Source organism: Aulonocara stuartgranti (genome assembly GCF_965226115.1).
Source record: "Aulonocara stuartgranti genome assembly, chromosome: 12".
In the NCBI taxonomy this organism is placed as follows: Eukaryota; Metazoa; Chordata; class Actinopteri; order Cichliformes; family Cichlidae; genus Aulonocara; species Aulonocara stuartgranti.
Genome location: NC_138948.1, coordinates 7,464,615 through 7,536,703, shown reverse-complemented (window position 1 = coordinate 7,536,703; position 72,089 = coordinate 7,464,615). Strand labels below are relative to the sequence as shown.

The window sequence follows — 72,089 nt, the reverse complement described above, 5'->3', positions numbered from 1 at the left end:
GCAGGCAGGTGGGTCGGGAAGGTAAGTATTTGGCCGAAATCTTCAGGAAAAAGCACACCAGCTCAATGGAGACTGGTAAGGGAATCTGGTTTTGTAGATACTCTTCAGCTGCATGGGAAACACTGGACTAGGTGTCTGACCCACATAAAATGTAAGGAATCACGAGAAACGAGACTGACCAGTGCAAGCTATGACAGAGAATCAACAAAAACAGTAATTATAGCAATCTGAACAGTATACTTTCTTGTAGTGAATTCCAAAAAATCTTGGCCACAATGGAAGCAATGGAATTCAGTTTAGCTGTCACAGTCCGGGTGAGTCACCAGTGTTTTTACACCAACTGTTCCTTCCCTTGGGAGGAGCATTCAGTCAGTACACCTGCCACTGTCACCTGTGCAAGATCTGGGCAAATCTGCAGCCAGTATTTAAAACCAGCATTCACATCTCTTCTTCGCCAGTTTGTCAGCTAACCAATTACCTTGGATTCACCATTAACTCTAAGTACAGTTGTATACCTACCTGGACACTGGTCACCCTCTGTAACTCCTCACGCTGCTCCAAGCTCACAGGCTAACCATCCCTCACCTGCCTGCCCTCCTGCCACCCATTTCTCTGGACCATTGGATTCATCAAGTTGGACTCTCTGTACTGACCTGTCACTGGACACTCACCCGGCCTTCTAGACCTCCGCTTGCGCCATACAACTCTGTTTACCACTGTGCCCTGAGGGACTGCTAGCGAGACCCTCCCTGTGTTTGCTTTTGTGTTAATATAATAAAGAGTTTTGAACCTTTATCGTTGCTTTTTGTACCTGCTTCCACATCTGGGTCCACATATGCATACTGGCCCCTGGGCCCCTTAACATTAACCTTCTTTAAAAGGCAACTTAGTTTGACCATTAACAGTTATGAAAGCTCTTACCTTACCATAAGACTCCGTTCATAATAAAGTGACTCAAGGAATATGACAAGTAGTCCATATAACACGATTTATTATAAGCTAAAAAAAAAAACCCCAACAACTAATAAAACAAAAACACCAATGGATGTTGATCTTGACAATATGAGTCAGAGACCTGAATAGTATATCTGGGTAAGTTTTTATAGCCTAAAAGGCTCAGATAGGTTGCACCAGCTGATGATGTTTCAATGCCACAAAATGATCACTGCAGAATAGCCCAGACCTTTTTTGGAGACAATGGGAGGAGCATCACACAGTGTTGGCATCCAAAAATAAAATGGTAAATAAAGACAAATATGTGCTGGAGAACAAGGATATTACTTCTTGTTTATATTATTGCCTTGTGTGGCTTTCAGCTGACTGATAATGTTCATTTATGTCTACTTGCATCCTAATTCACTGTGGTTTTGGTAAGCTGTTTCAAAATGTGTTTACACATTTGAGAATCTCTTGTTCCAGCTGAAAAAAGCATCTGCTCCAGAAAATTTATGCAAACATTTATCTCACCTTTTTCTAATTTGACTTGGGGAGGCAACCAAATTACCACTTGTTTTCCCAGTGCCCTTTCCCTTCATCCTACATTTCCACTTCTCAACCTTGATGACAGATATGTTTTTCTTCACAGGGAGAGAACTGAGTGGGAGGATAGTACCTTTCACAAAGGGGAGCTAAGTCACAAACACCACAGTGACAAGTGTATTCACAAAACATAAGTTGTCAGTGGCTGGACATGTGTTTTCAGTGTCACAGAGAAAAATAACATCCTCTCCAAGGCTTATTGTTTTCTTTTAAGATCTGATGGCTGAGAGGGAAGATTCATGTTCTACTTGAGGACAAAATGGACTAAAGATACTGCTGTTGAAAAGCCAAAAATGAACATGTGTTGTTTTCTGGGGATGAGAAAATACATTTAGTTTTTCCACTTGTCCATAAGTTTGGCTTGTGTTGAGTTGAGATGATGCTGGCACTCCGAAGAAACAGATGCCTTTGATTAGCTGCCATTTCTCCTCTGTGACATCATACAAACATATTCCTGCTTCCTCCCATGGGTGATTGCAGGTCCAATGTTTTTTGTTTTTTTTGCCAGTGATGTGCACAGTGTGTGTGACAGAGAATGATAAACAGGGAGATTAAACACAAAATAGGACAATGAAATTGAGGATGCATGACAGGGGAAAAGTGAAAGATTTCTGTTCCAGGAGGAAGAGACCTTATCTAAAAAAAAAAAGGTTTTATACTTACTCGCAGGAATAAAAATTCAGGTTAGATGGGACTGTGCTGGTCAGGCAGACCGGTCCAGTAGATTAAAGCAAGACATCTGGCTTTGATGCTTCTTCTGCTCTATGGTGACTGAAGTGGAGCCGGATGGTTAAGCTGGATTGTTGTTTTGCCCAGTGCTCAAGTGTCCTCTCATCCCTGGATATAGAAGTAATAGCTCTTCCACGCTTTGGATGCGGAACCAGGGGTCATCTTACAGTCATGTTTTACATAAGGCTGTGGTATCAGGACCTTCAGGATTGATGGTATATATCTATGTGCATGCAGTGTGTGGGACTCATGTAATGGGTGGGCACAGATGGAAGTATTGTAATAGATATTGCCCCCCCTCCATAATCTCATGCATTCTTATCATTGTTATGTTATGCGTTCAGTTCTGTATTACTATTTCTGACACATACTGTGATAACTGGCAATATAGCTAGGATACTCTGATCAATGATGATTCCCACGGGTGGTGCTCACGCAGGCACTGAAACGGGCAGCTTCGGGCTCACGCAGGCACTGAATCGGGCAGCCTTGGGGTCCTGTGTGTTCTACTGCACAGATAGCCTGCAGAGCGCAGCTACGCTGAACTGAAGTGCTTGTGTTTTGTATTTGCAGGTGAGCACAAGTTATGTGTTGATAAACGGAATGATGTTGACGTATGAGAAATGTATTAGAGTATGGTACTGTCATTAATGGAACACAACGCTAATGTCGGAGTTTGTGATTTACATGATGTACCTGAACTGGTGTTAAACGGGATGTCACATCGCAAATGATGTAATGAGGGGATCGAGAGGGTAGTCTCCATGCGCAACAATACTAGTTGGAGGAGCATACGAGTGTGCAGAATATTGTAATATGAACATTGGTGGGAAAATACTGAGTAAATGAGTACTTTGTTAACACGTGTTCAGTAGTTATATGTAAAATGGTCGCGTGTGTTCTACTGCACAGATAGCCTGCAGAGCGCAGCTACGCTGAACTGAAGTGCTTGTGTTTTGTATTTGCAGTTGCAGTTGCAAAAGAGCAAGTAAAGAGAATGATTCTGAACTCATGCACGCCTGGAAGTGTCATTTGTCCAAGTGTGCAACAAATATTGGAGGCACCGCTGGGATTATTAACGCCGTGTCCAGCGTGATGAAAATAAGGAAGGGGCGTGGCTACAGCAACCACGATGGACCTCGAGGAGCTGGCAGAGACTGTGTCCCAGACACTCTGGAACCTACAACTCGACCAACTCAAAGGGGTATGTGCTGAAGCTAAAATCCCTAGTGGAAATGTCACAACAAGACGAGCGTTAATAAGATTAATTACAGAATCGATGGACAAGGTTATTAATGATGAAGAGCAGGATGTTGCGCTCTGCTATCTAAAGAAAATGTTAGAAAGTGTCGACCCAGCGATAGGGAGCTCCAGAAGCACAGAAAGTGGATCAAATCCAACGAGCTCGCCACAGGGGGCTCAGGAAATAAGGGAAGAAGTTGATTTAGCAGAGAGATACGCACAGCTCCAGAGAAACAGCGAAGCACTGCAGGAAGAAATTAGGAGGCTGAGTGGAAGGGTGGAGAGGACACCACCAAATCAACCAACCACCCCACAAAATGTGTTTCTTGTCGCAGCCAACCGCCTTTCGGAAGTGACGATAAGGAGGGAATTCAAAATCTGTGGTCAAATTGGGGAGAAGGGCCAAAAGGACAGACTCTCATACACCAACCTGATGCATCAGATTGACAGAGGTCTGAACAAAGGACACAGTGAAGCGGAGGTTATAGAGGCTGTGGTGAAGTCTGTCAGCCCAGGTTTGAGTCTTAGAGACATGCTTGAGATAAAACGTGACCTCACCCTCCCCCAATTGAAGGCCATATTAAAGGGGCATTTTAAAGAAGATAGCACCACAGATTTGTATCACAGACTAGTGAACGTCACACAAGACAGCCGTGAGTCTCCCCAAAACTTCCTCTTCAGAGCAATTGAGTTAAAAGAGAGGCTGCTGCTTGCATCGGAAGACACGGGGTCCGATGAACAATACAGCCCTGAGCTCATCCAGAAGAAATTCTTGAGGTCGGTCAGTACTGGGCTACTGAGTGACCCTATCAAGTTTCAGCTCAAGCCCTATCTGGATGACCCTCGGGTGACAGATGAAATCCTCATTGATAAGATGAATGAAGCAGCTAGTGTTGAATCAGAAAGACAATTGAAGCAAAAGAAAACTACAGGCAGCAAATCTGTGAAAGTAAATGAACTCCAGACGGAAAGGCCAGCCAGTCAATTGGGTCTGGGTGTAGCCGAAACTAGGTTGGGGACTCAAGAGCAATCAGCTGAAGTGGTGAAATCCAAGAACCGCAGAACACCTGTTGTAGCTGCTTCCCGAGAGTCAGAGCTGCATGAAGCGGTCAGGCTGCTGAGAGAGGAGATGGCTGAATTAAGGAGGAGCATCACCACCCCTCAAGGCCCCACTCGCCCACTAAGAACCAGTGGGAGGAGGGGATGTAAGGCATGCCAGGAGCAGGGAACCAATGAAGGGTGTGAACACAGCTTCAAGTGTGGCCAGCCAGGACACCTCTCCAGAGGCTGTAGAGGGCGAAGGGGGGCAACAGAAAGATCGGAGAGCACTCAAGTGGGAATCCAGACCATCGCCCCTCCCAAATCATTAATTCCCATCCATGCTGAAGCAGATGACAAGTTGCATGAACTGCTTTGGAATCGGATAAGACAGTTGGAGGCAGAATTAGAGCAGAGTGGCAAGGCTAAAGAGACTGTGGGTGCCACGTATGCCAGTCATCTCTCACTACGCTGTCAGGCTAAGCTGAGAGCCCTGATCGGGAAGAAGTGTATGGTGGATTGTTTCTTTGAAGGTGTAGAAACACAAGCATTGTGGGATACAGGCTCACAGGTGACTATCATTAATGAGAACTGGAGGAAGTCCTGCTTTCCACATATCCAACTGAGAAGCACAAGTGAACTCCTAGGTGAGGATGAGGCTCTGGTGGGCAAAGCAGCGAACCAAACACCCATACCCTTCGCAGGTTGGGTTGAGCTAAAATTTAGACTGGGGTCAACTAGAGATCCACAGCCAGAGCTAGTTGTCCCCGTGCTTGTCTCAAAAGAACCAGGAGTAGCAGAGCCACCCATCATTGGCTATAATGTGATTGAGCATTTTGTGAAGGATGGAATGGAGCAGCATCCAGACGTTACACCTGCGGTGGTAAGGGAAGCCTTCTCGATTGATTGTAAGAAAGCGGAAGTGCTAATTAACATCGTGCAGCGCTGCCACAAAAGCGACGAGGAGGGTGTGGTGAAAGTTGGGAGGCAAAAGATAGTGATTCCAGCGGGACAAAGCAGGGAGGTTAAGTGCAGTGTGAGGACAGGTCCCCTTCGCCTGAAACAGGAGGTTCTTTTCGAACCAGAGGACATTTCAAAACTACCAGAGGGGGTTAACCTGAATGAAACTGTCATTGGACTGCAGAGGGGAACCCGGTCCAGGGTGGTTATTCCAGTCACGAATGGCAGCAGCCATGACATCACCCTCCTCCCTCATGCAGTGTTGGGACAGCTACAGCAAGTGAAGGCTATTTACCCAGTAGACGTAAGACCAGTAAGTGCTGAAAACATGGGCAAGTTGACGTGTGCTAGTGAAAACACAGGGAGCACCATCAGCGCCCCAGAACAGCACAAAGGGGAGTATGAAGAGGTGGGCAGATGCAGCCAAGATTTATGGGACCCACCGGTGTCAGTTGATCACCTGACCCCAGACCAGCAGGAGCAGGTGAGAAAAGTCCTGCGTGATGAGTGTGCTGCATTTTCAAAAGATGAGAGCGATGTGGGATGCATCCCCTCCCTGCAGTTAAAGATCAGATTGAATGACACAACCCCAGTAAGACGCACATACATCTCAGTCCCCAAGCCACTCCACAAGGAGGTGAAGGAGTATTTGGAGGACCTGTTGAATAGAGGATGGATTCAGAAATCCCGTTCCCCCTACTCATCGCCCATCGTCTGTGTGCGCAAGAAGGATGGAAGTCTGCGTCTCTGCGTGGATTACCGTGAGTTAAACCGGAAATCCATTCCTGACCGTCACCCCATCCCTCGTGTTCAAGACATGCTAAACAGCCTGACTGGGAGTGCATGGTTCTCAGTGTTGGACCAGGGCAAGGCGTACCACCAGGGTTTCCTGGAGGAGAGTAGCAGACCCCTCACAGCCTTCATCACACCTTGGGGCTTATATGAGTGGGTAAGGATTCCCTTTGGTTTGTCCTCGGCTCCAGCAGAGTTCCAGCGCAGTATGGAAGAGTGCCTGGCAGGCTTGAGGGATGAAATATCTCAGCCATATCTGGATGACAATTTGGTCCACAGCAGATCATTTGTGGAACACCTGCGTGATCTGAGGGAGGTCCTGCGCCGCTACCAAGAGCACGGGGTGAAGCTAACCCCCAAAAAGTGTGAAGTGTTCAAGGACAAGGTGAAATTCTTGGGAAAAATTGTATCCAAAGATGGCTACTGCATGGACCCTGCTGAATTGGCACCAGTGCAAGCACTAAAAAACCGCAAACCTGAGACTGTGGGAGACCTAAGGAAAATGCTAGGTTTCCTGTCATACTACCGCCCCTACATTCCAAACTTCTCACGCACTGCCAAGCCACTATACCAGCTGCTATCGATCGGAAAGAGTCAAGTGATTACTGACAGAAGATCAACGGTAACAAAGCACAAAGGACAGCGGAAAAAAGCAGACCAACGCCACTCAAGCCAGCCAATCACATGGACAGAACAACACCAGGCAGTGCTATGCCAACTGATAGAACACCTGCTGAGTCCACCACTCCTGGCATACCCTGACTTCGAAAGGCCATTTGTGCTGCACTGCGATGCCTCTCAAGAAGGGCTTGGTGCAGTCCTGTACCAGAGACAGCAGGGCCAACTGGTTGTCATTGGGTATGGGTCGAGAACTCTAACAGCTCCAGAAACCAACTACCACCTCCACTCTGGAAAGCTAGAGTTTCTAGCAATGAAGTGGGCAATCTGTGAGAGGTTTCGGGAGTATCTGTACTACGCACCTTCGTTCACAGTGTATACAGATAACAATCCGTTGACCTATGTCCTGACTACAGCGAAGCTAAATGCTACAACACACCGGTGGGTTGCTGAGCTAGCCGATTTTAACTTCTCAATCAAGTATCGGCCGGGAAGGGCTAATGGCGATGCTGATGGTTTATCACGAATGCCGCTAGACATGGAGGAGTACATGCGCACATGCTCGCAGGAAATGAAACCAGAGGTAATCACCCCTGCGACAGAGGTGCTTCAGTTGAAAGCCCATGAAGATGAGCCATGGATGTGTCCAGCTACCATAACCACAGCATGTGCTGATGTAGAGCTTGAACGAGTAATGGCCCCAGTGACACAGATCTCCAAAGAGACACTAAAGAAAGCACAGGAGGATGATCCAGTCATTGGCAGGGTGCGAGAATGTGTTATGACAGGAAAATGGCCCCCTTGGAGAGGAAGAGACAGGGGGGAAGACACTTCCGTTCTAAGCCGGGAAAAGAGTAAGCTGTACCTCGACAAAGATGACATCCTGTACAGGAAATCAGCTGCTCGAGCTCAGCTAGTGTTACCCACAAAATTCCATCAGCTGGTGTACAAGGAGCTCCATGAGGAAATGGGACATCTCGGAGTGGAGCGGACACTCGCCTTGGTCCGTGATCGATTCTATTGGCCACATATGCAAAGACATGTGGAACATTATGTGACTAAGGTGTGCAGTTGCTTGAAACGGAAACGTCCCGGCAAACCAGACAGAGCACCGCTGGTCAACATTGTCACCACATACCCTTTTGAGATGGTCTCAATAGACTTCCTGCATCTGGAGAGTTGTAAAGGAGGATATGAGTACATCCTAGTTGTGATGGATCATTTCACCCGGTTTGCACAGGCATATGCATGCACCAACAAGTCAGCAAGAACAGCGGCAGAAAAGATCTTTGGAGATTTTGTGCTCAAATTTGGATTCCCTGCCCAGTTACACCATGATCAGGGAAGGGAGTTTGAGAACCAGCTGTTTGCCACCCTGGAAAAGTACTGTGGAATCCAGGGGTCACGCACAACACCTTACCATGCAGCGGGGAACGGCCAGGTGGAGAGATTTAATCGGACACTCCTTTCCATGTTGAGGAGCCTGACAGAGGAAGCCAAGGCGGACTGGAAAAACTCCTTGAGCAAAGTGGTGCATGCGTATAACTGCACACGCAGTGAAGCAACAGGATATGCCCCATGTTATCTTCTCTATGGCAGAAACCCCCGCCTACCAGTGGACATCATGTTTGGCCTGGTTCCAGGTGACCAGAGTACTTCTCACAGTGATTACGTCCGTAAGTGGAGAAGTAGGATGCAAGAGGCATACAGACTGGCATCAGAAACAGCCCAGAAAGAGAGGAACAGAGCGAAAAAGCAGTATGATCGGAAGGCTCATGGAGTGGAACTGCAACCGGGATGTCGGGTGCTAGTACGGAACTTCAGAGATCGGGGTGGGCCCGGAAAGCTAAGGTCTTACTGGGAGGAGCAAGTACATGTCGTGTTAGAAAGAAAGCACAAAGATAGCCCTGTCTATGCCGTACAGCCAGAGAGAGGACCAGGGAAAGTGAGAGTTCTGCACAGGAACCTCCTACTGCCCTGTGACTTTCTCCCCGTCCAGGAGGAGAAGCTGGAGAAAAACAAGAATGGGAAGGAGGATGCCAAACAACAAAGAAAAGGAAAGACCCAAGAAAAGCAGCAGGAGAGTGACCACGACAGCGGTTCAGAGGATGAGGGTGACTGGGGAATTATCACCACACAAGCTGCGGAATCACCCACCCAGATCAGGAGTCAGCTGAGGGCAGAGGCAGAGGAGTTCCAGCCAGAAGAAGCTAACGGAGAACTGTCAAGTGGTGGTGTCAGCAGCGAGTGCCTAGACGAGGGTGGAAAAGGTGGACTGGAGTCAAGTGCAGAGGAGGAAGAGGCAGGGCGAAGTGAGCTGTCTGGGGAGGAGAACAGAAGAAGTCAAGGACAGGTGTCGTCATCTGATGAAGAAGACGAGGGAGAGCCCAACTTACAGCCAGTTCCCACAAGAAAGTATCCTTTCCGATGCAGAAATCCACCCAAGACATTCACGTATGACACCTTTGGTCAGCCATCAGTCATAAACAGACACAAGTGATGTCCACAGCTAAGAGGAAAAAACTAAGTTCATTGTCACATGTTGAGTTTACTGTGGTGACAGTTTAAACAGAAAGAGAAGTGTTCACAGTAGCAAATGTTAAAAAGAGCAAATTTGACAGAGCAACAACTGCATGTATTTGTTTAATAGTTCACATGAGTTAAACAGGGAATACCAGAACCAGACTAGCTACACATAGAGAGATACTGGCTTGTATGTGAGATATACAGCAGTAAATGTGTGTCTGTGTAAAAGGTTACATGGTAGAGTGATAGGTCTACACCTTCAGCCGGATACAGAGCACGCCTGAGTGGCGGAGAGACTTTACAGACATTGCCTGGCCAGTAGTGTCTGTTGCTGGTACATGACATGAAGGGGGAGATGTATGTCATGCCAAAGACTGTTACCGGACAGAACGTATCTTGAGAGGCTGACTCCCAGTGAAGCTACTGCTGTAACCTTCTGTTGAAGACATGCATTCTGGAAAAAATCTCTAATGTCAGGATGACATTCATTTTTGGAGGGGAGAGTGTGGGACTCATGTAATGGGTGGGCACAGATGGAAGTATTGTAATAGATATCGCCCCCCCTCCATAATCTCATGCATTCTTATCATTGTTATGTTATGCGTTCAGTTCTGTATTACTATTTCTGACACATACTGTGATAACTGGCAATATAGCTAGGATACTCTGATCAATGATGATTCCCACGGGTGGTGCTCACGCAGGCACTGAAACGGGCAGCTTCGGGCTCACGCAGGCACTGAATCGGGCAGCCTTGGGGTCCTGTGTGTTCTACTGCACAGATAGCCTGCAGAGCGCAGCTACGCTGAACTGAAGTGCTTGTGTTTTGTATTTGCAGGTGAGCACAAGTTATGTGTTGATAAACGGAATGATGTTGACGTATGAGAAATGTATTAGAGTATGGTACTGTCATTAATGGAACACAACGCTAATGTCGGAGTTTGTGATTTACATGATGTACCTGAACTGGTGTTAAACGGGATGTCACATCGCAAATGATGTAATGAGGGGATCGAGAGGGTAGTCTCCATGCGCAACAATACTAGTTGGAGGAGCATACGAGTGTGCAGAATATTGTAATATGAACATTGGTGGGAAAATACTGAGTAAATGAGTACTTTGTTAACACGTGTTCAGTAGTTATATGTAAAATGGTCGCGTGTGTTCTACTGCACAGATAGCCTGCAGAGCGCAGCTACGCTGAACTGAAGTGCTTGTGTTTTGTATTTGCAGTTGCAAAAGAGCAAGTAAAGAGAACGATTCTGAACTCATGCACGCCTGGAAGTGTCATTTGTCCAAGTGTGCAACAAGTGCATTCTTGTGGTGTCACATTGCTTTTTGAGGGACAGGTTGTCAAGTTGCCAGCAACTCATTTGCATAGATTTGAGGTCTAGGCTATGGAAATCAGGCTGCTAAAACTTTGAAACTAGCAGTTTTCAATTTCAAGAAAGACAGACCGAGTCTTTGCAAAATGTGTTATTTGCGTTAACTAAAATACATTTTCCCCACACTGTTCTGTGTCTGAATGGCACAGCAAAAACAGCAAACGTTTGATATTGAATTAATGTAACTATGTTAAACCCATGGTCGTCTAAGAACCTTTAAAAGCTTTAATTATAACAGGAGTAAAATAAAATATTTTTTATATTTATATTTATATTATAATTATTTTATTTTAATCTTCTTCAGATTTCGTCTCTGATTTTTGTGGATGATGTGATTCTGCAACCTTCACTGAATGACAACCTCCAGTTTGGACAGTTTGCAGATGAGTATGAAGTGGCTGGGAAAAGAACTACCAGTGCCCAGTTGGTGTTGGGAATGAGCTGCTGCCCCAAATTTAATTTCTTAAAGTATCCTGTGAGGGAAGTAAAAGATTGACAGAGGAAGTGTTGCAGCACCTGTCTGTTGTCGTAAAGAAATAACTGTTATGAAAACAAAGCTTTTCTGTTTACTGGTTGATCTACATTCCTACCCTCACCTATATCCAAAAGCTGTGTGTATAAACCAAAAGAAAGCTTTCTTTTGGTCAAAAGGGTGTCTGAATGCCCACCAGAGATTGGATTAAGAGCTAGGTTGATTCACGAGGGGTTCAGAGCAGAGTCAGTACTTCTCTACATTAAAAGGAAACATTTGAGATTGTTGGGGCATCTGACTAGAATGCCTCTTAGATGAGGTGTTTTGGGCATGTGAGACTGGGAGGAGCCCCAGGGGCAGAGGAGGACATAAAAGAGAGATTCTATCTCTCAGCTAGTTTTAGTTTTCCTCTTTGTCTATGCTGCCCTCTGCAAGCTGAACCCAGATAAGTGGTATAAAATGGATGGATGGATGAAAACAGTAGAAAAAAAAAACACCCCAGTGATAATGAAAATAAAAGTGCTCTTCACTAAAAAATTCACATATATCAAACGGAAAAGTCAGTAGCCTATAATGTGTTGTTGTAGGTTTGATCCCTGACTTCTTATGTATTAACAAAGAAGGAAGACTTTAAATAATAAAATTTGTTCTTGTGTAGATATGATAAAGTATATTTACATAGCAAAATGAACTGCCTGCAGCAGAGTAATTATTATTATTATTTTTTTTTTTAGAAAAGTTGAAAGTTTCAAATAATTTTTGAAAGCAGCCTTCAGGTGATTTTCTATCATCTATAATGGAAAATAAATGTAAGAAATAAAACAGACATTAAGAGCCAGTGCCTGCATGTTGTAAATGAAGTGCTTTCATGGTTGTATTAAAAATGATTCAGAAATAATGTATCTTATCACATTTAATAAACCTCAGGGGCATAGTGTGCCTTGATTTTTAAGAACACTTTTAGTAGAAAAGGGAAATCTTTCTACATGACAAGTTGACCAATTTATTTAGTTTGTGTTTATTTTTAAGTCATCTTTAGTTTAGAAGATCAATAAATGCATCTACACAAGCACCGAAGATGAATTCTGCTTCTGAAATATCAGTAGTTGATAAATTCATTCTCTCTTGCTGTAGGACAGCATGAGTAATCACACGTTATCTGCATTAGACACATTAATGGCTGATATTTACAGAGAACATCACACAGAAATGTGTCATCATCTAGTCAGGTCTGGGTGATAAAGTCTTATTTATTTTTCTTAGTTAACACCAGCAAAAGTAAGAAAGATAAATCAAGACAGTAAGGTCATAAGCTGGATGTCATGGCATACTTTATACAGACTATTTGCCAATGTTGATTGAGTTACCTGCACATCAATGAAGAACACTTTCACTGACAGGATTAATCACTCTTCTGCTGTTAGCAGTGCTTATTTGTGTGCTGTCTTCTTGCTGCTGATGATGTTGAGGGGCATTAAAGTCTGAGAAAATTAAGGCCATCAACGCATGTGTCATGCAGAGTGGCTGATTGCAGAATTCCCACATCAGGGAGCAAAGTCCATTACCATTAGTTATCCACCGATATGTGCTGCTGAGAGTCACGGATGATGGAAGGAGGGGATGCCGAGGAGGAAAAGGCAAGAGGGGGTGAGATGGAGACAAGCTAGGCAAGACACAACAGAGTGGGAAAAGAGAGTTCAATAGAGCAAGCTAGATTGAAAAGAAAAGGCGCAGACACATACATAGCTTGGGAGGAGACACAGGGGTGAAGAGATAGTGAGGGGAGAAAGTGAGAACAAAAAAGTACTATTGATTGTCGCCTCTGCACCTGCCATACTGAAAGGAAAAAGTACCAGACAAAATGAAATGTCATCATTTGGGAAGAGACTGGCAGGTTCCCTGACTCATCTCCCGCAAGGGCCACTCCGGCTGTCATCCACCATTCCCTCCAACATTCATCAACATTCATCTCCACTTACCTAGAGCGAAATTCATCTGACGGAAGCACATGCAAAAGAAATAATAGTGGACTAACATCAATCACTTCACACACAGGGAAGAAGTCTTTGTGTTCACTTTCCTAGGTGATAAACAACAAGGCTGACTTTCTGGGAGACTAACACTTTCTTTTGTTTATTGTGCTGATGGTCATGCTTCTACTTTGACATGCACAACCTTCACAGCAGTCATATTTAAGGAAGTATTGCCCTTATGCCAAGGCCTGAACCAGAGGGAACAAGAGAAGGTGTGTTTATAAGTCACACACTAATTTTGAAATAGTCAGTGTAGTAAATCAGTTTTACCAGTGGAATGGTTGCATAGCATGACGAGTATAAGCACTGTTGTTATGGTTACCTACAGTTCAATTTTTCCTTATCACGCATCATTAACAGGATGAAAAGCATTCCTTCTAGGTTCTTTCAAGCTGTTTTTCAAATGAACTTTTTTTGTAGCCAATTTTCCATCTCCCGGAAAAAGAAATATATATATGTGTGAGAGAGAGAGAGAGAGAGATTTACACACATGCACACATATATACTGGGAATAGTATATTGTCTGCTGATTTGAAATGAATCTGCGTGGGATGGTCAGTTTTACCAATTTAGACCCATTAGCCAAACCATAAAAATCCAGATGCAGATGCTACAGCTAGACAGATAGATGCTAATAAAAAGCAAACCTTTATTCAAGCTGAAGACAAAGTCCAAATCTCAGAATCTATAAGAAAAGCAGCAATCCAAATATTAGAACTGATTGAGAGCACACACAGAAAACATTAGTGCAACATAACAAGGACAAAGGGAGGCTTTATATACACAAAAGGAAGATTAGGGAAATGGGAACCAGGTGGGTAAACATATAGGTGCAAGCAATCAAGGGATAACAAGATAAAGAAGAACGACCAAATGCAAGACAAGGGACAAAAGACTACCAAAATAAAAATAAGAAAAATGACATAACACATAGATGGAGACTAAACAGGAAGACACAGGGACACAGTAGAGGCTGGATAAACAAAAAGTCCATCCATCCATCCATTTTCTTCTGCTTATTTGGGGCCAGGTACAGCAACCTGCGTGGTACTAATTCTCATACCTGCCATTTCACACTTGTCTGTGAACTGCTCCAGTGTGAGCTGGAGGCCACTGCCTAATGAAGCTAACAGAGCCACACTGTCTGGAATAAGCAGAGATCAGAATCTGAGGCCACGAAGATGCAAGCCTTCTGCTTGTTGTCATGTGCAGTTATGAACACCCTTATGTTTGAAAGTGTTCGTTAGGGACAAATTGTGGTTTGCGCAAGGTTCAGGAACAAAACACCTCTCGGGTTCAGATCAGTGAGGCTATTCCTCCCAATTACACCTCTTCAGGTGTCACTGTTATTGGCATCATGAGTGTTGGAGCCTCCCAATAAGATGCCAGTCTTCAGGTTGAGCACATTTTGATCACCCTACCCAGAAACTCTAAGAAGGCTGGGTATTCTGAACTGTTGTTTGGTGCATAACAGATAACCCATTCTCCAACCTAAAGGCATAGGGAACCAACCCTCTCTTCCACGGGTAAAAACAGAGTGCAGCCCCTCTCCAGGAGACTGGTTTTAAAGCCTAACCTGTGGGCTGAGATGACCCCAACTATAGTTAGCCAGTATCTCTCAAACTCGCACACAGCAACAGGTTCTTTCCCCACCAAAGACGTGACGTTCCATGTCATAATCGTCAGTCTTAGTAGGTATTAGGTATTGGTCCGCCAGGGTCTCTGTCCTGGACTGTCACCCAACACACACTGCACCTGACCCCTGCCGGCAGTGGAGCTTACAGGAGGGCGGGCCCATGTCTCCCTGGCTCCAGGGTGTAGCCTGGGTAACCTTATCCTAAGCAGGGTAACTATTTGCTTCCTCTTGCACTCAAAAGGGTTGTCTGAATCTTTTCCTGGTCCTTTACCCAGGACCAATTTGGCATGGGAGACTCTACCAGGAGGCAAAAGTCCCCTGACAGCATAGCCTGTGGGATCCTTAGGATTCCAGACCCCTCCACCACAATAAGGCAGCGATTCGTGGAGGGGTAAACAACAAAAAAACAAAGAAAATCCTCAAATAAATATAAGCACAGCTATAATCATGAATAGGATGAGAACTCAAACCAAGCAGGGAATAACTTTTATGAGAAAAATACAAAATTCTAAACATCACACCACAAAAAACACAGGTTCTACGGTTCTAGGTTTGACTCTTCTTATTTTAAAAAGATACCATGTTGAAAAAAATGTATCAAAGTATATATGAAAATAACCATACTCCTGATCTATTACCACAGTAAACTCCTTCTGCTTATATACTTGCTTCTCTTACTGCAGCGTGACATTCAATTTAAACATTAGGGCCCCAGAAAAGCAGACTACATTTACTTTTCCAAGTTAATTTTTTAAAACCTGTTTTTAAGGACTTACGGCAAATAATAACTTGCTGATACACCTTACTAACCAACCATTAGTTTTTTAGATCTTCCATATTATCCAAATATGGTCTTATTAAAAAAAACGAAACTAAATCAAAAACAGCTCATCACTTTCCACTGGGAAAAAAAAGACCTTTTACTTTATAAGATAGGCATATTAGTTTTATTATTTGTTCCAACTGTGGATTTCTTGGATGTAGAAACATTTATGACTGTCTAATTTTGTTTAAAACTACACTTAATAGATGCAATCTAAAATGTAAAGGGGCTTGGATTCATAAAAAAGGACTGTTGAACTCCCAACTTAGTGGCCATTATATAAATCTATGTAATACCACTTTGCCTTCTCAGTTTTTGTATTTTATCTTTGCACTTCTCTCTACCTGAAAAGCTCTTTAATTGGATGGCAGTGTTTTCCTCCATCATTTTCAAGGACCTCTACACAATGACACTGGAAAGGAAATAGTGTCTCTTCATTGTCGGAACCAATGCAAATGTCTCCTTTTAATCTCTGCAGGAATGAAAGTGTTTTCACACTGATTCTTGACCCCTTTCGGCTGTCAGATATTTAAGCAAGCTGAGTTTTTGTTTTCACCTGCACAGCTTTCTCTGACAATGTCACGCTGGGATAGGAAGATAAGGAGAGGGAAGGTTGAGGGTATATGGCTCTAACATCCCTCCTGTCTGCTTCACTTGATTTCAATTTGGAATCTACTGGAAACAGGCATTCTTTTCTGGGCTGATATTACCATGTGCAGTTTACTGATATCTTTAATGGAGATGGGTACCTGGCTCATCAGCACTGACTAATTTTGAGTGAGCGTGAGGTTTTATTTAAGAGAACCAGGAAAAATGTACGTGTTTTTTCTTCGACACACTCTAAAGCTATAAAAAAAATGCAAACAGTTGCATCTCCTCATTGACCTGGAGGCTTTACTGCTGGAAATGTCAGAATTGCATGGGCTCATGTTTTTTACAACATTTTTTTATGTTTGGCTCATAACAATATGTTGGTGAAAAAGACAGATTTACATCTCTTTCTTTAATATCACAGATCCTTTACTGCACTTCATTATATTTTTACATGTTTGATTCAGAATCACCAGAGTCAAAAAGAAGGTTTGTATTTAGTTAAAATTTGGCTCAGTTCAGGAATGTGGCCACTCTTCCACATGCCAAAGATGAACATAAAGGTCAAGAAGATACCTCCCTATTATTTCAATGTTTGTTGTACATGGGAAGCTGGAAGTGAGAAAAGCATATCAGCAAGGGACCTGTATTCTTCAGAACAGAGCAGGTATCAGTGGTAATAGATATCGCACTGAGGTTGTTAAACACAATATAACAAGGAAATGCTTGGGTGGAGATGGCTTCCAAAGCGGCTTACACGTGCAGAGCACTTTAGACAAACTTAAGTCACTTTAATATGACTGATCTTTTTTCAAATTCTGGAACATTTTCAGCTTACATATTTGTACCTCTGGAACACACACAGGATCTTCTGCAGTGTCAAAATACTAATTTATGCAATTTATGCAATTTATGTTTGTGTGGGTCACTGATGTCAACCAGATCAGGTCATTTCTGCTAAATTTCCTCTACAGAGGCCTCAGGAGCTCTGTGCTGACCGTTTCACCCTTGGAGAACCTATAACTGTGTGCTTCAGGTTGCTGCCTTTGACGTTGAAAACTGGATGCTTAAACTAAACACTCATCATAAGCAATTTAACCTTTCATTCCTTGAAGTTTTCACACCTCTTGAGATTTACAATATCAAATATCTTGAGCCACTCATATCTTTGTATTTTGACTTTCCTGTTATTTTTAAAAAAGTGGTCCTGAGCAATAGTTCTCAGTTCTCAAGCCTTTTGAAAGTTCTTTATACTTCGTCTTTTTTTCCACTCATTTTCAGTCCAGTCCTTGTCCCTAAACATTTACAGAGGATCTGAGGAAAATTAACAAGTGAAGGAAAGAAACAACGCAACAGACCTAAAAAACTGTCTGCAGCAGATGAACAGTATCTGAAAGTCATGTCAGATACACCAGCGATCTTGCACAGGACCTGAGAGATGCATCTGCAGCAATTTACTGTTTGCTGAAGTGTCATCAGAAATTGTCAGCATGGGCGGGCATCAACAGGGCATTCTTAAGGAAGGGAATTGGGAAGAAAAGGCTGAAATGTGTCAAATTACACAAAAACTGCTCAGTAATGTCTCCAAATCAAAAAAAAAAAAAGTCCATTTCTTTGGAGGAGGTCAGGATAGAGAGACCAGGGATGTCTGGATAGAAACACACAGTGGAATGCTACCGTCATGGACCAGCGTCCGCAGAGTCCGGACCTCAGCTTTATTGAAGCTGCATGGGATCATTTTGACAGACAAACAGAACAAAAGGTAGCCAACATCCAAGGATTTTTGAATATAATTCAAGAAGCCTGGAGAACTATTTCTAAAAACAAATTAAAGAATGCTTGCCTAAGAGAGTTCAGGCTGTGGTGGAGAATAAAGGTGATCATATCAAATATTGACCTTCTAGTCTGTTAGAGGGCTGTTAGTGGGCTCAAGAATTTTACACAGCAATGTATTTCTTGATTTCTGCTGCAACATTTGGCTAATAAGGATATAATTTGGTGTAAATAACATGAAAGCATAGACCCACCTTGCCTTTTATCAGTAGTTGCTGGTGGTGTAATGGCATGGTGAAATTTACTGACACACTTTGGGTTTTTTAGGACCAAATGAACACCATATAAATGCCACAGCCTACCTGAGTATTATTGCTGATCATGTCCATCACTTTATGACCACAGTGTACCCATCTTCTGATGGCTGCTTCCAGTATGATAATAAAGCACCATGTCACAAAGCTCAAATCATTTCAAACTGGTTTACTGAATATGAAAATAAGTTCACTGCACTCAAATGGCCTCCACGGCCATCAGATCTCAATTTAATAAAGCCCCTTTGGGATGTGCTGGAATGGGAATTTCTCATCATAGATTTTCAGCTGACAAATCTGCAGCAACTGTGTGATGCTATCATATGAAAATAATCCAAAGTCTCTGAGGAAGGCACTTCTCAAGGCACAAGAGGGTCCAACTCAATACTCACAAGGTTTACCTAGCAAAATGGTTTTGACTCTGTGTGTGTATATGTGTGTGAAAATATAAATTAAACGCTGCTTTATGGTTCTCTTTAATTGCTTGAAACACACAGCACAGGATGTTTACGCTGCTGAATTTGGGTTTGACATTTACTTAAAGTGTAGGCTGTGTGGTATCAGCCTATACCACATTTCTAGGCTGTTGTTTTCTGATTTCTTGCTATGCTTTGGTATCATTTTCTCAAGTCGCAGATTTTCAAAAGGGTTGGCAGCAGAAATATTCCATAATATGCTTAAGGAAAACATAGTAAAGAGTGCTATTTACAGTTTGAAATTCATTGGTCTGTGCTCTTTGTAATCTTGATCAGTTTCTTCATGGCATTACTTCTGAGCCAGGAGTTCAGCTGGAGGTGATGGTTGTTGACAGGAACAAGGAGTAACACTCTCATTAAAGCCTTTTTGACATCAAGGTGACAGTGCTCGCAAATACTACTGGTCAACTTCCGGTTGATCTTTCAGCACCCGTGTTTTTAACAAGGGTGTCATGTAAAGGTCGTTTCAAACAGAAAGCAGGCAAGAGCCCGAGACTAAACTTCACAAATATTATTATGTAACACTGAACAAAAATATGCAGCACAATGTCTTAGTCATTGCTCTCACTGCTTAGCATTGGCTGTATCAGGGCAAACAGCATTTCATACCTGATTTCAATTAATTTACCTGCAACTCTACATCTCAAATCACACACCCACAGAAGAAATGCAATAATTCTTCATTTTGGCAGGGACCATATCATCTTTGAGAGTCCCCCCTCTCAAAACTACTATAATATTAATAGAATTGTAAGCTATGGACTATTCAACTCATAAAAAAAAAATGCAATTAATAAATTGAGTAAAGCTCTGTAACCATTATATATTTTACTTTATTATTATTAATGACATATTTTAAATTAAGCGTCTTAAAAAATAAAACAAATTAAGTGCAAAAATCTGTGACGTGTATCATTCTGTTTAAGCAGCTGCACTTAGTATCAGTGGTTTACAAATGTATTTATTTGACATTTAGCAAACAAGAGATTCAGAGTTCCCTTGTGAATAAGCGAGCAGCTAAAAGTAGTCCGGGTCTTCGATCTGTTCTCTTCCTTTTTTTAAAATATTAAATACTTGTTTGTGTTTTTGGTTTGTTCACATATTTCTCCTGCGTCTTTTACCCAGTGCCATTGTCACCCACTGTTTTCACATGTGTGATCGTTGTCACCCGTGTCATATTATGTGTCCACTTCCCTGAAATCCTTATCCGTTTGCAAGCCGTCTTATCCTTCCTTTAATTTGTTGCACTTCATGCATGCATTACTTCATCTCTCTCACCACGGATACAAGCCATCAGAGGACTGAAAGTTATTGGGGGCACAAAGCAGTCTGTGCCAATGGTGACAAAGATAAGAGACATGTGTGAGATCATCAACAAAACATAGTAATAATAGACATGAGGATGTTGAAATTGTAACTCCAAAAATGCATTTATTTCATACATGCACTAAAAGCCCGCATAAGGACACTTTAATTCATGTGCTTCTTCATGTTTTTTCATTTGGCTTTGCTGCCGCACTCTATTTATTTGCTGTCATTCCAATTTCTTTGTGATTTCCTTGTATTTACTTCAGGAAAGCCAAAAGCCAAAAAAAAATGTGTGATCAAATTGGCAGAGATGTTTTCTTTATATCCATGAGCTTTGCCTATTGGCTTGAAGTTGCGATGGGAGGCTTTGTCTGACACTTTACAGTTTTTCTTTCACAGGTGCCTTCTGATGATGTGCACAGTGCATGAGGATAATTTAAACATGAGCTTTTGTGACTGTTTCTGTGGCCCTCCATACTGCTGTGCATTATTAAATGAGGGGAAGAATCGAGGTGAGAATTAAGGTAAAACCTCAGACCACAAAATCTTCCAAGCATACTGCCTGTGTTTGTGTGTGTGTTGTATTAAAGTGTATGAATGTGCCATCATTCACGGCACTTGCTCTGGTGGCCACGGAGGGTTAGGGGGTGGAGCTCTGGTCAGCCATTGATAAGGAAGCCCAGTGACAAGAACCGTATGCCACTTGTAGATAAAATAACAGAACAAAGGGAGACAAAAAATAGAGAGGAGACTAAAAAAACACTGATTTTGTAACCGTGGCGACTCTGAATCAAGGTTACAGCGTGCAGGGGCAGACACATTTCCAGACACTGTAACAGGATTAGTTTCACCATAGAGTCTAATGCAGCTTTGTATGTGTTGTAGTTTGTGTGTTTGCCTGTGACTGAGGATGCAAGCATCCCCCAAATGCTCACACAAATAAACACTTGCCGTGGTCAGACCTTTTTTTTAATACTTTTATTAGATCCCAGAGCATGTGTTTACATGCCATTTGCATAAAAAGCAAACAAACAAAACATACTCACACACACAAAAAAAAGAACAAAACCCCCTGTATCATATAAGTGTAAATGCCACATTAACATTCCCTGCCACACATTGATTTAACTCCTTTGGCTTTGCTGGAAACAATCCTGACTGGTGACAAATACGTCTGCAGCATTGAGGCAAATTAGAACAGTCCAGAAGTAATCATAGCACGCCTGGGAAGAAAACTAGACAAATAAATGGGACTGAAGTAGATCTGAGTCTAGCAGAAAGTCCCAAGTTACACCAGCACCTGGAATTTAAGAAACATGTTTATTTGTTCTTTAACACAGAACTTTTGTCACAGTCCCTGTGAAGATATCTGACACTTTTCACTAGTAAAGTGGTCGCAAAAGAGCCTGTCTGAGGCTGGGATGATGTGGAGGAGCAGGTGGTGGAAAGACATGTAGCTTTACAGAGGGATGAAATCCCAGAACTTGAGGGGCAAGAAAAGAATATTCCAAGGAAAACTATTACAAGTCGATACAAGTAAAATATTGATGCATGTTCAAATTTTGACCTAAATGTGATTAGATGAATGGACATGAATGAGACATGCATGATTCACTAACTTAAATCAAAGTTGTTTCTGTTTATGTTAACATACAAACATGGAAGAAAGTGGTTTTTTGGGGGGGGGTTTTGTGGACCCAAGTTTTGGTGTTGTTGAGATTTGGATTCGTGTTATTATAGCTGAGATCAGGATTTCTGTTTTTATTTAATATTATTACTCTTATCATGTTAATCTTCATGTTTTTTCATTTTCCCAGCATTTCCCTGCCTTTGCCTCCCTCTGTCTTGTCTATGTTGTCTTCCTTGTTTACTTTAGTAATTGCTTTTCTTTGTGTGGTGCTATTTCCTTTGCCTTCCCCTGATTTCCTGATTATTTTACCTGCTGTTTGTTGTTTCCTTCTATATTTTGCTCTCACCCGTGTCCTATTTCCTGAAGTCAACCCAGGGTTTACTTAGATAGCCGTGGGAACACCCATGAAAAATATGACCACTCATAACCATGGTTACATACATGACAGCAGAGTAACTGACTTGATAAGGAAAGATAAAACTATAATAGATGTAATCAGGATGAAAGTAAAACAGGTGGAGTATTCATTTCAGTGGCTGGTTTATGCCCGGTCAGGGAGAGGCAGCCTTCTGCTGTAACAGGTTAGGGCTGAGGGATTACTGTATGTGCATATATGTTTATGTCCCAGCACACATACCATTTTGCTTATACTTCCTTTACCACAGCCATGTTTACATTCTTGTTACAGCTGGATGACACTGTGAAAACATCTGTGCTGTGGTTCAGCATCATCGACCCCTTTTCACCAAAGAATTCATCCCACGGTTGTGTATCTCTCTGATGCTTATGATGTGCTCGCAAAGCAAAGATGAGTGATATTGTGCTCATATTGCGTATGTCAACAGCAGCCTTTGGATCATTAATCAAGAATGTTAAAGTATTTCACACTGAGCAGAAAAGCAGACAAAAAGCTTTAAAAGTACGATAAACCTCAACAGATCCAAAGGAAAGCAACTTCATTTAATGCGGAGACACCAGAGGATGGCACCTCTGTAGCATTAAGTCCCCGAAACATATTTTGAAGATAATAAGAAGTGATAGAGATCAAATGAAAAACCTTTAAAGTGTGTAAGGAATGGGGCCAGGCAGTGATTTTCTTCCTCTCCCCAGGTATTTCCAGGCAGCCAGGAGGGCTGATTGAGATTTTCCTCTAGTGATATGGAGGTCCTGTCGGAGAAGAGGTGGAGGAAAGCGCAGGATGTCTTATCTCCTTCGGAAGAACTCCCTATGAAGATATGACTAACTTGCTCTCACACAAGGGCACTGAGTCATTTCAAGAGCAGTTGTTGCCTTTTGCGGCCCAGGAGTGCTTCTTTTACGTGAAAAAAGTTGCCATCTTATTTTCTCCTTGTTTGCGATATCTTCTTATATATGGCAAACACTGTTAAACCCCTTTAAGCTCTCAGTGGGTAGTAGAAGCACACAGGAAAAACTCTGAGACTGTGTGAAAAAAAAAGTCATTTATTTCATTCCAGTGCAGCTGAATCAATGCCCGAGGTTTATGACTGACATCTTTGAATGAACAGAATATGCAGTGGAAAAAGACAGCGTGACTCAGCACAGGAGCCACAAACAACTTCAAAGTTTGGGACTTTCAGCACATTTATTACCAAACTACATGTGTTTCATTGGTAAAACATACATTGATTTGTTAAGTATTTGTTTTCAGAGGTAAACCAAGTTTGCTTTTTTTGTTTTTTTAAAACCTAATTTGAATTTTTCCATGAAAAGAAGAAATTTCCTATTTTAATCACATCTTAACTAGAGTTTTCTGATTAAAGAGCAGAGATTATATACTGCTGGAGCATTCATAAGAATGTCTGTTGTGTGGTATGTTGCTTAAATTAAGTTTTGTTGAGTTCCTGAAGTGCCCATGACTCAAGAGATATGACAGTTTTAAATCCTTAAGCCTAAAAAGAGAAACTTCACATTGTTTGATTAGAAATGGGCTTGTTGAGATGCTTCCCCCCAAGAAAAACTGTAGAATTAGATATTTGAAAAAATGCCAAAAACACTTCATGTTTTCCTAAACACTTGTACCTTTGTGGTTGTAAAAATTATGCAAATGAAGTTGTTATACTCCCACAATATAATTTAGGGAGATCAAATTAGTTAATTGCATCACAGTGTGCTATTTTGATAAAGACATGCTATAATTATACTTCCAGTATTGATTAAGCTGTCAGTTATTTTAAATCATCCAAATGAAGGATGATGCTGAATGTTTGTTACTACTGTCTGGAATGTCTTGATGCATGCTCAATCATCCAGGTAAGTAAATCCCAAAAGGTCTATTCTGTTCATCTGGACGCAGCGTTTACAGTGGGAGAAACATTTCGTCACTCATCCAAGTGACTTCTCAGTCTCAGCTGACTGCAGGTTTCTATAACCTTATAAATAGTACATTTGCACAATAACTGAGCCTAGCCCACTGAATGAACAATGAACAAAGCCCACAGAATGACAATTTGCATATTAATGATCAAGAAATTGACCTCACAGCCCAGTGTTCATTCAGTGGGCTAGCTTCAGTCATTGTGCAACGAACTGTTTATAAGGTTGGGGAAGCCTGCAGTCAGCTGAGACTGAAGAAGTCACTTGGATGAGTGACGAAATGTTTCACACTAAAAACTCTACATCCGAATGAACACAATCAACCTTTTGGGACTGTCTGGAATGAGTTATGCAGGCATACCTTAAATTAATACCTGAAATTCACGTGAGGAGGCAAGTGTGCTATAATTGTGTCATATCTCAAAGTTTAAAGTTTTATATTAGGTCCAAGCACAAAAGCAAATTTTGGGATAGTGGATAATGTTAAAAAAAAGAAAAAACATGAAACACATGTTAGCTCCAAAGCTTCATTTTCCGGATTTCTGGGGTACCAGGTTCATTCTCATCTACAGGTTATAATGCAGGTGCACATTTTACCTGCAATTAATCACATGGCCATTACAGACTGGTTCCTTCAACCGGGGTGGTTCTTCTGTTCTGTTGTTCTGTTTTAATCCAGTTCCAGAGTTCAACTACACTAATACAACATTCACACAGTTTTTGGCCTGATTATAGGGGACCAAAGAATTGCAAGTGGTCAGCAGAAAGTGACTGACCACACAAGTAGTCTGGAGTGTAGATACTGGCATTTGTGGAGCAAAGTACGCAGATGGCTGATGGAGATGAAATGCTGGATAATATGGGTCAGATGACGAAATTAGATCCATGACAGATCAGCTGATGGACTCGGAGAACACAGTCAAAAAAATAATTGGACAAGAGTGGCGAGTTTGTCTAAGGTCAATTCTATAGAGTCAGAAAACAGCGATTTGCCTATTTGTTAATTTTTGGCAAAGAAAATTCATGTTAGTTCTTTATATTCCCTCAGTGTGATATTATCTTTGAGTGTTAAACTGAAAAAGCAGAAAAAAACCCCAAAGAACAATAAATGGTTATATGGAACAAAGTCAATATGAGTGGATTTATAAGTAAGCCAGTCACCATTTGGCAGTTCTTAGAAAAAATACACTGTCTTCCAGGTTTCACTAAATATGGCGACAACAAAAAAGACAGAATGAGAAGGCCACACATTGCACCGGTGACAGCTGATCTATGCTCCCATATAAGTTACTGTTTCTTCTGGAGTGGGATGGGACTCGATCGATCTGTTTCTGTCCTCAGATTGATTTTAATGTTGACTGGCCCTATCAAATTTGCCCTTCACAAGAACAAATTGAGCATGAGTCAACTCATGATTTAGCTGAGTGATTAATTTTTAGAGCTTCTGTCAATTATGGTGAAAACAGAGTAATACTTACCAACATCATTAGAAAAAACAATGTCATGACACTTACCAGGGGTTGAATAGATGAAGGCACCTGCACATAAAGTTAGAGAAAACAGGGACTAGAACATAAAATTAGAATGCAAATCCACTGAGAAGTTAAGGAGGCTTTTAAGCAGTCATGTGCATGACAACATTTCTTGTTTCTCTGAAATTTGACTAATACTATAGCAGGAGTAAGGATTTTGAAAATGGAAAGATGGCTGTAAAACGATAAATATGACCTTAACCTTGAGTAAAATTTGTGTGAAGACCCATTAGGTGAGTACGTTTAAGTTTCAATAAAAGCTAACCAGCACTTTAGGAGGAGTAGTGATTCTTGTGAACTCAGAGGGGACACAAGGATGGACATACAATGGACGCCTTGTCATTGCATAAGCTCATCAGTCCTTTGGCCGGATGAGGTAAAACATACATTGCTGTGTTTCATAAACATAGCTTTAGTATAAGTCTTACTTTGAAAGTCAGTGTTCTTTATTTCTAGTTTGTGTTGCAGCCTTTTCTAGTTTCACTCCTTCTCTGTGGTAGGTGAGTGAATATTTACATTGAATCTGCTAGCGACCAAAGAAATCACAAGGTGGGCTTTGTTGCAGCACTCTCTTTGTAGCCAATTCTACCTAACGACAGCAAGCAACCTTGTGAGCTGGTCGGAAATACAGTTTTTCATAGCGACTCGAGGGAGTTGCTGATTAGTTTCTAGCCCCGTCTGACAGGGGCCTTAATTCATAGTTTTCAAATGACGCCAAAGCTACTGGGACACGTACTGCAGTCCTTTGCCCTCCCACACGGCGGCATTATTTACTCACCCAGATCTAAAATACATGTAGCTGTCCGTAATTTCAATGCTTTCATCCTGTGAAAGCATTGAAATTATGTGAGGGATTCTCCAAAAATGTCACCCAAATAGAGCTACAGGATAAATATTCTGCTGGAGCAGAAGATGGATCACAACAATTTGTAGTTTCTCTTCATATCTTCATTTTTCCTCCATGGATAGATGATGCAAGTAGTCTTGTCTTGAGACAGATTGAAAAAACAACAGTTTTGTCCTGCAGTACTACCACCTGTGCACTACTGAGTCATGATGGAGTAATGTTTAGCCCGCTAGCGTAAGGAGTCGATCACATAACTGAAAGATATGAATTGAGTTCTTTTTAACACTGCATTTGATGACCTGATGGTTAGTAAGTTGGCAGAGACAAAAGAATTCCAATAGCGCACAAACCTTCAATCTTTGCAATTTCAAAAATGTAAAATGTATTTATTTTTCTGTTTTCATTGCAGAGCATTCTTAGTGGAAAATCTCTGCTATCTCTGTTTGTTCAGGAAGAGCAGGGAAACTGAAATTAAAAAGCTCTCAGAGACTCAAATCCATTTCAATGTTCATACCCTAAAGAAACAAGACAGTTACTTGCTGGTGCAGGCTTTCCAACCCAGTGCCACTAAGCAAACTAACTACAATGATAGCTTTCCACTGTGTAGCCAGAAGAAAAGACTGAGATAAGTGGTCTGGATAAGTGGCACAGTATGAGTTTTACTGAATTCTGTTGAATAGGATAGAGAACAGCCAGTTTTTGGCTGTAATATTTGTTCTCTACAAGTGCTCAGTAAGGTAAGTTTTAACGTCATTTCAAGCTTAAGTTTCAAATGTTGATTTTATGCAGCACATATAGTCAAATTTAAAATGTCACAGGCTCTGTTACATCTTTTCATTTGATTCTATCCCTTCGACAGCGTTGTAAGATTGAATATATTGTGACAGTGCGTCTGTTGTACATTAAGGTCAAAGTTATTAATTTTAAAACTTAGCTGAGAACTGAGCAGATTCATTAAGCTTAAGTCTCAATCTGAAATTCATCATCTTGTTATTTTAATTAGGGTCAAAGAGACATCTATGTTTTTTATAATAGGAAAGAACCCTTTCTGAACTGTAAAATAAATGATGTGCGTTTATTATACATTATGTGTGTGTTTGTGTGTGTATTCTTGTGTGATATGTGCACTCCTTTTGGTCAGTGTTCTCTCCACATTAATAATCACTATCACATGCTGAAATGGGATATATATTAAAAGTTTGACTTCAAAAAACATGCAGGATGTACAGAATATTCTTCCACTTAAACAGACATTATTCATTCTGAAAATTTAACTGGATTAACACTGATCACGGCTGTGTTAGCAACTAGTTATATAAGTCAGCTTTAATCCAACCATCAATCTTCTTTCCTCTGATCTGATTTAGGGGTCTTGGAAGGATCATTTGAAAACACAGGTTGAGTGAATAATGGTTCAGTTCCATTAAGTGTCCCAGTATAAAAGCAGAAACTCTTCAAAACAGAATGTGTCTAACATTGTTTTAGTCATTATTTTTTTCCACTATGACAAGTTTAAATATATCCAGTGTCATTTTAGTTTATTTTATAAAACATTTGCTAAAATGTACCATTTTGCTGTCATTTTAATGCATGCATTTCCTATGCAGTGTGATTATATTTTATGCTTATCCAGTTTTTGCTTGAAGGTGCAAATAATGGGAACATATGTCCAATGTACTGATCTATCCACCTCGAGAGTAGCTTGCATGCTGGAGGACATTAGAAGCTGCACAAAGCCCTCTTGTGTCGGTTTATCAGTCTGCCACCACTTAACACCAGGGAGAAAAGAAGAAAAAGACCTAATGTAGCTGAGCATCCCTTGATGGTTTTTTAAGATGCAATGTTTTCAAAGGATGTATGAATAATCAAGATGTTGATGTTGATGACAATGTGTTCGGGCAATTTGAATTTTCTTGCTCCCCTAATAATCCTGTGAGGTTAACAATAAAATTTATTTCTGCCTTCAATCTTGTTTAGTAAATTAAAAATGTGCATGTTAAATAATTTAAAACTTTGTGTTTACCAATTTTAGCTTCTCATTTTATTTCCCCAAGAGAGACTGAGCTGGATTTATTATTATTATTATTATTATTATTTTTATGTAATATGCCCTTCCTGATGAAATCCTCTTATTTGTCTGACCTTGGGCCAAGCACTGGCAGCATGCTAACTTGTGAACCCTCCATCCTCTCCACACACACACATGCATACATAAACTATGGAAATATTAAATTTTGCCCTTATAAATCAAGGATTTTTATGTTGCTATCTAAGGAATGCTGAGTAAATTAAATGAAGAGAACGCAGGTGATAGCTGAAACCTTTGTGCTTCCATGGTGTAAGAGTTACCACATTCACCAAACACTTGCAAAGAAACACAATCTCAACTTTGTGCAGTGGGGTCACAAGCTAGTGCACTACTGCTGCTAGCATTGGGATCTAACTAATTAGCATTAGCATTTGTTGTAAAAATCAGTTCCAAACCAAATATAATAAAAAAATCTGATATTTTTAAGGTAAGTAAACAATAGTAATAGTAAAACTATAATGTTATTGTAAACCTGATTTGTATTGTTATTAGGTGAACAATAAGATCAAGTTTCCACAAATCTTTTGTAAATGTGCACGTCTGCGTAAATTCAACAACAGTCATGTTGCCTTGATATTTTGAGTTTTCTCAACTTTTCCTTTTACAATGCATTTCTTTTAGTCTTTTGGCGTTATTCACTTCCATACATTAAGGACTATCTTGAAAGCACCCTCCACATAAATTGCAGCCATTTTCAGTAATATGGGATTAAAAGTAAAAGGAGCTCTCTGTGGACTGACTCAGATATTTCATATTTAAGTGTCTCCCTGGAGAGATTTACACACATAACACCACCAGCAGTGTTTTTAACATAAGATATTTTATTTCTCTTATTTTATTACTAGACAAACCCCTGCTGCAAAATAACAATATTGCCATCCCTCCATATATACCATACATCTACTATTAAACTGAGGCTCAGTAATATTTCTCAAAACCCAGTGTTAATTTCCTTGTTAGTGACGACCCCTTGACCTTTCAGGAAGCAAGATAAATCTTCCACCACAGACTGTAGCAGGAATTTAGGCCTCACACCTACACCCACAGTCACAGTTACAGGTGTATGCAGTAAATACTGCACGTAATATATATACAGGATATCTTATGGCTCCTCATATCAGCCAATCTTCTCATTTCCAAGAAATACTTTACGACTGCCAAGAAATAATAGATATGGCCCCTGTGTTAATTGCATTTTGAGATTCAGAATTATACAGCAGTTGGAGTCTGAATTAAGTCATATCCAAGCAGCTACTGTGACGATTCCTTGTGAATATTAAAAGGTAGAGTTGTATAATGTGGGACACAAATGTGATGCATACGGCTGGCAAATCTAGGATTGGGGGAGATGGATGGTTGATGGTGTACATGCAAATATATTTGCCTAATCTCTGCCTGACTATCCTGACTATAAAAAAGTGGGCAGTGTTGAAAATGCAGGTTAAATCAGCTGGAATGATTTTCTTAGAGTTTTAAATGTGATCTGCTGTCATCTTCTTTTCACTGAATAAAGCTGTGGAAGATTCCCTTGGCTGCAATCATGGCAATTCCACCCAGGCTATATTTCCCCGTTTAGTTCATCAAACTCTGCCTGGATGCAGCGCAGAGGTTTGACACAAGCTTTCAGGAATTATTTAAGTCATCGCTGTGTTTTATCAGTCACAAAACATACGTTTGTTTATGCATAAATGTAAGAAAAAAGATAAAACCATGAAATGCAAATATGAACAAAAATGCTTGTAGTATTGAATATAAAGCAGTCTGTAATGGCAGGTCACCAAAAGGGTTTTAGGGACTACAAAGGCTTTTGTGCTGGTGGGCACAGGATGTTGGAATTAAAGGAAAGTTGAACCTGAAACAGCGTAGTTCATAAAATGTTAAATAATCAGGCTCCAGAGTCATTTGCCACCTGTCCACCCTGCTTCCTCAAACACGTGACCGAAGGAAGCGCTGCATAGCAAACTGGGAAATGCTTATTTTCCATTATCTGGGATTTACACTGGGACAACAATGAAGTGCCGCTGCCAATTCAATGAGCCCCAAGCCAAGAAAATGTCACGGTGATGGTTCAAGGCACAACCAAATGAGAGGATTTCAAAACATGAATAACCTTGTTTCTGAGAAGTTATAAGCAATGCAAAGTTGGCAGAACATAGTAAACAGTTAAGTGGGCTGTTTATAAGATGATCCAGAAAGTCATCACACATTATTTTAAGCATTGCACATACAGGTTGGTAACATTTGGTTCAGATATTTAGCCTTCTGGTGAGTTTGTGGCCTTAAAACAAAACATAAGTAAAGTTACTCATTCATAAAAATGACTTTTATGTTTGCAGAATGCATATAGCTATGTTAGAGAACAAACAAACCAAATAAATGGACTAGTCAAAAACAATGCACCTGAATTGCAAATCAAGGAACTTTAGTTAATCAACATAGATTATATTAATGTAAGTATTTTCAGAACAATTTGTTATGCATTTACCAGAATAGCAAGCAGGCCAACACATCCCAACATATCAGCTAAATTTGTCCCATGATTACAATCTTGCAAACAAAACAAAACTGGTTGATTTGGTTCACAAAACAAATGAAACAGTCATTCTTGTGTGGCTTATATACAGTATGTACGTTAGGTGTTCATTCATGCAAAATAATTCTAGAAAACTAGAGCAGTGACTGAAAAACTGTGAGAGATTTAAATGATAAGAAAAATGGTAAAAAATGGTACCAAAGAAAATTCATTAAACTTTCATAAGAAAAGGGAAAGCCAAAAGAACAAGAAATAAATCATGATGACTGGGTTGGTTAATGCAGGTAGATTTATCTACTGCTTGATATAAAGGGTACACATTTTTCTCTGCAGTCAGCAAGTCACAAAGCTAAACTCACAATGTAGAAATATCATAATATGGAAAAAATATAGCCATTCCATTGCTGCTTGAAGATGCAGCCCAATAAAAACTAATAAATGAATAAATAAATAAATAAATAAATAAAATGTTTCCAGCATCAGTTAAAGAAGAAAGCTAAAGAAAGAAGAAAACATCAACAATATACACAAATAGGTGTGTAATTCCACCACTGTGGAATAAGTCATTTTACTTTGCTTTTAGTCACTATTGAGGATACCTTGATAGTTTTCAATTAAACACACACACACACACACACACACATAAACATGGTCATATTTTCATATAATTGCCTTTCAGCATGTCTCTTAGACGATTGACGCTAGATTAAACGGTCTGAAGCATTAATTTCTGCCTTGTTGTGCAAGAACAGACAGAGCCAGGAACTCCCATCATAAACAAAGTGTTTAATGAATAGTAGATAATGCAGCATGGTATCCTGTAAAATTGCACACTACGTGAGATAATCCATGTATTGGTGGCCTCAAAGACAAGGCCGTAGGCTCCAGGCAAATGATTACATTCATGATCTTAAAAAACTCAGATCACTTTCAAGGGACAAATGTATCACCTTAAAAATGTTTGCTTTTCTTCTCTGCGTGAAGCCAGGACAATTACTGGGAACAGAACACTTCAAAGCCATTTTGTTCACCACAGTTGGGGGTTCGCTTTGAGGATATACTGCTACCTGCACTACACATAATACAGAGACCATTAGGGTTTGCAATAAAGAAGATACACTGTCTTTCACATCACTGGCTCACTGGCCAAATAGAAGGAGAAAAAAAGAAGCACATCACCAGCTTGCTGGCTTCGTAGCTGCAGTCTGTGTTTCTGATTTTGTTCGAGATCTGCAACATTGCAGTGTTTCTCTACAGAAACCTTTGTTTGCTCTCACTCCCAACTGAAATAAGAGTGGTGTAATGAGTTCGTTTTTTAAGAAGCACCTGCTAAAATATGTCTTACATCTGTAAAAATAATGCAATTGTATATATGCATGTAACTGTGTACTAACATATCCAGGTCACACCATGCGCTTGTTAGTAAAACAAATAAACCAAAACAATTGTTGTGCGTTTAACTTGTACTCCCGCATCTCCAGTTACCTCCATGGATTTCACCTTCCACAGTTCATGTTCCTATGATCTCGTGTGTTTAACCTTATAGTTCTTTTGACGTCTCGCAGTTCATGTCTTACCATCTGTATATAGTCACTGTCTGCCACAGTTATAGTTCAGTAGCTCTTGGTTCAATTGTGTTAAGTCCTGTGCATATCACTGTTCACCTTCACTGTAAATAAATATCATGTTTCACTATTCTGTGCCTCTGTCTTGGGTCTGCTATTCAGTCCATTCCCGTTGTTCAGACTGCTTCGCTGTGACAAAACTAGAACTAGAAAACAGAAAATTGATTATTATTTTTATTAGGTCAGTGATCAGAAGCAATGCTGATTTTGATGCATTTTTATTTTTAATAATTACTTGGATATATTCCTATAGAACATGAGATAAATATTATCATAGTTCTATTATTGCAGCACCTTGAGGTTGTGATTTGACACTGTTGTTGTGATTTGGAGCTACATAAATGAATTTGAATTGAGTGAATAACAAGTTTTTTTTATCACTAATAATAATAATAATAATTTTATAATTATATAATCTAATTATAAAAAGAGAATTATTATTAAATGTAAGTTATGTTCATCTTGTACATCTTGCCTTTTTATCTTAGTGGTTGATAAGTGGATTTTGAATGTTTACCTGTTTCTCACGGACACCCTGGTGATCATCATGCAAAATTCTTGCCTTTTTTGGCTGTTGGGAGCAGCTTAGGGCTTTGGCATGTGGACCACAGGATTCAACTGCCAATTTTTAATGAGTAGTGGACGATGCCCTCTACCACCTGAGAAAATGCAGTGTACTCTGAAAAAGTGGAAATTTATCAGACAGAGAGAGACTGTCATGGTGCAAATTTTTTTCTTTCTTTTTTTTTTTTTTCTTTTTAGTTTATTCTTCCCTTACATGACGAAGATATTTTAAGTTCAACTTTTGTACGGTCTAGTCATGAATTCAGCTCCTTTATTGTCTCTGAGTATATTTGTATTTCTTTTTTTTGGGGGGGGGGGTTGTTTTTGTCTCTTAGGTTCCTTTTGTATCTTTGTCTTGTCCATGATGAGAGTTAGTCATGCCCTCTAGTTATTTATCTGTATCCTCAGTCATGTCTCTGTTTATTCTCTCCCTCTGTCTCTTGTGTCTCCAGCTCCCCGGCACTTGGTCATGTCTGGCTATTGTGTGCTTGGTATTCTCTTCCTGTGCCAAGTTTGTGCGTTTTGCATCCTTGACTCTGTCTTTGTGCTGTGTTTCCTGTTTTACTTGAGTAGTCCTTGTCTTTATGTCTAGTTTGCTCCAGCTGTGTTCCCATGTATCTCTACTTTCCCTGATCATGCTCATATTTATATGTTGTGTCAGTTCCCCTTTGTCCCTTGTCGGAGCGTTTGTTCACCTACCCCTGTGTCCACATCTTTCTAGTGTTCCAGGTTTCTACTGTTTAGTTTTCCAGTTTAAATTTCTAATTTAGTTTCTCATCTAGTTTTGTCACCCTTGCATTATTTTGTCTACAACCTAAATAAACAGCCTCTGCTGTTTTGCTCTGAAGCATTATGTTTTCTTTGTTTATTTGTCTCTTAAGCAGTCTCTGATGGAAGCAGTTATTTATCAATGAAATGCCACTTGACAACATACTTAACTTAAATCTATAAATGCAAGCCAGCTATTAGCATTTCATATATTAAATAGGACCAAACCAAGAATTAAGGAACTGAATACATTTATGCTACATGCTAAAACTAGCTGTCATTTTACAGTAAGTGGGGGACTGGAATAATTATCTTACTTTTCAAGAAATGAACACACACTTAAACAAAAGCTGCATCTCTGAGAGTAATGATATAGTATGAATGTTGAATATTTGAACACCAGGCAATTAGAGCACTTTATAATTAGGGATGGGAACTGAGAACCTTTTCTATACATGAACTGATTTCTAGTAGTCAAATTCCTTGGAATCGCTAGTCTGCTTGCCTGTCAATCCCGCTCATCAATTCTTGCACTTGCGCTACAGTCACCTATATAATCAACAATAATAAGGCAGTTTACAGCGCGGATATGGACTTACTTTTTTATTTCACAAAGGACAAGAGCTTTATAGAAAAGTGCAAACTGAACCCAGGACAAAAACATTGCATTATGGTACTAACACGATTTTTAGTAACTGGACTAACTGTGTCCACTTTCTGAGATCCATGCTGAGAGTCTGAGACAAGACTATTTACTTATATGCACACTATTCTCACATATGTGAAGAACAGGCACCCTGCAAGCTTTCTGTATCTGTATTTAGACTTCAAATGTTTAATTATCCATGAAGATAAAAATGAGCAGATCAAGCAGAAGATTAGCCTGTCAAAAAAGATAGCAGTTATTTCTGCACATTGGTATTATATGAAAGGTTTTGCATATTTAAAAAGTATTGGATATTTGTTTGGCAGTAGTGACAAAGAAGTATAATAATTGGTATGGTACCTACACCTTCAGACTGTAATTGATGCAACCTGCACCCATGAAGTAGTGAGTGAGGGTGCAAAGGCTTCAACTTGTATATGATGGAAAAAACAAGACTTTGAAACTAGGGTCCATCTTACTGTTTGTCCTATATTATTCCTGTATGTAGAATTTACGCTGTAATTGACACAAAACGTCTGCCAGCCGCTCCTCCTCTGGGATTCAGAGGCGATCTCTCTGTGTCGATACACTAGCGATTAGCTCAGTTTGTTGATCCATGTGTTCAGAGAATAAATTCCCAATTCTTCTGTCAAACAGATGAAACACGTATACGAGGTGGCCATCTGTCCATTCACAACTGTGCAAAAAAGTCAAAGTCACATTTGGTTTTTTTTTAATGGGCATTTTTCCATTTTCACAGCATAATCTTCATGTGCACTGTGTAAAGATTTCACCAAAATTCACGCACCTATAAAAACCCCACTCAGTAGAAGCTAATTAGCAAAGTCGTCAACATAAGATTCTCGGTATTGATGAATTTTACATACACAAAATGATAAAGAACTGCTAACAGCAGTAATATTGTCAGTGCTGTGATATTCTGATGTGTTATTTGTTGTTTTAATTTATCCTGGAGTCAAATTTTTGAGTCTCTTTTAAGTAATGCATTTTTCCGGATTTCTTTGCTGATATTTTTTTTCTCTCTATTAAAATGAAACTACCATAAAAGTAAAGACGTTTCTTTTTAAGTGAGCAAACTTACAAATTCAGCAGAGGATTTAATAATTGCTTTGCCCACTGTATCTGATGTGGAGAAGATGACCCCATACACCTTTTGCCTGTTCTGATACTATAGCTGTTCTCTGCTGATACTGACTGATAGGTTTGTAGATTAAACCTATTCGCTGGAACGTTCAGGACAATTTACTACACAGCAAAATCAAGACGCAAGTAGGCAAACTTCTTGGTGTTCCTCATGCATGAGGGAGGCCTGCCTGGAGCCAAGTGTCATTCCACCCACTTGACCTCCGTCAGACTCTCAGCCAGGTTCCCCATAGCACTCTTTTTATTGTGGTGACATGAATATGCATAGGTTCATTAACATATGACGTTTCATATAGGCACACATGTGGACAAAGAATACTGTGTAAGTGTGTGTGTGGTGTGTGTGTGGGGGGGGGGGGGTCAAGATGTGACCCCGTGAAGACTCCCCAAAGCTGGTGCCAGGAGTCTAGCGGTCCATCTAAACAAAAGGCTCTTGTACTTAACCAGATATACGTGTGTTTGCTATACCATATACCAGCAAGAGAAGATACACCTCTCCTAGGAGGTGTGTGATCTATGCCAGAACACTCTGAAGCAGAGTGAACACACTCCCCTCTTCATGCTACACAGAGTTGTTACAGACCTCCTAGGATGAGACATTCTTTCAATATGCTACATTTCACTGTGTGTTATACTTGTATAACTATGCATGTGACAAATAATAAAGAACCTTGAACCTTGAACCTTGCCATCAACTATATACTTCTAAACACAAATGATTACATGTTTCTTAATACAAATGACAATAATAAAATATAAACCCATCACTGACCACCAGTCCAAATTCCTGATCACATTGTATATGATGATCTCCTCCAGCTGGCAGGAACCTCATGTGTGAGAGCAAACGAGGCTTTGCTTGTTGGTAATTTCTGAAGCTATAGTCTTATGATAATGTTACATGTGGACAAGGTAAGTACTGATGGCCACAGAAAGACACCTTGAAGATTATTCACATCACAAGTTTTGTACAACAAAACACATGGAAACATTCGCATGCATGTAGTTACACACACACACACACACACACACACACACACATACGGGTCTATGTGGTATGGCGGGACTATACTACGTCAATCCGCCCGGTGGTGGTTTAAGTGGACTACCCTTTTGAAAGGACTTAGAGCCAAGGGAGCGAGGTTAAAGTGTTCGAAAAAATCTGAAAAAAATTTGGGTCACTTCAGACCTCATACACTCCCTATAGAAGTCTAGATACACTGATACACACCAACCAGACTCTATTGTGTTTTCTGGAGACATTGTCCACTTGACAACAATGTGTTTTATGAGGTCCAAAAAAAACAATATTGGGTCTTTAAAGGGACAATGATGTAATATGTAAATAGCTCATCATTACCATGAATACACATCTGACAGGACACAGGATTACTGGAACATCATTTTATTAGTGTTCTTGGATCTGAACATTAATTTTAACCATAAATAAAAAAAGAAATCTATGGACAAAAATGCCCACGCTTCCCACAGAAATATAAAAATATAGAAAACAGAAAAATTAAAAACATTTAAAATGAATTTTAATAGTTTAAAGGTAAATATTAAGGGGAGAAAATATGCATTTATAATTTTTTATTTTAAATATAACCCGTCAAAAAAAACCCTAAATAAATTAAATGTAAAAATTATGAAATACAAACTACTTCTGTATTTAACAAGAACTTTTTTTTCTTTAAACAGAACATCAGTGTTAACAACAATTGGCAATCTGACCAAGATGTAAAACCACAGCTCTCTAAACAGTTATTTTAGTTCATTTTTTTCTGCCTTTTTGCAGTTAATCCTCTGTTTCTTACAAAATCTCTTATGTTTTGAACTGTTCTTCCTGCCAACACCGGATCTTCTACCAATTTGCAATGACTGCATTCATTTTTGGTGGCTAGTTTCCCTTCGTTTATGTGGTCTTTAAAATGCCTCATCACTGCAGCAACCTCAGCCTTGGACCACATGTTTTTGGGAGCTCTTCGGGAATTGTGGGATTGAGCAGCATTTTTCTCTGGAAGATATATAAAGTAGTAGTAGTTAAAACAAACAAAAAACCAAACAAAAAAAACAAAAAACATTTGGTGGTTAAAAGAATGGATGCTACCCTGTACTAACTTCTGAAATGTGTTGCTACCATCAATATCAAAACGAGCTAAAATTCTCTTTGAAAATTTATCAAATTTCTAAAATGAGACATTTAGTGTTCCGCTGTGAATAAAAGACTGAATAAAAAGTTGAATAAAAGTCTCTTGATGCATGCTCAATCATCCAGGTAAGTAAATCCCAAAACGTTGATTCTGTTAATCTGGACGTAGCGTTTTCAGTGGGAGAAACATTTTGTCACTCATCCAAGTGACTTTTTGCCACCACTCTGCAGTTTGCCATATGTTGCAAAGTGATGAAACAATAATAAGCTTAGAGAACCAACTGCACCCCTTACCTTCAGAGGGAGCAGCAGTCTCACTTGCTGCAGGCATTGTGAGTGGTCCTTCATCTGCTGATTACACAATTTGATTAAGTTTTAATATTTGTAACAAACATTTTATCCACAGAAACCAAGCTAGTGGTAACTTACCACAATCTACAGTGTCTTGGAGCTGCGCTGTGTTTGTGGAATCAGCTACTGCATGTACAGGCTCACTGGTGCCACACGCCAACATTGTGAGTGCTGTGTCATCATCATCTGATTCACTCTCACTGTCCTTTGTTTCAGCATCACTTAATGCAATTTCATCTGAGAAATTGTGGGAAAACCCCCCCAAAAAACCAAACACAAACCCCCCAAAAACCTCACATTAACAACGAGATATGACAAAATACAGAACAAATACTGGAAATTATAGTACATAGTTTTACTATTTAAGGCCACCACTCTGCAGTTTGCCAAATGTTGCAAAGTGATGAAACAATAGACTTCAAGAACCTTAAATCATGGACATTTAACAGAATGGTCTGTGCTTTTAGGTTTTAATTCTGTTGATAAAGCATAATATTCAACTACTGCCCTAATATTTGCTCCTTTCAATACAAACCTTCTATTTTGATCTCATCCAGTGATTTCCCCTGGATCTGGGAAAGTTGTCCTTTTTCCAGTGTTAAAAGCAGTTTGGAAATCTTGGCCAGCTGTGTTGTGGGAACTGGTAATCTGTAGAATTCGCGGTGAACGCGGATATCATGACCCAGGAAATCTGCAACCTGATCAAGTTCGTTGTTTTTCAAATTAAGGACTTGTGAGAGTGTGGCAACATGTTTTCTGAGCTGTGTCGATCTTAGATACTCAGGCTGCTTTGCTCCACACTGGTGTGCATGAACACGCAAGGAGTCCATTCCTCTGTAATGACTCATTGATCGGGGTCTTGCAAAGAGGTAGATATTAGTGGCACAAATACCACAGTCAGGCCTCCTACTAACCAGTAGTGACAGAGCATCCAGCATGCTTGGTGTTAGCAGAACTGGAACATTTCTGTCCCTTTTTCCCATTATTTCTATTCTACAGAAATAGTTACAGAGTCTCTGTTCCATTTCTGAGAGCCCCATGGCAACATCTGTGTGGAGTGCTGTTTTGTCTCTTTCAAGAAAACTTTTGAGGCGCATCTTTGAAACCTCTCCAGAACGTCTTCGGTTGAACACAATGATTTGTGAGAGTGTAACTTGTGCAAGTTGGGCATAATTCTGAGCTGTGGCTTCGTTCTCCAAGCTGCAAAAGGCACTTTCTGCAGATTTTTGAAGGTAGTGATGGAGAATCCGAACATCTTCTGTAAAGGGCAATGTTGATGGCTTGTTAAACTTTGCCTCACTCAATGTGTTCAAGGCACGGTGAGACACCATCTCAGACCATTTGGAGACATACAACTTCTTGAACGCATCAGTGGACTTGATTAGGGCTTCATCCTCTGTCATGAGGGCACGACAATGGATAATGTCAGACATTTTATGCAGTGTATGTCCCAGTTTCAGCGCAAGGCTTGGAGTTTTGTATGACAGTGTCTCTTCATCAAAACCTGAAACTTTCTTTACTGCTTGCACAACTCTCTGGAAATTAGCAGGCTTAATAGCTTCTTCCATGTTATGCACTGAGAATTCTGTGCGCAGACACAACAACAAACGTCCCGCTTCACGAAGCTTCTGTCGTATATAATCATACTTTGTAGGGTCTTGTCCATGTTTATTGTAGAGGGACTGGGCAAACTGAATAACAGTAAAGTCATTTCGCACAGCTGAGGCAATCTCATCTTGTTTCATAACAGCAAGAACCTTCCAGACTCCACTTGACACCTGCGGATAACACTGAGACTCCAGAGTTAAAGCCAGGCCGAGTACTTTGGTTCTTCCAGGTTCTTTATCCGTGTCATCTTTTGGTTTGTTAGGACATCTGCGGACATGTCTCCAAAGATCCTTGCGAACATACATCCCTTGACAATAAAAGCAATGAGCAAACTTTCCCTCTACTGCTTTAATCTTGGGTCTTCTCTTCACTTTCAGTGGTCCCACTCCACCATGCAAAACTGCAGCATTATGCTTAAAATTTCCCTTATTTCTCAATTTCTCTAACAGACTTTTACGCTCGTTTGAGTCTCTAGGCAGGGAAAATGCATGCACAACATCAGGAGCCGTTTTGTGCGTTTTCAGGTGGCGGGAAATTTTAGCTTGTGGTTTGCCACAAAAATAGCAGTAATTTCTTTTACTTAAAGTCATTTTTTCTGATTCAGTTTCGCAAAGCTCACTTTTATCTTGTGGCTTGTCCTTTGTCAAGTTGTGGATTAAATTCGTTGAATCTGATTGTTCATGCGCTTTGGAGATGTCATCTTGGCATAGCAGACCTTTTGATGTGCTTGGCAATAATGAGATGTCTTCATCTGAATCTTCATCATATGACTCTGAATCTGGCACATATTCTTCTTCTGATATGCTGTGGTTGCCATCATCATCGCTTGATATTTGATCCAGAACTGAATGTGGCAATCCATCCTCCCCTGAATATTCAGAAATTTCTTCTTTCTGGAATGTAAGAACAAAAGTTTTTTTAATTGATCAATACTTTAGACAGGTAAAAAATAAACTGAAAAAAAGTCAAGCCAAATATGAATGGGATACACACCTGTGTTGACTGGTGGCAATTCTGATTTGCCAATTTTGCAAGGCAAGATTTGTGCCAGACCCCTAAACAAACTGAAACACATTTTGATAGACTTAATTTAGCTTTGCAGTTCTATTTAAGTGAAGTAGTTTTTTGTCAAAGCATTGCAGTAATGTCAAATGCTGAAAAAAAAAAAAACAAAACAAAACTGTTCACATTAAGGATATTTTAATGACTACACATACACTGCTAATCCCCCTCCCCCCCCCCCAAAAAAGGACATCCCAGATGTGAATGAAGGAATTATTCTTATTAAATACTTTGTTCTTTAGGTAGTTGAGTGGCATGAAAGTGTGTAGTTGAATGTGTGTGGCCTCCAGATGCCTGTACGACTTCCCTACAATGCCTGGGCATGCTCGGGATGAGGTGGCGGATGGTCTCCTGAAGGATCTCCTCCAAGACCTGGACTAAAGCATCTGCCAACCCCTGGACAGTTTGTGGTGGATGGAGTGAGACATGATGTCCCAGATGTGCTCAATTGGATTCAGGTCTGGGGAACAGGCGGGCCAGTCCATAGCATCAATGCCTTTGTCATGGAGGAACTGCTGACATACTCCAGCCACATGAGGCCCAGTGTCGTCTCGCATTAGGTGGACCCCAGGGCCAAATGCACCAGCATGTGGTCTCACAAAGGGTCCGAGGACCTCATCTTGTTACCCAATGACAGTCAGGCTCTCTGGCAGGCACAGAAATGCCACCCCTCACCATTACTGACCCACTGCCAATATGATCATGCTGGAGGATGTTGCAGGCAGCAGAACATTCCCCACGGCATCTCCAGACTGTCACGTGCTCAGTTTGAACCTCCTTTCAGCTGTGAGGAGCATAGGGTGCCCGTGCTGAAGTTGCCAAACTTTGTGTTTTCTGGCAAATGCCAAACATCCTGCATGGTGTTGGACTGCAAGCTCAATCCCCACCTGTGGATGCTGGACCCTCAAGCCACCCTCATGAAGTCAGTTTCTGACCATTTGAGCAGACAGATGCACATTTGTGGCCTGTTTGAGGTCATTTTGCAGGGCTCCTCTTGTTCCTCCTTGCACAAAGGTGGAGGTAGCGGTCCTGCTGCTGGGTTGTTGCCCTCCTATGGCCTACTCCACATCCAGGTAGCACCTCCATGCTCTGGACACTACACTAACAGACACAGCAAACCTTCTTGCCACAGCTCACATTGATGTGCTACGCTAGATGAGCTGCACTACCTGAGCCCCTTGTGTGGGTTGTAGACTGTCTCATGCTACCACTAAAATGAAATCACCGCCAGCATTCAAAAGTGACCATAACATCAGCCAGAAAGCATAGGTGCTGAGAAGTGGTCTGTGGTCACCACCTGCAGAACCAGTCCTTTATTATGGTGAATTGACTATAATTTCCACTTGTTGTCTACTCTATTTGCAAAACAGCATGTGAAACTGGTTGTCAGTGTTACTTCCTAAGTGAACAGTTTGATTTCACAGAAGTGTGACTGACTTGGAGTAACATCGCATTGTTTAAGTGTTCCCTTTATTATTTTGAGCAGTTTATGTTATGGAATGGGGAATTGAGGACAATCCCAAGTATACCATTTTTACAAGGTCCTGCACCAATGAGGTAATACTGCATTTCTTTAATTAGACGTGACCACCCATTAATTAAAAAGGGAGCAGTGTTCATTTCAGCACGTCTTAACTTGTTGAACTCTATTAATGCTTTTTACTATACACTGTACCTATTCACTAAATGTCTCACCTTTGCACTTAAAGCCAAGCCACTTGAGGGAGGAAACCGGTCCCACACACTGAATGCACTTGTCCAAAGATGATATTGTTGTGCACACCAGACGATGATTGTGACACTGTTAGCAAAATATTGCAACATTTATTTGTTTTGGACAGTTGGAAAGGTGTGTTTTCAATTCAGTTGCAGATATCAACTAATAAACTTCGTCCATGTAAATCACATCACACCCAGGTGACTGCCAAACACACACACACACACACACACACACACACACAGCATCCATAAAGAATGATGATAGATTAAATTATTAGTTCATTAAGTGGTACACTGGATTATATTTACCCTTTCAGGCTCTGGATGTTTCAGGTCCAGATCATTGTTTGGAAAGCTGTTTGGTTGCGGCTTTAGGCAGCTCACAGTCTTCTGAATCTGGCTGGTCTCAGTCTTCGTGTGTAACAGATAGAGAATGAAGACAAAAGAACAGTAATCTGACAGTTACTAAAAATGCATCACTCAAGAGGATGAATAGACCATTTCACTATCGGCAAATAGCGTAAGGTACACATCGTGCATGAGAAACATTCATTAAAATCTGTCCTAGGTCAATGTTACCTCTTCAAAATCTTGCACTGAAGAAGAATGCATGGCTTCTGAGCCTTGCTGAGGCATTTCTTCATCAAGATCCTGCAACAAAGAAAAGATGGCACAAAGATTAGACCAAGTGCTCTTCTTGCAACTGTACTGGGCAGTCCTGTGCTTCTGTCTTTAATTTGCATGTGTGTGTGTGTGTGTGTGTGGGGGGGGGGGGGGGGGGGGGGCTTTCCACTCAAGAAATGTTTTCTTCTGAAAAAAATACTGGCTACAATAATTAACAACTGATTCCTTTGCAATCATCCATCCTCTTCCACTTATCCTTATCAGGATTGTGGGGTAGCAGTTTTGGGGCCTATACCAGCTACCATAGGGCAGTACAACCTGGACAGATCGCCAGTCTAACATGGAAGGACAAGCATTTGCATTCACACCAAAGGGCAGTTTTGAATCACCAGTTAACCTAACCCCATAAGCTACATCTTTGGACTGTGGGAAGAAGCCAGAGTACACAGCCAGAGAGAGCCCATGCATTACAGCAGTAAAAAGTGCCTAAAACAAGTTAAGAAGTTGTATAGTACTATCTATCTTAATGTTCAAGCCTGAGTTTCAAAAAATTTCAACATAGAAACAAAGCACATGCAGTCAGCTCTGCATGCTGTAGGTCAAACTGTCAAGACATACGAGAAGACCCCTCCTAAAACCAGAGTGATGTCACCATGAAGCAAACTTTGACGGAGTCCCCCAATAACAGTGTGGTCCTCCTAAGTCACATTTGGGTGGTTAACACACACACACACACACACACTCAGATGTTATCCAGACTTGCACTTTGAAACAATGAAAAGGACCTACAAGCCACGGTCCATGTAAATCACATCACACCCAGGTGACTGCCAAACACACACACACACACAGCATCCATAAAGAATGATGATAGATTAAATTATTAGTTCATTAAGTGGTACACTGGATTATATTTACCCTTTCAGGCTCTGGATGTTTCAGGTCCAGATCATTGTTTGGAAAGCTGTTTGGTTGCGGCTTTAGGCAGCTCACAGTCTTCTGAATCTGGCTGGTCTCAGTCTTCGTGTGTAACAGATAGAGAATGAAGACAAAAGAACAGTAATCTGACAGTTACTAAAAATGCATCACTCAAGAGGATGAATAGACCATTTCACTATCGGCAAATAGCGTAAGGTACACATCGTGCATGAGAAACATTCATTAAAATCTGTCCTAGGTCAATGTTACCTCTTCAAAATCTTGCACTGAAGAAGAATGCATGGCTTCTGAGCCTTGCTGAGGCATTTCTTCATCAAGATCCTGCAACAAAGAAAAGATGGCACAAAGATTAGACCAAGTGCTCTTCTTGCAACTGTACTGGGCAGTCCTGTGCTTCTGTCTTTAATTTGCATGTGTGTGTGTGTGTGTGTGGGGGGGGCTTTCCACTCAAGAAATGTTTTCTTCTGAAAAAAATACTGGCTACAATAATTAACAACTGATTCCTTTGCAATCATCCATCCTCTTCCACTTATCCTTATCAGGATTGTGGGGTAGCAGTTTTGGGGCCTATACCAGCTACCATAGGGCAGTACAACCTGGACAGATCGCCAGTCTAACATGGAAGGACAAGCATTTGCATTCACACCAAAGGGCAGTTTTGAATCACCAGTTAACCTAACCCCATAAGCTACATCTTTGGACTGTGGGAAGAAGCCAGAGTACACAGCCAGAGAGAGCCCATGCATTACAGCGGTAAAAAGTGCCTAAAACAAGTTAAGAAGTTGTATAGTACTATCTATCTTAATGTTCAAGCCTGAGTTTCAAAAAATTTCAACATAGAAACAAAGCACATGCAGTCAGCTCTGCATGCTGTAGGTCAAACTGTCAAGACATACGAGAAGACCCCTCCTAAAACCAGAGTGATGTCACCATGAAGCAAACTTTGACGGAGTCCCCCAATAACAGTGTGGTCCTCCTAAGTCACATTTGGGTGGTTAACACACACACACACACACACACACTCAGATGTTATCCAGACTTGCACTTTGAAACAATGAAAAGGACCTACAAGCCACGGTCCATGTAAATCACATCACACCCAGGTGACTGCCAAACACACACACACACAGCATCCATAAAGAATGATGATAGATTAAATTATTAGTTCATTAAGTGGTACACTGGATTATATTTACCCTTTCAGGCTCTGGATGTTTCAGGTCCAGATCATTGTTTGGAAAGCTGTTTGGTTGCGGCTTTAGGCAGCTCACAGTCTTCTGAATCTGGCTGGTCTCCGTCTTCGTGTGTAACAGATAGAAAATGAATATACAGTGCATTTTTGAAGAGGCTTTTGAAACATTAAATAAACTGTATGAGAAAGATAAGTTTCAAGCTATTGTCTTTAAAATATTCACTGTCATGTATAGAGAATTTAAGGCCCTATGATTAAGAGACAAATAGTCAGTGTGATTTCTTTATTTTTTAAGCCATTGCTAAAGGAGTAAAACAATCACCTGTAGCAGCAACGAACTGTCACTAGGGCCCATTTATCTTCAAGGGACAAAATTTAAAATGAATCTAACTAAAGAGGCTACACAGCAAAATCTCCAGTGTTAAATTAACACTAGAGAGTGTCTATATGGGTCCACACAACACTGTTGAGTGTTGAATTAACACTTTTGACAGTGTTATATGTTTAAAAGTAACCTAGTCAGTTTTGAAGATTAACAAAGACTAACACTGAGCAGTGCTGATTTTCTAACACTGGAATATTTCTAACATTTTGAGTTATTTTCCAGTGTTAGAAAATCAGCACTGCTCAGTGTTAGCCATTGTTAATCTTCAAAACTGACTAGGTTACTTTTAAACATATAACACTGTCAAAAGTGTTAATTTAACACTCAACAGTGTTGTATTTAACACTCAGAGGTGTGGACCCTTATAGACACTCTCCAGTGTTAATTTAACACTGGAGATTTTGCTGTGTAGAATCACATTAAACATCAATCACTGTTAAAATTTAGAAACCGAAAGCCATTTTTTATTTCTGCATACCTGCTGATATTTTTTTAGTGCTTTTAGAGGGCTTTGATGTGGCAGCCATCACAATTGCCTGTTTTCCATTAGTACCTACCCCTGTTTTTCCAGTAGGTTATAGTACCATGTAGTTTTTCAGTAACTACTGCACCAAGGTTCCAAGTGATCCAAAGTGATCAGAAAATTTGACATAGACTGAATGCCACCAGGTGGCTGGTCAATGGTGTCACTCGATAAGTTATGAGTGCGCCTCCTTCGTGAAAATCCAAGCCATCATTTTTGAAACTCTGAAATGTTTGAAATAGCGACCAAAATTAACAGCGTGATCCCTGAATTGAACACTAAAGTATAGACTGAGCAGCAGGCATTTTGTCACCTTGACGTCCATGCTTGCTGTGGCATTTATATCACTGGATGCTCGGCTGCATTGCTATAGTTACCCCAGGCACAGTAGGTGATACTCAATTTCAGTGAAAAACTAGATGCCCTAAGTCACGTTAAGCCAATTTGAGTAGGTACAAATGTAAAAATGGCTTAGGGTATGCAATTTATCAGTTCCAAAAAGTACAATTGTAGAAATACCTTGCATCTCCAGAGCCAATCCGAGTCACCATAATTATAGTCTATTTCTTCGCCTGGACTTATGTCTCTGCTTGCAAATAAGCATAGATGGGGCTTTCCATTGATATTTAATATTTTCATCTTAGCACTTGGACTGATGTGGTTGTCGTTGACAAGTCTGCCTAATGACCCATCTTCTTGAGATGCATCCACACTGTGGGGTTAGGCAAAAAAGTATTAGCTTAACTAGTTAGTTAGGAAGCTTTTTTTTTTCATAAATCAAAAGCAATGTGTCATTTAATCTTAATCAAACTACACTGATATAATACGCACCACCAGAGTTTTCCATCAAACTTGAATTCAAACATGAACACCTTCAGGCTGTCATGATAAACTCTGTGTCTCCGCTCACATTCTTCTTTTGTTATGAGTTTACCTCTGTATTCCAAAAGAAAGTCTCCTTTTTGGAATGGAACAGTCGTGAAAATGCCCCGACCTGAATTGCAGAGGCATACCAAGTGAGTGACAAAAGACAAAGTGACAAACTCCAAATCTAATCCAAACTAAAGACCAACTTACCTTTGAAGGCATTTATGTAGTGGATATCAAGTCCCAGTTTGTCCCTTCCAGCAGAAACATGACAGACTGCATCCTCCCGTGGAGGAATGCGTCTCCTTCGCATGTTCTCCTGTACGATTGGCTGTATTACCAAAGCATATAAAGTATTACGATTATCGTCATCATTGTCATCATCATCAGTAGTAGCAGAACTAGCAGTAGTGTAGTTTACAGCATAAACACAGCTGACTTATTCATAGTGCTAATTTATGCCTTCTTTTAAAATGTTAAAGGCCTAGTACTCAAAATGGCGACATGTGACATTTCTGTAATGGCGACTGCAGAGAGTGATACAAGTACTGAGAAAGCTTAGGCATCAAAACTGTAAGAAGTTTTTTCTTCAGGCATATAAATAAATACACGACTAAATACACTTATACCCTTGCTTTTATTTTAGGGCTGTCAGCAGAATGACAGACATTGGACAAACTGCCCGAAATTAGCTAACAGCGACATCAGGGATTTTGACTCAGACTGCGCTGGTTTAATTGTTAATCGCGTTAGTCGCGATGTCGGCATTAACACGTTTAAGCCACAATAATGCTTTAACACCGAGTAAATCCTAACACGGGTTAGCCCGCTTTATCGCGTTGACGCGGTTAGTCGTCAGCCCTATTTTATTTACTCAATGACAAACGCTGGGGCCGTTTTACTTCTTCAAAGACTCACTAACAGTCCATAAAGCATAAATTAAACCAGTTTAATATAGGCCTGTGCACCTATAATTTCATATAGTATTAAAGTCATGGTGCATTTTACATTAAAAAAGGCTTACCTTTGTGTTTTTAATCCGTCTTCGTATTGCCGTCGACATACACTTGTTAAAGGGCACGCGCGCGAAAGTTGTGGCGCCGTTTCCTGTAGGTACCGCCTATATATATAGCCTACCAATCACAATGACTTCCGGCCGTGTGTATTGAAAATGTGTATTAAATTGCAGTACCTACACACATCCACTCTAACTCGAAACGTCGCTGTGCAATACACTGGAATACACAAAAATCAGGTGAGGGGTATAGGTGGACTTTTAAGAAAATCAGAAAATCTTTTAATTATAGTTTAATAAATGAATTTACACTACAGTTTAAGCAAATACAGGTCAAAAGATAAATAATGACCTCATAAGAAGTAGAAAAAATTATTATTTAGACACTTAAAAATGCATTTACAAGTCATGTTTTAGGGGGACACATGAATACACAGCAAAAAGTCGAAATGTCCCCGGAGCCCAGGTACAGCGCAGGTCAAATGTCAATCCATACCACATAGACGCACTCACACACACACACACACACACACACACACACACACACACACACAAATATTACTGAATGATGACAGTAACCAAATGTTCAGTGTGGAGAACTGTGCAGTTTGAAAAACTCTGCAATATGTTGCATTCCACAATCAATATTTTTAAGACTTAATGTGTTACATTAAGTTTCTTACATATTTTTACTTTAATAACAGAAACATTTTCAGGGTTCTTAATCTGCTTTTCAATCTCACTACTTCCTTCTTGAGGCTAATAAACCTTAAAAATAAAACAATGTTGCTTGGATACGAGGGTGACTGTTGAAAATCATGCAGGTTTACATATTGTTCTTTGAAAAAACAACAAGAAATGAATACACAAAAAAATTATGCATCCAGACCAAAAAAGCCATAATGAACATGTTCATTAAATTTTTTTTTATTAAAGTTCCAGCTTTGTGTTGGACTATCATACCATTAAGAATTCCTGTTTTTTTTTTGTGGGTCCACCTACAGTCCAATTTGATCTTAGGTGGAGCTGACCTTTGTTTTTTTCTAACACATTTTGTTTTCAGTCTGAATACTAAATAAAATTAAAAAAAAATCACATTTCGGTAGCACTTTATAATAAAATCACTCTATTAGGTGTAAGTAAGGTAATAGCAAATGCTTGATTTATCATTTATATATTATTACTCCTCCTTAGTATTCCCATATATATATATATATATATATATATATATATATGTGTGTGTGTGTGTGTGTGTGTGTGTGTGTGTGTGTGTGTGTGTGTGTGTGTGTGTATTAGTGTGTAATTAGTAATTTGTAATTGTTAGTAATAATCATAATCAATGTTATAATAATCTAACTGTATTCATATATAGCATACTAAGGAAGAGTTATGGTAAATAAATGATGAATTAAACACTGATAGTACCTTACTAATCACTTAATAATGCTTATTGCCGTAAAATCATTTAAAAAGTGCTCCCCACATTTCTATTTACAGAATAATGAGATATGACAATACATCTCAACTTTTATAAATTCACTACATCGACTATCGTTATCTTTATTTTACAGTCTGAAAGATTTACAGATCACAGCTGGTCTACAAAGGCACAAAACCTTTGCATGAAAGATGTTTTTAAAGCTCATGAAAAAATGGCTAAAGCAGCGATGACTCAAACCTCAGAGGACAAAGCCTAGCATAATAACTGCCTCTAGGTCTGTTTACAACTACAGCAACTGAGCTCTGTGAATTAATTGTACTCTATGAATGAACACATGTTCTTCTCCTCATCTCACAATATATCCAGTGATTGGAATGACTTTTCTAATTCCTGAACAAATGTATGCAAAAACTGCACAGAGCTATATAAACACCAGCATCTGTAATAGGGCAGTCGTGAAAATTGTCAGGCATGGTTACTGTTTTTAAACATTTGTCCAGGTATATATTCAAAAAACAATTTGCATCTGTGTCAAGGTGTGTGCTATTCTCCCACTACAGCCCCTCCATTTTTTTAAACTGCCAAAAGTCATTCATTTAAAAGTTAACAAAAGTGCTCCAAATGTAAGAAATATATTTAAAGGCAAATAAAACAAAAGTATTATAATTGGCTCCTTTTTTTATGTCAAATTTGAGGGAAAGTGTCTCACTGGAAGGCATAACTCAAAGCATGTAGCACTGCTATAAATTATGTAGCACATTTGTATTTTAAAGTTACCCTGTGAGGGTGTCTTCTACACAAAGTTCTAGGCTTGAATAAAACTATAAGATTCATGAATAATAAACTTAAGATACATAAAGAGCTGAATGGTCAATAGACTTTCAAGTTGTACAACGTGGAAAGATAGCAGTCTTACCCTAACTATACAAAAATAGCAGTACTAGTAGTGTTTTGTGACATTGGAGGTTGTATAACTTCTTCTATATTTTAGGAACTTATTTAATATTGATGTACACTCACTGCATAACCTTTAGGTACACACTGTTGCACTAGGTTGGACGACCTTTTCCTTTCAGGGCTGTCTGAATTATTTGTAATACAAATTCAACATGGTGCTGGAAATGTTCCTCAGAGATTTTGGTCCATATTGATATAATAGCATCGTGCAGTTGCTGCCAATTTGTCAGCTGCACTTCCATCATGGATAAAAAAGATTTGCTGGCTGAAACCAGTTTGAGATTATTTGAGTTTTGTGACAGCAACAATACTCTAGTAAACAATGCTCAGTTGGTACTAAGAGACCCCAAAGGGAACATTGCTTTAATGTTGACTATGAGCCCCCAAAAGGTTGATTCTGTTCACTTTGACTTAGCTTTATGAAGCTACATCCAGATGAACAGAAGTAACCATTTTAGGATTTGCTTACCTGGATGATTGAGCATGCATCAAGACGTTGTGTATGGGCAAAATCTGACTCCACTTGCTGAATGTTGCAGCAGAAATTGGGACTCATCAGACCAGGTGATGTTTTTTCTAATCTTCTATTGTCCAGTTGCGGTGCGCCTCGATTTTCTGCAGCAGTGGCACATGGTTTTGTCTTCTGCTGCTACAGCCCATCTGCTTAAAGGTTTTAATATATTGTGCATTTAGGGATGCTCTTGTGTGTACCTTGGTTGCACCGAATGGTTGTCCAAGTTGCCATTGTATTCTTATTATATCAGCTTGAAACACTCTAGCAGTTCTTCTCTGACCTTGGGCATCAACAAGGCATTTTCACCCATAGAACTGGCAATCACTGGATATTTTCTCTTTTTCAGGTCATGCTCTATAAACCCTGGAGATAGTTCAAGGATCAAATATATCTTTATTATCCCCAAGGGACAATTTGTCGTACAGTGGGCTAAATTCACAAAACCATCAAATAAAATACAATAAATAAGCAGTAAATACACGAAAAACAGGACTGAAAACATTGTGAATTGTTCAAAAGATCAGTGGAAGATGGGACAAATTCATTTCTGAGTGCATTTGTCCTCCACATTGGCATATAAGTATCTGCAGCCAGACAGAAGCACCTTAACCTTCTTCAATTAGAGGTGGCTAGGATCAGCCAGGATAGACTGAGACTTCTTCAAGGTCCTTATCTTGTACAGGTGAGAAAGGTCATTCAAGGTTGTTTTTTAGGTTCAGTGACCCATACCAGAGATGGTTGCGTGGGGAAAATCCCAGTGGATCAGCAGTTTCTGAAAATCCTCAGAACAACCTAAAAGCTCGCCATGCTCAAAGTCACTAAAATCACCTTTCTTCCACTTTTGGACTTTAGTAGCAGGTCTTGACTATTTCTAAACGCCTAAATGTACTGAGTTGCTGCCATGTGACAGATGAGTTTCTTCCATTACTCAACAGTTAAACTTGAGCAGTTGAAAATAAAAAAAAAACATTCTTAAATGTTCACATCCCTATGTGTATAGCTGAGTGAGGTAAAATCCACATCAATACACGAGGTAATAAATCCTGCTTTTTAAGTACTGCTTGGAGCAAAATCCCATCTTCCATCAAAAATTATTAAGCTGGAAACACACTAAACGGCTGGAGAAGACCAGCAGGCTCCCAAATCATATTTTTTTCAACAGTGATGAACAAACCGTTACTTCCTGTCAAGCTGTCCAGCGATTAGTGATGTCTAGCGGGTAAAGGCCATTTGAGCGTAAGGGAACAAAACACACCATTGCTCATGATGCATTTCAATGAGAAACTACACATAAAAACAATTTGCCTTCAAATGATTTTTCTTACGAGGCCATCTCCTGTGAGTGTCCTCTCCTATTGTGTTCTTCTGGCATAAAAGCTCCATTACAATGATTTAGTCTGAACAGAGCAAGGGTACTCTTGAACAAGTATACATGTGCGCGCGCACGCACACACACACACACACACACACACACACACACACACGCACACACACATTCAAATGCACTTATGCCTCGGGCCTCGGGACCCATCAATTATAGTGGGTTCAGTCAAGTTATCATCATACTCCCCTTTTCTTTTTTTCTCCCTCAGTGCACAGAACTAGCACAATATGGACTCGCTACCCCTTTGAGCACTTCAAATCTGGAACACTTGCATAAGAGTCTATTTTATAAGCATGTAAGCAAAAATAAATCCCAGATTCCATCGGGGTTTTGGGAGTGAATCTTGCTTATGTCAAGCGGAGAAGGTGTGAAAATCAAAAGTGTATTTTGGGGAGCAATGATTGGCAGAATGATGCTCAAGCCATCAGAATCTGTTTGTCTGCTGGTTTCAGTTTTGCTTTGTACCTCTGCTGTTCACTGTCCTGATGACAAAGACTGCTGTGCTCATCAGGGAGTTACATTTACCTTGTACTGTCAGATGTCATCTCAGGAAGATGTTTGACTCAGTGCACACACACACACACACACACACACACACACACACACACACACACACACACACACACACACACACACACACTTCCACCATCACACAGCTGTCTTTGAGTCAGGTGTGTTTACTGTTCACAAGCTTTTGAACTACTTTGATGTGCATCCAAAGGTTATTGGAAGGTGATGTGGTTTTTAGTTATTCAAGATTAGCCTGTTGTATTGATGTTTCAGGGGCATATACTATACTTCAACAATAACGACAAAAAATACTGAGACAGTTAAGGAAGATACTTTATTTTGTATTATGAATTTCAGAACCAACATCATGCTGTTAGAGCAACCTATTTTACATGTCTTAAGTGAAAAGGAGACATTTCTGATCAAATCATTTTAATTAATTTCAGAATTATTTTACTTTATTAATAAAGCAGTGTAAAAGTGGATGATCTAATGCAACATATAATGATATTTCACACTTTTACATTTGCTTTCTGTCCTTTCTTGACTGTCTCCCTACACTGAGCTAAACCTCCTCTCATCTTCTCCTCTGATGACTGATTGTATTTTTACTTTTTTATTTTTGGCCCTTCTCTCACAGACATCCTTTCTGTTGCTTTCTGTCCTCTCTCCTCGCTGTTCTGCAAAGAATAGTTTAACATTACTGTACATCAGCCTCTTTCACTCTCTCCCTGTTCAGTGAGTGTGTGTCACAGTCCATCTTCTCTTGCAGGTGCTGGTCTACTTGACTCCATTTATCGTGTGTTTGGGTCACATTAACTGTGCTTGCCTCCTCCCAAATTAAGTGTGGCTTCTACAGGTACATTTGTGTCTCATTATTCACTTACCTGCAGTGTTTAACTCCAACTCACCTCCTCACTCATTCCTGGAGCTGCACAGTGTTGCAGGGTTCCTCAAACTAGAATCTAGAACCTGCTTTTGATGCTACACCTTTAACTTTGAACTTGCCCGAGAAAGTTTAAAGGAAAATGTGAAAAAAGTTATGAAATGCTTGAAATCTAAAAAATATTAATATTAAATTATTTCAAATAAAAGGAACCATTAGAATCTGATCAAACTCAGAAGGTGGCTTATTTCCACTGAAATGAAGGCCCACTTTATCTAAAACATTAAGGTAACAACTAAAGATCCTTTTTCATGTAAAAATGGTTTATTCTGCAAAATATCAGCATGCTATCTGACAGACGTCATTACAACAAGGAATGTGAATCATTACTTCTAGATGTTCAATTATTTGTTTTTGATTTATCAAACTTATCACTGAGAAGTAAAATTTCACATCATAGTACTCAATTTTCTGGGGGAAATCTCAAGATGTTATATTGCTTCACCTACCTCAACAACCTCAAACCAATAAAATCAAACACTAGTGTCAAGTACTGTTTTGGCATCAGTTTAAAAAAATTATAGCCACTGGCTGTTAACATTTGAAGAGCTGAGACACTCAAAGTTTAACTTTACCAAATTACCTACAGGTAGAGTTCCTCTACATCAGCGCTCGGCATCAAAGCTTTTTATGAAGGATACGAAAAGAAAAAATACATCCTGTATGAATTCCAGTGTTTTACAAAAAACAAAACAAACAAAAAACATTCTTTGCCAATATGTAAAACCTTAGAATTGAGGTGCATTTTCTTTTTCCTTTCTTTATTTTTTCCTTTATGACAGAGATTGAAGCCTAATGAGCTTAATGATCTCCTGGTCTTAATGGACTTAAGGAAAAATACCAAATGAAGAAGTGCTTGTCCTGACACAAAAGAAGGGAGCAACAGGTGATCTCTTTCTGTCCAACAGTTAGGGCATCACAAAGGTAAAATTTAAAAACTGTGTCTTTGGGGGGAGTTTATGATCGCAATATCTCCTCACATATGGAAGTGATACTCTAGAGTCTGAAAAGAAAAGAAAGGAATGGAGAACAGCTACGAGAACCACTTGTGTTTGACTGCATGGCTTTATTGAACACTTTAGTTAACCTATTATGCAATAGTGATGGTTGACAGTAAGACCAATATACTGGGTCTGAACATAGAGTGCATTACTTTTCTTGGAGCTCTAAACCAAACTGTATCCCCTTTGAAAACTGTCTGTGTCCTGCACTGAGCAGTGCCCTTCCTCAACAACCTGTTTTGTAAGTGAATCCACTGATGGGCTCCTCTAGCTCCGGGGTCAGAGCAGCAGCCATATTGATTTTTCTGTTTATAAAGACAGTGGCAAACAGGGCAGACTCTGAATGCCAAAACGAGTGACTCGAAACAGGCATGGCCTGGAGGTATTTCTCTTTTCCCCTGTCTTTGTCTGCCACTCTGTTTACCTTAAATGCATTTCACTCTCTCTGCCTCTCACAGTATTTTCACCAACACTTGTTTGTCTATTCATCTCCCACATATTTTGTACTACATGGATAAATAAGTTCAGATAAGATAAACAAGAATAATAAAAAGTATATAAAACAGCTACTACAGAACCGCTCCATTAGAGACAATGTTTTTTGTGGGATATTCCCTGACATCTAGCTAAAGATTTCTCTGACAAGTTGATAAGTAATGCAATTAAATGGATTGCACGCTGCAGAATAGGGATTATTTATTTATGGCTAAAACCCATTACATTTTTTTTTCGTAAAAGAACTCTGAGTGTTTTTATGGCACACGTGCTTGTTTCATTTATGTGAATTTCTGAGAGTTATATGCAGTAAATGACACACTTTATACCACATACGAGGTATGTTAATTAATTATGTTAATGTGAATTTTACTAAGAAAGCTCATGCACTGTAGCTGTAGAACACCAGTGAACCTGTGGTCCCAACATTTCCTTTAAGTCTAACTATGAAAGGCAGTAAGCTAGCAGGAGAAGACTGTGTCACATGCAAAAACACACTGAAAGTAGCCATCTCCCTGACTTCTGTATTAGTTTCCAATAGGTATCAGTGACATCTCTAGTATTTCTTTCTTCCATTTGACTGATAATCTGATATACACTACGAGTCAAGTTTAAGAACACCCCAATTTTTCCAGTTTTTTTATTGAAAATTATGCAGTTTAATGTCTGATTGCACTTTGATAGCATAGTACAAACAAGGAGTTGGAGTTAAAAAAAGAAACTTTTTGACTCTTCAAATAGCCAGCTTTGGCAGATATAACAGCTGGGTACACCCGTGGCATTCTTCCTACAATAGAAATCAAGTACTCTTCAGAAAGTTCTTCCCATATCTGCTGCAGAAGTTCCCATAAATGTGTGCTTTGCTTTCACTCTTCTGTCCTTTTCATTCCAAACCAGCTCGATGGGGTTTAAGTCTGGAGACTGTGCTGGCCTGACTCCATGTTTTCTGGCTTACCTGTACAAAAATCTTGTTCTTTTTTCCTGAGGTAGTTCTGGCATAGCTTGGACTTATGTTTTGGGTCTTTATCTTGCTGTAGAATGAACCCATGACCAACTACATGCATACCAGAGGGTATTTCATGGTGCTGCAGAATGCTGTGGTAGCCGTTTTGGTTCAGGGTGCTGCTCACTCTGTACAAATCACCAACCAAGGATCCAGACCATCACACTTCTTCCTCCATGTTTCACAGTTGATGCCACACACTGTGAAACCATCCTTTTGCTTACTCAGCAGCACTCAATGTCCTGCATGATGAAATGAAGATTCCAAATTTTGATTCATGAGTCCATAATATCTTCTTCCAGTCTTCAGTAGGCCAATGGTGGTGTTTCATGACCCAGCCAAGCCTCTTTGTCCTATTCTGACGTCTTAACAATGGCTTTCTTGCTTTCATCCTGTCAAACCTGCAGCTCAAACTCTTCTCTTCACAGTTGAAACTGAGACTTGCTTACTACGACCATTATTAAGCCGGGCTTGAAGCTGTTGTTCTGTGAGCTGCCTATTGCGCAAGTTCTTAACTCTCAGTAACTTGTCCTCTGATTCAGTTTGGCTTTGGGTCTGCCAGACCTCTTCATGTAAGAGTTTTCTCCAGTTTTTCAGTGCATTTTGATGGTGAACGAAACTGTACTCACTAACACCTTGACTTTCTTTGCAACCTCTCTGTAGGAAAGACCTTAATTTTTAAGTGTTATGATGGCAAGTCTCTCTTACATTGTTAACTGCCCTTTTCTCGCCATTTTTGTAGCAACACACTACTTTCTGCAGCACAGTACTATTCAACTGATGCTCATGGGGGTATGGTACCACAGTGTTTTCCAACACTGATTTTAGGCTGACAGGGCATTGTAAGTAATCCAGAGAAGTTGGAACACCTGTAGAAATTAGTAGAACCGGCTTTCAAAGCTTGATCAACCTGCATTGCTGCAGAACAGATTTAAGTTGTTATCCCATTTTTTTTTTATTTCTGAAAAAGGTCTTTTTTAATAATTCTAAATTGTACATTATTTTTCAGTTTTGGGTAACCTTACCTTTTTTTTTTTTTAAACCTCTGGCAGTTCAACACTTACCTTTGTACCATTTCAAGCTATTTACCTGATTTGAACGACTTGAATTGCGATAAATAACTGGAAACACTGGGGTGTTCTAAATCTTTTGACTGGTATTGTAAATCTGTATATTGTCTATAATGTGTATGAATATCTGTGCACACTTCTAACCTTACAGTTCCCCCAGTCCACAACTTGGGGACTGAGGGAACTGTCACTACAGAATGACAACTGTATTGCTGGCAAATCAAAGAAGTGTGTTGCTAAGTTTCAAGTAGACAGTATGAGCAGAAACTAAAAAACCCCATCATTGACTACATTACTATTGGGATGCCTTATCAATGTAATTTATGTTATTGATTATGCCAACGGTGCATCGCAGAACTGGCCCCGTCCAGTCGAGGCATTGATTTTCCCTGACAACAAGCTAAATGGTGGATAGACTGGCATTTATTTAGCACCATTCTAGTTTTATTGACCACTCAATGCACTTTTACAAAACAAGCCACATTCATACACCTATTCATACAGTTTTCTATGCACATAGCAGTTTGTATTATATATCAAACATTTACATGCTCATACCTCCCAAGCCACAGATGTCCCAGCTGAGCAGCTGGGACATAAGAAAAGAAAAGAAAAAAACCCCAACTTGCCCACAATCATCTAAATTGTGGGAGTACTTTACACAGAAACCCAGCAACGCAGTGCTCTGTAAGGACTGCAGATTGGAACTGGCTTATCACACCACTACTAGTGATTTTTGAGCACTTGAAATGAAAGCATCCCAGAGCACTTTGTCAAGACTGCATCAGCACAAAGATGGCTCTGGCCCGGTTCAGCATACAGCTCTCTGGCTCAAATGAAGAAACAGTCACGGGCACGGTTCAATTGGACTCTGTCACATTTCAGGTCTGGTGTGATTGCTAAATGTGCCCAAGCACAGAAATGAAGCACTTCCTGCAGCCCAGCTGCCTCTGTGCTGCACAACTGCTGCAATAAATATTTGATAAGTCTATCAGGCATGTGAAATGGCCGTGTTTCACTTACTAAAACACACAGGTAAAGGGTAAATAGAATCATGAATTCTATTGTGCTGTGCAAAAAACAGTCATATCATGATAAGAGAGAGTAAGAGATTAAGACTAGTTGATTTGATGTTTAACACTGCGGTGATGTAGTTTGACATTTGATGATTAGGTGATTTAACACATTAATTAAAATATTAATAAGGTCAATTTTGATCATTATATTTGTGTTAATGGTCATATCAATTAAGAAATACTAATATCTGAAGGTTAACCGACTAATCCAGACAATGTTTGGTTATTAGTAAATGGCCAATGATATTGATCAGAGGTAAAATGATACTGAATAGACTCTACACTAGTTCAAACAGAAGAACTGCTCATTAAATTTTATTTTTTGTTTGCAAAAAAACTTTAGGTTTTGAAGCGTTCCCCTTTTCTGCAGTGCATAATAGAAATGTCTACACCAAGAGTGAAATAGCTTTGGCCAGTGTCTCAGCAGGGCCTCTTGGATTAGCAGAAAGTCTCGCTCAGCAAATGAACATCCGACATATGGCGATGCCTTCCACCTTCTCTTAATTGCCAAGTGTATTTATAGATAAAGGATTCAGCCTTCAGGGGCTGGAGGGCAGCACTGCAAGTTGAATAAAGCAACAATTGCATCAACTGGATCTTTGCCATCTGGCTTTTTTATGAATAGCTTGTGTAAACAGAGGGGAAAAAACAAAACACCAAAAGCGTTATTCACTGACACCTCAGTAATTTAGTTTTTATAGTTTGTTATTAGTAGCTCAAAAAGAACATGAGGAGAAAAATCCAGCAAACTTCTGTTAAAGCAACTGCTACATTTCCAAAAAAGTGCAGTTTTTACCTTATAAAGACACAGCTTATTTTCTCCTTTTGTGCCAAAAGTCCTTATATTCTGGGTGAGCCTCAAACATGACTGCTGTCCTCTCCAATGACAGCTTATGAGGTGACCCTTAGCTCATCTTTAGGGGCTCTGCGTAATATTTCACGGCCCAGCGTGACACTTACCACAGATGAGCGCTATTCTGTATCCTCTGGGCCCAGGCAAAGCAGATCTGCTATGTCGTCCTCGAAGCCTGCAGTTTGTTTACCCTGATGGAGACTGCTGATTTAATTTGCCAAGATGGTGTCCTCTTACCCTTGCCCCATGCAGCTGGATCTTCGCGCAGCCATCCCTGACCGCCTATTCACCTGCCTTGCTTGATTACACTGTGAACTGAAAATGAAATAGGAAATATGAAATATTCTAGAGTCTGCATGTTAGTTGTGTAATGAGCCTGGGCAGTAAAAGCAGTTGGTTATTATCCTTGTTTTTATTCCTCTGTTTTATTACTATGGGATGAAAAGTCACATCTGAGTTATATCATAAAAATTGCATGTTTTCATATAAACACACTTCAATGAACAGACACAAAGTTATTGAGTTGCCTAGCACAGGAAAAACAGTGGCATACTGCATGGCTTTAAAAAATATATTTTCAAATAAGTAACTACTGTATATATACTGCATATTCCTCATTGTGTAACCTGACATAGCATGGATTTTAAAAGAGCAATTTCAAAAGGTTTCTGATCATGTTTTTGTTTTGTCACTGAATGTTTACCTCTTTCACTGTTTCGTGTAATTTGGTCTCCGTCTGTTGGTCTATGTCACCCTTCAGCCTCACACCGCTTCATGTGCCCTCTGCTCGCCTTCAGCTTCTCTCCTGACTACTCCTGTGCTTCACCTTGTCTTTGGAACTCATTACCACTACACCTTGGTCAGATCAACACAGTTCAAATCAAAAAGCTTAAACCATTTGCATATGAGCTATAACCATCCTGTTTAAGATACTCAATATTTTTGCATTCTTATTATTCTCATCTTTTTGTTTTGTGTTCTAAGGTGACGTCAACAAAAATGCAAATAGAATTATTATTATTAGTATTATGTGTGCTTTTTAGATTTCAGTCATAGTTATTTCCTGTTTTATTTTGGTAAAATCCTTTGCTTGTGCTACATTTGCTATTCTACTTCCATTTCTCCTTCACCACTTTATGACTGCTTTCCAAACACTAATTAGTTTAACCAGTTTGTTATTATTAAATTATTGTGTATTGATGGCCCTTTTTGATCTTTCTGTTTTTACACTTTACTTAATTGTAAACCTACCTGCGCTCGTTTCTCCTCTGCAGTGTCTTTCTAGCACATCTCCCACAGTCTCCTATGTTTTTCTCTCTATATGCATTTGAATATTTGCCTTTTGCTCTGAAATTGCATCATTTTTTATTTTTTATTTTGGAAGTCCTGTTGCTTTCTGCTGCTGCCACTGTAACACTTTAAAGTTTGTCCATGAAACAGTGATAGGCTGATTGTTCATCCAATCACTTGGCAAGTGTATTTTTGAAACTCTGTTCACTTTTCAAAACAGTTTCCAAGGACAAACATTTTGAGTGTACTCACATCCAAAGAGCTTCAACATTCACTGTGGTTAACAGTTTGGGCCAAAGTACACTTCAGTTTCTCTCTGCATCTCAACTCCCCTGTCCTTTCAAGCGCTCGCATGCCTTTGAAAAGAGCTTGTGTAGAGCACAATGAGGTTCATGATTTTATACATTTTGCAACTTAATTGTTTTCCTCTCACACGCCTCAGCGTTCATTGAGGGAGCTGTAGGTGAGGAAGCCTTGTAGGTACATGATTAGGTGTGAACTACTATGGTATTTGGAGCAGGCTGGGGTTTCCTCCTTTTCTACCAATTTGTTTTCTGAAATAGTTAACAATCATGACACTGAACAACACTTTAGGAGGAATCTCACAGGTGAGTAAAGCTCCCTCATGTCAACATTGACATATCCAATTGTTATCATAAATGTTAACTCGTCCGGTGCACACATTAACATTAGTTATTTAACTATTACCCATTAGCCGCATTAGACACCTCTTATCATTAGCGCAGTGGCCAGTGGACTGGCTGTATAGAGCAGTGAGAAATACAGAGACATACAGAAAGATACAGCTGCCCCATTACACATATTACTCCATTCATTTTCACAGGGCCATAGTTAGCATAGCGTCACAAATTTAGCTATATGCTTAATTTAGCTTGCTGACAAAATTAAAAATTAAATATAATTTTGCCACTGGATAGTCTACAAGCTGAGCCACCATTAAATTTGAAGCTATGAGGTACTCAATCATTTATTAAACTGGCAGCTTTGCGTGGTGTCCACAGACTAACTAAATAAAGTTAAAGTCTATTAAGAAAAAAAAAGAATTCTATGAATTTAAGGAAAACATCAAGATAAGAAACCTGTAACAAAAATTTAGGCCACACTACATCTACACGTTTAAAAAATATGGAACTCAAAGCTAAAACTATTAATACTGTTATCAAAATACTTTTTAAAATGAACAAACTAAAAAAAACTAATATATATGTGAATTTAATAAATAATAATGAATTGGTACTTTCCAAAATTTAGAAACATTTGAAACAGCAAGCAATAAAGAGCACGTGACAAGTTCTGCAGGTTGAAAAAACATATATCTGACATAATGAGGTAGCCGTGTTTTACATATCTTTTTGGGGTTATATCTAACAAAGTAAAATGAACTTGCTCAGTAAAATTTAACATTTATTAATATGTGTAGCTTATCTAGAACATCAAAATCTAAGACATAAAGTTAATTAAAATATATAATATCTAAAGCCAGTAATTTTTTTTTTTTTATCACATCTTCAAGCAAGGAAGGCCATGGTGCACTTAACCTTCACAGTAACACAGTGGCTCTCAAAATTTTTCTGGCCCCATTTTAGAAGCAGAATAAAAAGGTCCATGCACAATTTTTAATCTTTCAGTAACAATAAAAAATGATCTATGATGAATTTTATTAGAATAAAGGTGCCAATTATCACACAACAGTATCGGCAAACTACTGGTGTGGAATGAGAGTCCTGAGACCTTCATCACTGCCCATGATTATAGTGTATGGGGGAGTTTGGGTGAGGGGTTATGGAGGCAACAGCTTGGTAGAAAAAGCTTTTCCTCAGATTGTTTGTGTGGGATGTCATGGGTCTGTATCTCTTGCCTGATGAAAACAGTTCAAATAGAAGGTGAAAGGGTGTGAGGTGTGTGAAATGATTTCATCTTCATTAGATGGTTGTTGTAGAAATCCTCTAGGTGTGGGAGCTCCAAGCCTAATGCACACATCGTGTATTCTTAAACTAGATGTAGATCCTTCAGCTCCTTCAGGTGGTCCTGTAAAAGTTCAGCAGCAGTTTCTGGCAGAACTGTGCTTGCTTCAACTTCCTTAGGAAGAACAGTCTTTGTTGGACTTTTTCGATCAGACTGTTCTTCACCTGGTTGTCCCTTTCCCACCTGAAGTGGCTGCACTGTGAACCTGATCCCCATGTTGAAACCACTGCACCAATGTAAAAATGCTATCGCTGTGCAACAGCCCTTGTAAGTTGTCAGGCTGCCTGTGTTCAAACTTCCATCTACAACTATAATGCTTTTTTAAATATAAGTTCAGAAAGATGTTACAAACGAGTTATTCGGTGTGCACTTACACTTAGTCTTAGGGCATTTAGTTTATATGATGTCTATGGTAAAGATTTTTTTTTTTAAATTATAACCAAAGATGAATACATATAATACAATTTTGATTTCTATTTGATAAATTTAATGAAAATTTCTGTTACTGTCCCATTAGCAATTGGTAGGTTTCTCAGTTGTATTTTCACGGATTGTTTAATCATTTAGTTTTATTTTAGACCAATGAGTGTTCAATTTACTTTTAATAACAAACCCTGTTCTGACATCCCTCATACTTCCCTGCGACCATTTTAACCAAGCAACTGCCAACACTTGTCAACCAGTGAGGGAATGCACATTTTTCCCTAGTGACTGGTAGTTGCCAGTAGGTTTCTGACATGCCTCTAGGTCTGTGTGACTAAAACCAAAGCAAATTAAAGCAGTGACAGTAAATGAAAAATGCAATACAGTGATGTCTCCTGAAAACCTTTTTTTTTAAAAGTAGGCTCTGTTCTGAGTGCTGTGGTGACAGCCCATCCCCAGATAATACCAGTACTTGATTTCTCTTGAAGTAATGTGGAGGTGTGCATGCTGAAATTGAAGATGGAGAAACTGAACAATGCTGTGAAAAGAAAATATGGCCGAGGCTTTGAAATAAAAGGTGAATCTTTGCTTCTGTTTTTTTTTTCACTTTATGCAGAAGTGCCACAAAAAGAAAGCTTGATTGTTATTGATAAAGAAAAAGTAATGTTGCATTTGCGAGCAATTTGTCGTGCCTGTTTCTTTTTGACTTAAAAAAGATGAATTCATCTATTCTAACAACTGCAATTACTGTCAGCTTGAAATCTGAAAACCATTCAGCCTCACCAATAAGTTTTCAAGTATTCCCTCGGCTTCTTTTGAAAAACTCAAATACTATGTGCTTCACTTTGAGTGGATTCACTTTTTGTTTAGCTCCGGTTGTGTATCAACTAACCCAGAAAATTACAGATGATTGTTCAGCTGCCTTTTTTAAAAGGCTTAAAGAGATGACAAGAAGCTAGATGTTGTTGAAAAGCTAGATGCAAAGAAAAGCTAAATAATTGTAATTATTTCATTTTTGATGTTATGTTGATGGTTGAGCATAAATGCACTAAGCACAGCATTGTACAAAGTCTCTTAGATGTATGCGATGTCATGTAACATTTTAAAATCAATTATTATCACTTCATTCCTTTATAACATCAAGGCTAAAGCATGAAATTATTGTCTTTACACAAATTAATGACTTTTTCTGCAACAGCTTAGTGTCAATCAGCTGAGCTTTTCATATAAAACCACTGCTAGCAAAAGCACTTCATAAAAACACTCTGCAGGAGGAAACCCAACCTTCTGCCCTCGGCACAGCCCTCCAATATAACCTTAACATCATCTTACGGCAGAAACAGCTGTTTGATATTCCCGACCATAAATGAAACATATTCTATGTTTTGCTGTACCTGCTTGTCTGTGCCCTCTGGTTTGATTTGAGAGTGCCTCTGCTCCATCGTTATGCAAAGCACACTGATGAAGCAGCCACTTATCATTAAGTCTCTGACGTTGTTATACATCAAGGTTTTGTGTTATCAGCTAATATATGCATTATTAATCCAGACGAGGTACAGCACCGTGTCTTTGTGCATACCTATTAGGAGGCAGGGATATTATTTCCCACCTATGCCTACAACTCTTGATCAGAGAAAAGATGGAAGGCTCACACGACAATGTAGTCAGCACAGCGAGACAAAACTTGTGTTTATGACATCTTGTTCACAGCTTAGAGCGAAACACCTTGTTAGAGGCAAGCAGAGCAGATTAATTTGGAATCTGAAATCAGCTGTGTGAATGGATTTGACACCTAGATTTTCAAATGAAGTGGTATCCAAAGAGAAGAGTAAATAGATATCTAGTGAACTATTGAAACTCTAAAATGCAAAGTTAACTTTGGACAATTAAGCCTGTCTGCAAAGAAACCTTACCAAATTCTTTATATTATAAATATAAAATCTTCCACAGTAAAGTTCAAAAGGGAACACAAAAGGGCTATTTTTCTGTATTTATTTCAGTTTTGTCATGCGTCATGGAATAAGAACTGTACAATTTATTTACAATTTGCGTATATATAAGCACTTATTCATTTTAGGATGTTTGGGGCCTATCCCACCAGTCATAACAGGGATAGATCAGTAGGATGGCAGTCTCTCAATTCAAAATTCAAATTCAAATTCAAATTTTATTTGTCACGTACACAGTCATACACAGTACGATATGTAGTGAAATGCTTGGACAACTGCTCGTGACCTAAAGAAAACAAAAAAGGAAAAGGCTATGAATAAGATAGGAAATAAATATGCAAAATTAAAAAGGGTAAATTTAACTAGGAAGGAATAAAATATAAATTAAGGTTAAAAATGAAATAACTGTACAACACAAATTAGAATGAAGGGCAAATTTAACTGGGAAGAATAAGATAAATATATAAATTAAAGTTGAAAATAAAATAACTGTACAACAAAATACACAATACACAATATAGAACTATATAAGAATGTATGAAGAAATCTAAATATAAATAAATATATACACAATAACAGCAGCTGTACAAGTATTAACTAGAAATGAAGAATATAGTGACCAGTGTTGTGCAAAAACAAAGTCCAGAAAGTCCAGTGTGTGTGTAAGAACCATATGTGTGGGTCAGTACTGTGTGGTGGTGTGATTGAGAGACCGTATCGCCTGCGGGAAGAAGCTCCTCCTCAGTCTCTCTGTGTTGGTCTTCAGGGAGCGGAATCGCTTTCCTGACCTCAACAGAGAGAACAGTCTGTTGTTGGGATGGCTGAGGTCCTTCACGATCTTCCTGGCCTTGGTCCAGCACCGCCTGCTGTAGATTGAGTGCAGGTCAGGGAGCTCGGAGCGGATGGTGTGTGAGAAGTAAAAACTTCCTTTTAACAGGAAGAAACTTCCGGCAGAACCAGGCTCACATGGCTGATGCAGAGAGATGGACAACCATACACACTCACATTCACACCCAAACGAAATTTATAATCACCACTTAACCTAACATGCATGTCTTCGGACTAGAAGAGGAAACTAGAGAACCCAAAGTGACCCCACACAGACACAGAAGGAACACACAAAAAAGCCCGAGATTGCCAGCAGGTGCAAACCAGGACCCTCTTGCTTACCACTATACAACCCCATCAGTCCTTGTCTAATGTGCTCAAATGAAACATCTTAGTAATGTTGTAAACACCATCTTAAATTCCTTGGAAATATATATACTGCTAAAAATTTGAAAATATTGAGGAAAAAGCATAGTAATAAAAGTTAAATTTGTGTACATAAAAGCTGTTGGTGCATGAGTGAGCTTTGCTCTATCACATTAAAGTCTGCAAGCAATTCCAAAAGTCTATAAATAGGATATATCCTTTAAAGTATTACACTGAGTTTTCTGTTGTAGCATAAACAGGGTGGCATCCCTGTAGTAGTCTGTAATCCCCTCGAAGATTTCCAGAGTCCTCAGCAATGGCAACCAGCAGATGATATGCAGCATTAGAGACAGAGTGGAGAAGAGAAGAGCGAAGAAAGAAGGGAGAGCTGGGGAGGGGGTTGTTGAGTTGTGCCTCTGTGCTCTGTGTCGTGTAGAAGTAGACTAAAGAGGAGAGGAGGAGGTAAGTGACGGTAGGGAAAAAGCTTAAACCCCCGAGGGGAAGTTTGTGTCAGCCACATGCTCTGGCTGGTCCTCACTGAGCCAGGCCTTTTATTATGTTGATTACCTCGGCCTTTTGTCCAAGATACTGACGAGACAATCGTCTGTGTGTGTGTGTGTGTGTGTGTGTGTGTGTGTGTGTGTCTCTGTGTGTGTGTGTCCCACAAAGGAAGAGGATAAGAAAGACAGACTTACACTGTTTGCAACATAATAAAAACTAGTAGATATATCAGTAATTACATGTTCAAAATACAAAAGATTATAGAAACACATTCATGCTTTTGGTAAAAAGTGTTTTAAGTGCTCAGTTAGAACAGAAAATTGTTCTATATATTTATATCAGTCTATTTGCCATTTACCAAATGCTGACAGTGGGTAAACTCAGGGGCTACAGCAAGGCTCAGTATAAAATACGTTAGGATTATTTGTAAAGTTACTCTGGTGGAGTCCAAGACTAAAACTATACTAAATGAGCTTAATAATTCATTTTTAATTATTTACGAACAATTTTGGATTTATTTTCTGTTTATGGTCTAACTGATTAGTTCTTGTAGGTTTAAAACCCCCCAAAATGTATTTAATAGAAATCACAGGGAAAAGGAAGATGGAGGGAAGACAGAGAGGAAAGGAGAAATACAAGCAGAGAGACAGAAAGATTAAAAGAAACGGAGCGAGAGAGAAAAAAAATGAAAAGTGAATCTAATCAAGGGTTTAGAAGAGTGAGAGTACCACAGCGAGGGAGTGAGAGAGGATGACGGAGGATGTCCCCTTTACTCAGTGTCCAGCCCCCAATTTTGACGTCACATGCTGAGAGACACAAAACAACCCACTCTCAGCTGAGCTTCTCACTCGATTTTCACTCACACACTCTGGCATACCCACTCTCCAACTTACAGATACGCCTGCCCTCAGACACGCCGCAACACTTGCCTCGACACCCGCTCAACCCTCAGCCTGTGCGCGTGGGCGCACAATTATCTCTACACTAAAACGCTGCACTCTAGCAGCAAGAAAAGCACAAGGTCTCTCACTTCTCACGACTGAAGCATGCTCCATCTATTGTCAAGGAATGCCTAATTTTGTGTGAAGCTGCCGAAAGGGAAAAAAAGGAGCGCTCTGGCTTCCAAAGCCAACCCAGACCCCATCCCAAAGAGCAGCAGATGTGACAGAAGAGGAGAGGCGGAGAGAGAAACACAATCTCCATTACCCCTCCTCATCTGGGAGAACAATACCCGGTCTCTAGTTGGAGAGGGTCAGCTTTTGTCCTTCTCCGCACGCTCCCGCTCAAGAGTGAAGAGCAGACAGACGCGCTGACACATTGACCTGCTGCTGTGAGAAGAGAAGACGGAGCAAAGCATCTGCTGCACTCTGCTCGGTTTGATTCAGTACTTGGACAGTTCCTGAGCAACAACCAGTATCGTGTGTGCGCACGTTTGTATGAGAGTGAAGGGAGACTGTCGGGTGAGTGACTGAAGGTGATTCAGTTTGGAGCGAAGAAGCAGAAATGCAGCCCCCACGTTCACTCCAGCTTGGTCCCTGTGGCGCCTCGCTGTCCCTGGGATCTCAGGGAAGCACTACCACCTTCCAGCTGGAAGAGAAGCAGCTCTTTGAGAAGTTTTGGAAAGGGACTTTCAAGGCTGTGGCCACCCCAAGACCAGAGAGTGTCATTGTGGCTAGCATCACCGCCAGTAGGAGAGTGACTGAGTAAGTATCTACGGTTTGCAGTATTTACTTCTATATTACTTCAGCAGCTTACGTGGACGCTTGCTCAAACTTCTCATTTTTCTTTAACCCTAAACTTTGTAAGCACATGGTTGTGGAGCTATTGCTGATATAGTTGATGCACACTTTCCTTTAATTTTATATACATATTTTTCTAAATACAAGAAGTGCCAGTTCATACAGTTTCCTCTAGAAGAGCATGCCTTAAAAATATAAAAGTCAAAGACATTTAATTAATCGCCTGGCACCTGGATTTATTTTTGTTGTAAGGATACAGATAAATGTGTAATACAGAAAGCTGAAAAAGCTGTGTAATCAACATGTGTGCGAAATTACACCTGCCAAGACATTTTTTTGATCCGTACATCAGCAAATCAGCAAATAAAGAGGTCGTGTAAGAGCCTAGCTCAAACATGCCTTTGTTATTGATTTATCACCCAGCCATCTGGATGATCTTTCTCCACTAATGTATGCAGACACATGTGTCACGCAGCCAAACACAGCTGGCCTGAAGAGTTTGATGTTCAATTATCTGACCCCTTTAAAGGTCACGTGAATGCACTTTTTGTGCTTTTAATGTCAGACTTGTCCTTTCGTCCCCCTGTGACATGGCGCTGTGCCAGAGCCTCCGTTAAAGGAGCAGCATGTTAGACATTTTCTTCCCCCTTTTCATCCCTTCGACCAAAGGTTAGCTGTAGCACTTAAGGCCTTCAGGGGAGGATGAATGTCTGATGCCCTTTTCCTGCATATCTCTGCTCTCTTGTTTTTGTCCCATCCTTGCTCCTATCTGCATGATCAACCATCATCTGCTAGCTTTGACAGTTTTATCCATGTTATCAGGCACTGTTCTGTCTGCTTTGCCTATTTCTCAAATGTATCAGAGGAGGTTACCCTGCTTCAACTGAAACGGCACGTACAAATGGAATAAATGTTCAAACATACATACAGAGAGCCACGGGCACATGGATATACTTATCTGTCAAATGGTGTAGCTTGCTTGGGTGACCTTTGAATGGTTTTGACACCCACTATCAACTTTCTCTTATGTGAAATTAGCTATGTTAATGAGGATTAGAATGGCCCATTTCATCCTACATTGGCACAGGCAAGCGAAAGACACAGTGAATCAAATAATGTGTCCTTAATGGCTTCTATTACAGCAGGACCGTAATACTGCATATGGCTTGGTTATAAAAGATTTTATTGGCTTGTAGGATATGGATAAAAAAAAGACTTTTTATTATAAGAAAGTGATCAAATATGCATTTGTTCCGCTGTGCCCCAGCTCCGCAATCTAACCAAATAATTGTAGTCACAATTTTTCTGTCAGTCAACCATAGCCTGGTGCAGATCACAGATTCAAGTCTATTTGGGGAACCTGGCAAAATAAATTAGAAGCAAACTGAATGGGCTCTCATAAAAAGAAAGAAAGAAAGAAATGTATTGTGGCTGGCTGCTGTGAACTGAGCAGCCTTTTTAAGATAAGATAAGATAAGATAAGATAGAACTTTATTAATCCCTCGGGTGGGTTCCTCTGGGAAATTCGACTTCCAAAAAGCACAGCAACGACCGAAGTTACAGTTACAGAATTGTTATATATATATATATATATATATATATATATATATATATATATATATATATATATATATACACACACACACACACACACACACATATATAAATACAGAGACAAATATAAATAAAATATACAAAGGGGATAAATAGAATAAATAGGAATAAAAAATAAAAATACAAGTGAATTGCACATTTCAAGTATTGAGTCTATTGCACTGTTGACTATTTACAAAAAGTATTGCACAAGGTATTGTACAGTGAGGTGAAGAGGCACTACAGCTTAGTTGTTCCCCCTCCTTTGTCCTCCTGTTTCCCCTCCCTCTCCCCTCCAGAGAGGAGTTAAACAGTTTGATGGCGTGTGGGACAAAGGAGTTTTTAAGTCTGTTAGTTCTTGTCTTGGGGAGAAGCAATAGCTGGAGACTCTGGAGCGGGGCCCAGCTGTCTATTCAACTTTAGCTTCACCAGGAAAGAAGCTTTCCTCAAGTGGCTCTGCCCCTCCACGGGCTCCGTCCGGGTGACAGTGATGATGATGGCGGCATGGCAGGGGCAGGCGAGAGCAAATGTCCCCACAGAGAAGACATAATGTTGCTAATTCGCCTGGGTCTATTTGTGAAAGACAACGGCAGCGTCCCCGTTGTCCAGAGTTTGTCTCTCGCCCTGTCTCTGTGTATATTTACAGTTTGGCTTGGGTGATACAGATTGTAAATAATGAGAAAAACAAAACAAACAAATGCAACACCCAGAGAATATGGATGCAGGACATCCTAGCTCCCTTCCTACCGCACTGTTGATTTTGCCCAGGGTGACTGGGGAACGCTTAGACCATCAGAATGTATTGCCTTAGGCTTGCTCCTCTGCCTCTTTCTCTCCAAGAGGAGACATTATTATTCACTGTGGATAACTGAGGGGTGATGAACAATTGCAGTGAGTACGAGAGGGCATTATGTACAACAAGCAGAGATGGAAAGAAGAGAAGAGACTGAGGGAGAGCCACAGGGTGATGCCTCATGTTCAATCAGCACGAGTCTCTGTCTGTTCGTGGCATCCTAGTCTTTCCTCTCTGTTCGCCTCTTTCTCTCTCACTGTCTCCCGTAACTCCTGAAATAAAATGCTGGAGGAGCCAGATAGCCACAGAGGAGTAATTAGAGTCCACTGTTGTCCCTCTGTCCTCCCTCTATCCTCTTCTCCAGGCCAGTCACACAGAAGAGGGGAGGAGTTCACCAGCTCTATGCAGTGGGGTAGGGTTTGTCTCAAAACCATTATGACCCTGCAAGCTGTGTTGCTCGTGGGGGCTTCTGATTAAAAATGCAGCATGCCTAACTTAATGTTGTATAGCGTGTGACCACGAGTGTGTGTATACGTGTGCGATCATGTGTGTCCCTGCAGTTTTTTTCAGCGGTTGTGAGGATTTGAAATAAGGGTGGAAGCTCGTAATGCGTGTGTATGTGTGTGCGTGTGGCTGCCATATTAGTGGGGTCTTGTCCAACTCTGTGGCAGATGGCAAGCTTGAGAGACTGCAAAGAAAGGGAGGGGGTGAAGTGTGAGTATGTGTGGGTCTGTGTGTATGCGTGTGTGGTTGGGGGTTTCAGGCCTCTTACCTCAGCAGATGCTGGTTTAACGAGAAAGAGAGAGAAAGGGTGTTTGGAGGGGCTTGTACTCTGACAGCACCGGTGGGAACGTACAGCAGGATGGACAAAATAACAGGAACACCTTTAAACAGAATGCAATGCAAGCTAACTGCAGCCTCAAAACTTTAGTTTAAGTTTGAATACA

At 40.0% G+C, this 72,089-nt stretch overlaps 3 protein-coding genes across 4 annotated transcripts in view; 1 reads left to right on the top strand and 2 right to left on the bottom strand.

The window, feature by feature from the left end:
- Positions 1 to 37,041: 37,041 nt before the first annotated feature.
- On the bottom strand, positions 37,042 to 44,467 carry LOC309718485 (uncharacterized protein). Its single transcript, XM_082553751.1, has 9 exons — positions 44,422 to 44,467; positions 43,459 to 43,530; positions 43,189 to 43,290; positions 42,856 to 42,961; positions 41,092 to 41,162; positions 39,026 to 40,991; positions 38,569 to 38,727; positions 38,434 to 38,487; positions 37,042 to 38,004 (listed from the first exon to the last, which is right to left on the bottom strand). The coding sequence occupies exons 2-9, from the start codon at positions 43,513 to 43,515 to the stop codon at positions 37,757 to 37,759; spliced, it is 2,763 nt and encodes a 920-aa protein (XP_082409877.1). The 5' UTR covers positions 43,516 to 43,530; positions 44,422 to 44,467; the 3' UTR covers positions 37,042 to 37,756.
- Positions 44,468 to 45,746: 1,279 nt separating this feature from the next.
- On the bottom strand, positions 45,747 to 48,961 carry LOC309718484 (histone-lysine N-methyltransferase set-1-like). 2 transcript variants are annotated; one of them, XM_082553750.1, is made up of 6 exons: positions 48,434 to 48,961; positions 47,620 to 47,740; positions 47,374 to 47,536; positions 47,062 to 47,254; positions 46,856 to 46,909; positions 45,747 to 46,766 (listed from the first exon to the last, which is right to left on the bottom strand). In XM_082553750.1, exons 1-6 carry the CDS (start codon positions 48,470 to 48,472, stop codon positions 46,656 to 46,658), a joined length of 681 nt encoding a protein of 226 aa, XP_082409876.1. In that variant the 5' UTR covers positions 48,473 to 48,961; the 3' UTR covers positions 45,747 to 46,655. The 2 variants fall into 2 exon arrangements, with proteins under 2 accessions (XP_082409876.1, XP_082409875.1); XM_082553749.1 differs by having other exon boundaries at positions 45,747 to 46,909.
- An 18,920-nt stretch (positions 48,962 to 67,881) lies between these two features.
- srrm4 (serine/arginine repetitive matrix 4) overlaps positions 67,882 to 72,089 on the top strand; it is a 65,145-nt gene continuing 60,937 nt past the window's right edge. Inside the window, exon 1 of the mRNA XM_082555759.1 lies at positions 67,882 to 68,720. Coding sequence (XP_082411885.1) covers positions 68,521 to 68,720 — 200 coding nt within the window. The 5' untranslated portion in view covers positions 67,882 to 68,520. The remainder of the gene's footprint in view (positions 68,721 to 72,089) is intronic.

What these genes read in the sequence shown, in the direction of transcription:
- LOC309718484 (XM_082553749.1), bottom strand. Translation starts at nt 48,472, where the DNA reads ATGTCGACGGCAATACGAAGACGGATTAAAAACACAAAG. An exon ending in GACGGATTAAAAACACAAAG is followed by an intron (nt 47,741 to 48,433) that starts GTAAGCCTTTTT and finishes TTGGTAATACAG; the next exon opens with CCAATCGTACAGGAGAACAT. An exon ending in CTACATAAATGCCTTCAAAG is followed by an intron (nt 47,537 to 47,619) that starts GTAAGTTGGTCT and finishes TCTGCAATTCAG; the next exon opens with GTCGGGGCATTTTCACGACT.
- LOC309718485 (XM_082553751.1), bottom strand. Translation starts at nt 43,515, where the DNA reads ATGCCTCAGCAAGGCTCAGAAGCCATGCATTCTTCTTCAGTGCAAGAT. An exon ending in GGATGAGATCAAAATAGAAG is followed by an intron (nt 38,728 to 39,025) that starts GTTTGTATTGAA and finishes ACAATTTCTCAG; the next exon opens with ATGAAATTGCATTAAGTGAT. An exon ending in CCAAGACACTGTAGATTGTG is followed by an intron (nt 38,488 to 38,568) that starts GTAAGTTACCAC and finishes TGTAATCAGCAG; the next exon opens with ATGAAGGACCACTCACAATG.